Genomic DNA, 60,948 nt, shown 5'->3' on the forward strand with positions numbered 1-60,948 from the left:
CGTAAAGCAGCAGGAGGGGGAGACGCTGAGGCGCTTCATCTAGCGCTTTAGCCAGGTCCGCAACACCATCCCGTGGATAACCCCCCATGCCATTATCGTCGCATTTCAGCAGGGCGTCCGCGATGAGCGAATGCTCGAAAAGCTGGGCACGCATGAGGTCAAGACCACCGCAGAGCTCTTCGCCTTGGCCGACAAGTGCGCTAAGGCGGCGGAGGCTCGGGCGTGCCATGTTCCGTGCCCTGAGAAACCCACTGCCGATCAACCAGGTCCTTCCCGCTCTGACAAGCGGGAAAAGAAAAAGAGAAGAAGGCGCGATGTTGCCCCTATCGTGCCGGCTGAGGGCCCTGCCCGTAGGCTGGCAGAGGGCCCTGACCGTAGGCCGGCGCGCCGGGCGACTGCCGACAGAAGGCCCGTGCCTGCGAGGGCTCCCGCTTCCCCGAGGGCACCTACTCCCGCAAGGCCCGAACCAGGAAAGTGGTGTGAGATCCACCAGACTGAATGGCACAACCTTACAGAGTGCCGGTCGGTCAAAGGCCTTATCGAGCGGCACCAGAAGGAGCGTCGTAAGGGTGGCGACGACAGAGCCACCCTCGAGAACCAAGAACTTGGGTTCCAGGAGCCCGAGCACACCGTCACCTTCATCAACGGAGGTGTGTACACGCCCTCCTCCCGTCGCTGCGTGAAAATCATGCGGCGTGAGGTGTGCTCGGTGACCCCAAGCACATCGGCAGCAAGGCCCCTGAAGTGGTCGGAGACCCCGATCACGTTCAGTTTGGCAGACCACCCGCAAGTACTGCAGGCGTGGGGCGGCTACCCCTGGTAGTGTCCCCCACCATCTACAATGTAAAGTCAGTAGGGTGCTTATCGACGGGGGTGCAGGCCTCAACCTCCTCTCCCAGGAGGCCTTCGAGAAGCTGCAAGTGCCTACCAGGTGCCTAAAGCCGTCGCTCCCCTTCTACGGGGTGACACTAGGGCATACCCTGCCCCTCGGGCAGGTCGAGCTGCCCGTCACATTCGGGAGCCGGGATAATTTCCGGACAGAGAATGTCATCTTCGATGTCGCGAAAGTCCCTCTCCCCTACAATGCCATACTCGGGCGCCTGGCGCTCGCTCGGTTCACGGTGGTCACGCACTATGCCTACCTCACGGTTAAGATGCCGGGCCCTGCAGGCCCCATCTCCATGCCCGCCGAGACCGACAGCGCCGTCTCCTGCGCTGAGCAGCTCTACTCAGCCTTGGTATCTGCTCGGGCCGAGATCGAAGGACACCCAGGGGGCCCGGGACCCTCTTCATCCAAACCCCGACTCGCCGCCAACTCCTCCATTCCTACGAAGGAGGTCGTGGTGGGCTAAGACTCCTCCCAGGTCGTCCAAATCGGCGGTGACCTGGGCGGCAAATAGAAAAGTGCGCTCGTTGCCTTCCTCCGGGCTAACGTCGACATGTTTGCGTGGCAGCCATCTGATATGCCCGGGATCCCTAGGGAGGTGATCGAGCACCACCTTGTTGTGCGCCCCGACGCACGGCCGATGAGACAAAAGGTCCGGCGACAGGCGCCCGAGCGCCAGGAGTTCATCCAGGAGCAAGTTAGCAAGCTCCTTGACGCCGGCTTCATCTGAGAGGTCCTCCACCCAGAGTGGCTGGCGAACCCAGTCATCATCCCAAAGGCCAACGGCAAGCTTCGCATGTGTGTCAACTACACCGACTTAAACAAGGCTTGTCCGAAAGATCCTTTTCCTTTGCCCCGCATAGATCAAATTGTAGATGCCACTGCGGGGTGCGATCTTTTATATTTTTAAGATGCAAATTCGGGTTATCACCAAATCCGCATGGCCAAACAGGACGAGGAAAAAACTTCTTTTATGACCCCGGTGGGGACCTATTGCTATGTTTCAATGCCTTTTGGTTTGCGCAACGCTGGGTCATCTTTCCAGTGGACCGTGCGCATTACCCTTGACTCACAGGTTGGTCGCAACGTTGAAGCTTACATCAACGATCTCGTGGTCAAATCCCGAGACCGCACCACCTGTTGGAGGACTTAGCTGAGACTTTCAACAGTCTTCGTGCCACCCGCTTGAAGCTCAACCCCGAGAAGTGCGTCTTCGGGGTGCTCGCGGGCAAGCTCCTTGGTTTCTTGGTCTCTAGCTGAGGAATCGAGGCCAATCCGGAGAAGATTCGGGCCATCGAACATATGTGTACCCCGGCTCAACTCAAGGAAGTCCAGCGTCTCGCTGGCTGCCTGGCGGCCCTAGGGCGCTTTATCTTCAAGCTCGGGGAGTGAGAACTCCCTCTCTTCAAACTCCTGAAGAAGACTAGTCACTTTGACTAGACGCCGGAGGCCGAGCAGGCCTTCCAGGATTTAAAAAAGTATCTCACCTCACCACCCGTACTGGTGGCCCCCTCAGAGGGTGAGCCTTTATTGCTCTATGTCTCGGCCACTCCTCAGGTCGTGAGCATGGTACTGGTGGTGGAGCGCGATGAGTGCTTAGGGCAAGGTGCTGGGTCCCAACTCCCAGCCGCCCCCGAGCAGTCTCCAGTTTTCGGGGCTCCTCCCGAGCAGGGAGTCGAGCTCGAGACCACGGCTCCTCCCGACCAGGGAGTCAAGACCGAGCACTCGGTCATCCCTGACCACTGCGCCGAGCTCGAGGGTTGTGACAAGCCCTCGGGCGAAGCCTCAGTCCGGGCCCGCCGTGTACAGCGACCGGTGTACTTCGTCAGTGAAGTCCTTCGAGACGCCAAGACAAGGTATCCCTAAGCCCAGAAGATGTTTTATGCTGTGCTCGTCGCTTCCCGGAAGCTGCACCACTACTTCCAGGCACACAAGGTCTCGGTCGTAACAACATATCCACTGGGGCCGATCCTTCAGAACCGAGAAGGCACCGGGCATATCATCAAGTGGGCAGTGGAGCTGGCGGAGTTCGATCTGCACTATGTCAGCCGCCAGGCAATCAAGAGCCAGGTGTTGTCTAACTTTGTGGCAGAGTGGACGCTCGTCCCCGAGATCGACCATGAAGAAATTTTCGCATACCCCGGGCACGATGCGCCCGGGTACTGGGTTATGCACTTCGACGACTCCCTCACGCTGAAAGGCGTGGGGGCTGGAGTGGTTCTCACCTCCCCAATGGGTGAAGTACTCTGGTACGTCGTGCAGCTGCATTTTCGAGCAACTAACAACATGACGGAGTATGAGGGCCTCATCGCTAGCCTCCGAACCGCGGTGGGCCTCGGGATTCATCGCCTGCTAGTCAAGGGAGACTCCCAGCTGGTGGTCAACCAAGTGTCCAAGGAATACCAGTGCATGGATCCTCAGATGGCGGCGTACGTGGCGGAAGTCAGGAGGCTGGAGAGGCACTTGGACAGCCTGGAGCTGCGGTACATATCTCGCCACGATAACGCTCTGGCCGATGATCTCTCTCGCCTAGCCTCTTCCCGGGCGCTCGTCCCTACCGGAGCCTTTGAAGAAAGGCTCACACGGCCTTTCATCATGCCTGCCGACCAGGACGAAGGGGAACCCTCGAGCCTAGTTGAGGGAACACAAACGGCGCCCTCAGTGGGAAGTCCCGTCAGGGTGCCGTCGCCCGGTGAGTGTGCAGCGCTTGCCGGCAGTTCTCAAGATGCCTCGTGGATCGACGAGATTCGAGGGTACTTGAAAGAAAATATCCTCCCCGGGGATGATGCCTCTGCCGAGAGGATTGCACGGCAGTCCAAATGCTATGCCATAGTAGATGGAGATCTCTACCGGCGCAGCACGGACTGTGTCCTCCTGAAATGCATCACCCGGGTAGAAGGCAGTGAGCTTCTCACTGAGATCCACGAGGGCAAGTGCGGTGGCCATGCATCGTTCCACACGCTGGTCGGGAAGGCCTTCCGGTAAGATTTCTACTGGCCTACAGCTCTCCAGGACGCTTCCGAGTTGGTTCGGCACTGCAGGGCGTGCCAGTTCCACGCAAAGCAGATTCACCAGCCAGCTCAGGTCCAACATACCATCCCCCTGTCATGGCCCTTCGTGGTCTGGGGGCTGGACATCCTGGGTCCATTCCCCCAAGCAATCGGGGGCTATGAGTACCTCTACATCGCCATCGACAAGTTCACCAAGTGGCCGGAGGCGGTCCCAGTCGTCAAGGTTACCAAGAACATGGTGCTTCAATTCATCCGTGGTATCACAAGTCGCTTCAGCATCCCGAACAGAATCATCACCGATAATGGCACCCAGTTCACAAGTGCCCTGTTCGGGGACTACTGTGAGGACCTCGGCATCAAGCTCTGCTTCGCCTCTGTTTCTCATCCTCGGAGTAATGGGCAGGTCGAGCGTCCAAATGCTGAGATACTGAAGGGGCTCAAAACCAGGACCTACAACGTGCTCGCAAAGCACAGGAAAGGGTGGATCGACGAGCTGCCCGCTATGTTATGGGACAACCGGACCACGCCGAGCCGCGCCACCGGGAAGACTCCATTCTTTCTTGTGTACAGAGCCGAGGTAGTCCTCCCCTCCGAGCTCACTCTTGGCTCCCCTCGGGTGAATGCCTACTCCGAAGGCAAACAGGAACAGCGAAGACGCGACGACGTCGACTACTTGGAGGAGCGTCGGCGACGCGCCGCCGTCCGAGCAGCCAGATACCAGCAGAGCTTGCGGCGTTATCATCAGCGTCACATCCGGGCCCGATCACTCGAGGTTGGGGATCTAGTTCTTCGACATGCTCAATCACACGAAGGAAAGAATAAATTAGCTCCTATGTGGGAAGGCCCCTTTACCGTGATCGGTGTCCCGCGACAAGGCTCATTTCGGCTGGCTACGGAGGACGGGCAGTCGCTCCCAAACGTATGGAACATCGAACATCTGTGCAAATTCTACCCCTAGGCAGACATGTTTGTGCTCGGGCCAACGAGGCCGGGGGTCCCCCCCGCCCAGGTTGGCCGGGGGCTACCACCTACCAAGTAAGTTACCACTTCTGTACCAAATTGTCAATATACTCTCTTATTCCAAATTTTCTCTCTGGAATCTATATGTTTAATCTGTTTGGTGAGATGCTTGATCGTGCGAGAAAATGCGCTCTCTCATTTTTCCCGTTGATAAAAACAAATCCCGGTCGGTATGCGCGCAGGCAGTTGCTGCTGACTTAAGTCTGTTGTGATATGTTGTGGTGTCCGGTTGCATGGCAGTGTCCTGAGCATCACCGAGCCTCTGGAGTTCTCGGGTAATCCTACCGCTTGAGCAAAGAGTGGTCGGGACCGTCTAGACCCCAAGGGCGAGCTATCGGTGCTCGGTTTGGTCAGTCCTATCCCAGGCACCACCGAACCATTGGACCTCTGGGTTATGCCTCTATCTGTACACTTCGCCAGTCCGGGTATTCGAGAGGTCTTGGGTTAAAAATGAAAGCAGTTTATAATGAGTACCGCACTAGCAGAGCGCACCAAACAAGGTGTCTTTTCCTATTTCTTAAATTTATAGATCAATGAGCAAAAACCAAGCAGCCCGACAGCAAGGGCCTCAGGACCCAAGGCGCTGCTCGAGCCTACGGGGTCCTCGGGTAGTCCTACCGCTCGAGCATGAGTGGTCGGGACCGCCTAGCCCCTGGCTCTCTCACTTGCTTTCCAGTGCTCGGGCATTCCGTACAAGGGAACCAAGTTCCCGGGTACCCTGAGCTCAGGGCGCGTACCACTCCTGGATTGGTCAGCCAGAAGGCTGACAGCTGTCCGGTGAGTTACTAAAGTCATATCAATTCTTCTTTCATACAATATGCAATAAATTATTGTTCTCGAGTAATCCTCAGGGCCCTCGCATTCTAATTTGTTCGGTGAGATGGTCTCCTCGCGCACAAAACCCTGCCCACGTGCTCGCTTTTTCTGAAACGACAGAAACAGACAGTAGTCAGGTGTACCGTATAGACGGTGATGGCTGACCGAGGTCTTTTATGGTGGCCACGGTGTTCGGCTGGCTTGGCAGTACCCCGGGCACTACCGAGTCTCTGGGGTTCTCGGGTAATCCTACCGCTTGAGCAAAGAGTGATCGGGACCGCCTAGACCCCAGGGGCGGGCTGTCGGTGCTTGGTCTGGTCAGTCCTACCTCGGACACCACCAAGCCGTGGGGACTCTTGGTCGTATTCCTACCCGCACGTGTCTCCGGTCTACTCGTTTGAGAGGTCGCAAAGTGGAAGAGTGTTCACTGGTCATGGCGTGCTCCGTGCTGGATTGACTTACCTCCCGAGCAAGGAAGTTCGTGCATTTGTCTCTTGACTTAGCAGCTGCGGACTCGCGAGGGCTCGGGGGCTGGACGCTCGGGTGGTCCCACTACTCGGGCGATGAGTGGTCGGGGCGACCTTACTCTCGGGGAAGGAAGGTCAGGCTCAGTCCGACTAAGTGCTTCTCGGGACATCAAGCAAAAAGTGGAAAGCATCAAGACAGGCACAGTGGAGATTCGATCCCAAAAGAAAGGCTTCTATTATATTTCAAACAGAACCATTCTGGAGGGGATCACTCCCATATTTACAACATTCAAAAAGCAAAAAAACCTAATCTAATCGGCAGGCTCCGACGGGGGCGAGGACGCGTCGCTGCTGCTATCGCTGCTCGGTTCTGGCGGTGGCTCCCGTGTAAAGCACACTGCCACCTCGGCGGCGGCGTCCCGAACAGCTTCCCGGGCGGCCGCTTCCTCGGCCTCGACCACTCCCTGCCGGACCGGCTCCAGTGGGAAGGTAGGGTCTCGGCTGCGGTAGCAGGCGAGAACGTGCTCGACCACTGCCTGGGCTAGAGCACGCCCCTCCCAGGATGCCAGCTCCTTCACAGCCCTCGGGAGAGCCTTGAGGCGTCGGGCGATCTCTTCGAAGCCGAGGGCGATGTGGCCGATCGTCTCTTTATCTAGCCCCTTCTCGCCCACGTTGACGTGCCCGAGCCCAGCTGCCTTCACGGATTTCCGCGCCTGATGAAAGATGTGTCGCATCATCCGCTTCACGTTAGCCCGCTCAGCCACGACGGTCTCAAGCTCGTCCTTCGCGATCTGTACCCACTCCTCAAGGCTGATACCCTCGGCTGCTGTCGGTGTATCAGGAACTGGGGGTCCTCGAGTCCCGAGGCCAGGCCAGCCGTCCGCCACGTGTCACCATCCTGCGAGGTCCCTCCGGCGGGATGAGGAAAATCTAAGTTCTGGGAGAAGGTGCTCGGGGCCACAACCTCTGGTCCCCGAGCACCCCAATTCCCCGATGACCCACAGAGTCCAAGTACCGGGAAGAAAGTGCTCGGGGAGGTGCTTGGTCTCCCCCGAGCACCCTAGTCCCCCGATGATCAGAAAAACTAAGTTCCGGGAGAGAGCGCTCGGGGGGCTGCGTACAGCAGCCCCCGAGCGCTCGGTTCCCCGAGGGTCAGTACAAAAGTACACGGGAGAGAGTGCTCAGGGTTGCTCGTGGCAGCCCCCGAGCGCTCGGTTCCCCGAAGGTTCGAGCAAAAGTGCTCGGGAGAGAGTGCTCGGGGTTGCACGTGGCAGCCCCCGAGCACTCGGTTCCCCGAAGGTTCGTGCGAGAGTGCTCGGGAGAGAGTGCTCGGGGAGGTAAACAGTACCCCTGAGCACTCGGTGCCCCGACGACCCAGAAGGGCCCCCGAGGGGCCCGCCGATGAGGTGTCAACCAGTCAGAGGTCCGAGGCCGCATTTAATGGGCGTGCGCGGCCTGACATCCTGACATCCCAAACTGCTCCCGCCGCAATGTCAGTCCCTGCCATGCTTTGGCAGGGAGGCGTGGGGCCATTAATTGCATGGGTCCCGTCCCGTATCATCCGGTGTATCTCGGGATAATGTTGCCGGGATCAAATGTGTTCCGCCTGCCACCCTGCCGTGGCAGAGGAACAAGACAGGGTGGGCACGCCGGGTGCCTCTGTGGCTACCCGGTGGGCCCTCACAACGGCGCCTGTCGCCAGGGCGACCACAGTGACGGGTGATCGGACGCGCGCCGTGTTTTTCCACCGCCTCTGTCACTTCGCCCAGAGGGAATGATGACGCCTTTCTCAGTCGTGGCGTCTTGGAACTTGTGCCTCTTCTTTCCCGTTCGGGGTATGTCGTGGCCGGCGAGTGCATAAAAGGATGGGCATACAGAGAGAAGAGAAGATCGAAAAATCGAAGATAGATTGAATCAGAGACACGACCAAGACATCGAAACATCGGAGGAGAGAACAAGCCCAAGCAATCGACCGTGCCACACTTAGACGAAGAACACTGCAAGCAAGCCTGAGCAGAGCTAGAACATGGAGCCTCAAGCTCTTAGTTAGACAATATATTCTTGTAACCAGATATTTTCCTTGAGGGATCCCCCTCAGGGAAAGTTATTGCATCCCTACAGGAGTAGGGTATCACGCCCCTGTGCGGCCCGAACCTATCTAAACTCCGGTGCATTTACTTCCCTTTGCACTAGGTCGATCATCCCCCACCATCAGCCGTTGCATTTATTTCCACTTCCATTTATTTCTCCGATGAACTTATTCAGGATCATCCCCCCGGCCGAATCTCTAAAAAGGGGTCTCTCGGGATCCCTGCGACAGGAGTTAATCCTCCGACAGCTGCGCTGGTTGGGATGCCACTGGTGGCCGGGACCTCGGCTTGTGCCCACTTCACCTGCTCGGCCAAGGCCGAGATGGCCTGCTCTCAGGCGATCAGTTCGGCCTCCAACTTGGTGGCCTGTTCCTCCCGGGCAGTGAGGGCCGACGATACCAAGGCGGCCTCCACCTCGCGCAGTGCAATCTGCTCTTCCCGAGCATCCTGAGTTGTCGCTGTGATCTCGACATCGGTCTCGCGGATCGCGACCTCCTCCTCCCGACGAAGGACTTTGGCGCGGCTCCGCTCAAACTCATCGTTCCGGCGGGCTAAGTCCTCCTGGGCAGACTGCACGGACTTCTTGTGCTTGCTGACCGCCTCTTCCCGAGCAAGGAGCCGCCGCTCCTGACCAAGCAGCTCCGCGACCCACCTCCGCGAGGCCTGGTCACATGCCGCTCCATGCGACTGGCCTTCTCCTACGCGGCGACAGCCTCATCACGTGCCTCCTCCAACGCCTCCCGCTCCTCGACCACAGCGCGCATCGACCTCTTGTGGGTTGAGGCGATACGGGCCTCTAGGAGCCTACCGACCTCTTCCAGTTGTCCCCTCTCTTCAACGAGGGCGCCACGGTCCCTGTCGAGCTCGGCTCGCTCTGCCGCCACGGCCGCTTCAAGCCGCTCGATTACCTCCCGGGCGCTCCCGAGCACATCCGTGAGGGGTTCCGGGACCTGGCTTGACAACGGCCAGGTGCTGGGTCCCCTACGAGCCCTCTCTGCATAGGCACACAGGGTCCCCGATGACTGCAGCGTTGGCGCCGCTCTCGCCATGACCACATCCACCGTGGCCGCTCGCTCCGGCCACGGAGTGCTTGGGGCGGGCTCCGACGGCGCTGGCTGCTCCAGGCCCTCCGACGCACTCGGCTCTGGGGCGGGCGCGCTAGGCCCAGGAGCGTGAGCCGACCTCAGCTCCTCGGGCTGCCTCTGGCCTTCGGTGGGGTCCTTGGGCGGCCTGAAAACAAAAAAGGTTAGTACCCAAACTAGCATCCAGGCGAACATGCTCGGGACAGAGAAAGAACTAACGTGGACTTCGGTCCGCGGTACTGTCACCGGGACTTGGGGATTTTGAAGTCCGGGCCCTACGGCTTCGGGTCGGGATCCGCCTTTCTCCTCTTCGGCGGGGGGCTCTAGCCCCCGGGTCATTGAGGGGCCACCGTGGAGCCTGCCTCCGGTGGCGGGTCGGCTCGGGCCAGCCCGACCCTGGTCCTCAGGCTCCCGCGCCCTAGACCTGGCCTCTGTCCCGGACTCTGCGCCCGATGATTGGCTGCCCCAGCTAGCCTCCTTTGCGCCGCCCTCCGCCGGCCGTTGTTGTGGAGGCGACGATGACGACGAGGATGACGGCTGGGACACGTACTACCGGGGGCATTTCCCTTTGTCCCCCTGGGCCTCCGCTCCACTACCGGCGGCACCTCTGTCGCCGGCACCTCTGTCGCCGGCCCGATGGCTGCTGCCTGCAGCGTCTCTGCGACCGGCCTGCGGCCTACCGCCGGTTTAAGGCCTGCCGCCCGCGCCGTCGGTCTGCTGCCCGCCTCTTTGTCCACCTCGGGGATTTGAATCTTCCCGGGGTTCCCGCACCCCGGACGGTCCACCAGGCCCTGGGCGTCAAACTCCGGCAGCGTCGCTTGTAGTGCCACTTGGCCCAGGTCTGAGCAGAGCGCCAGCTCCTCTCAGAGCAGGACCGCCCGGGTGAGGTCCTCGACGCCGGTCACCACCCTTAGCAGGGTCGCCAGCGCTCCCACCTCCAGGTCCCCCTCCGCGCTGATGTAGGTCCTCGTGATGTCGTTCGGACCCATGTACATCCCAGGAGGGGCGGGCCTACTCCCGCAGGGGCGCCAGACGACGGCGTAGGTAGTCGGCCACCACCATCACCGAGGTCAGCCCCGCCCGGCACAGATCGTCGATGCGATTCAGCACCGGGCGCATGTGCCCGTCCTCCGCTGGGGCCACCTCCCAGGTCAGCCTATGGGGCTCCGCCGCCGTCTCCGGTAGCGTGAGGCGGTCATGGGGGCTGACATCGACGTAGACCCAGTCGCGGCGCCAGTCCTCCCACTTGCTCTGCAGCACTTGCGGAATGTACAGGTCACCGAGCCCATCCCGTAGCCGGAAGTTGCAGCAACCGGCAACATCCACGCCGGAGGACCCCCTCTTTTTCCCGGCCGCTCGCAGGACGAAGAAATACCGGAATAAGGCCACTGACGGCGGCACTCCCACGAACACCTCGCAGAAGTGCACGAAGATGGCCAAGATCACCACTGAGTTCAGACTCAGGTGGGTGAGCTGGATGCCGAAGGTGTCCAGCACTTGGATGAAGAAGGTGGAGAACGGCGGCACCAGCCCGGCGGCGATGAAGGAGATGAAGATTACGATGCGCCCTGGCCGGTCTGTGGTGGGCGAAAAGCTCACCGGCAACAACACCGACGCCTCCCGCTGGCCTTCAAGCACCATGAGCTTGAGGACTTTCTCTGCCCCCTCCTCATTGACGATTCGTGACTCCGGCAACACGCTGTCGGGGCCCTTATCTCGGTGGCTGCTTCCTGCCCTTGGCATCTTTTCGGGGGTGGGGAGTGTGCTGGAAGGGACGGGGGAGAGAATGCACTGTGGGCCGAAGGAAGGGCGAGAGTTCCTGAGCGCAAGGAAGAGGAAAGCAAAGGCAAAGATCGCAAGAATGGCGTAAGGGGGCAACGGTTCGCTCCCCTCTCCTTTTTATATCCTGGGAATTTCAAACGATGCTTTCCGCGGCGCATTCGGTGAGGCGCATTCCCTCGATCTGCGTGGGTGCTAGGCGAATCTCCCTCGATCCGTGCGGTTGCCGCGCGCCGCCCGCCTCGTTATCACATGCCTCGGAAGCTGGAGGAACATGCGTCCCTTCGTTTCCCCGCTGGGCCGTACCAAAAGCCTGGGCCAGAGAGACCGGTGCCTGAGAACAGGCCATGTGGCATTGGTGCTGGGATTGGCCTCGAAGAAGACGAGGGCCCCATTCGCAGTCTCCCGGCCATCACCTGCCAATGGGCCTGGGGGCTGCTGTCGGTGACACAGGAACCGGGGGTCCCCGAGTCCCGAGGCCAGAACAGCAGAGTGCCACGTGGCGCCCTCCCTCGAGGGTTATCTCCCCGAGGTCCGAGAAGACCAAGTTCCGGGAGAGGGTACTCGGGGCTATGAACAGTGGTCCCCGAGTACCCGAGTTCCCCGATGACCCGAGAAGACCAAGTAGCGGGAAGAGGGTGCTCGGGGCTGCGAACAGTGGTCCCCGAGAACCCAAGTTCCCCAATAACAAGAAAAGTCAAGTTCCAAGAAAGAATGCTCGGGGTTGCAAACAGTGGCCCCCGAGCACCCGAGTTCGCCGAGGACCCAAGGGAAGTCAGTTCCGGGAGAGAGTGCTCGGGGCCGTGAACAGTGGTTCCCCGAGGACCAAGAGAGGGCATATCCAGGAGAGAGCGCTCGGGGCTGCGAACAGTAGCCCCGAGCACTCACAGTTCCCCGAGGGCTTGAAGAAGTCCTTGTCGGTGGTCCCCACAAGGGCTCAGTGGTGAGGTATCAACTGGAGAGAGGCCCGATGCCGCATTTAAGAGGGCATGTGGCATGTCACTTCCAACCACTCACCCCACGCATGCTACCAGTCCCTGCCACGGCCTAGCAGGGGGGCGTGGGGACATTTAATGCACAGGTCCCATCGCGTGTCATCCGGCGCGCCTCGAGATAACGTCACAGAGCTCGAGGCACCCCGCCTGCCGCCCTACTGTGTCAGGCTCGCTCTGACTGGTCGGGCACGCTGGGCTGCTCTGTGGCTGCCCGGTGGGCCCTCCCCGTGGCGCCCATTGAAAAATGGCATGATGGCGAACAAGATCGGGCGAGGGCGCGTTTTCAACCCTCCCCATCACCTCGCGCAACAGCCCATGATGGTTGCTTTCTATTTATGGCACCTCCAAACTCGCACCATCCTTTCTGTGCACTGTCGGTGTATCAGGAACCGGGGGTCCCCGAATCCCGAGGCCAGGCCGGCCATCCGCCACATAGCGCCATCCCGTTGGGTCTCTCCTGTAGGACGAGAAAAGATCAAGTCACGGGAGAAGGCGCTCGGGGCCACAGTCGGTGGCCCCCGAGTACCCCAGTTCTCCGATGATCCACGGAATCCAAGTACCGGGAAGAAAGTGCTCGGGGAGGTGTACGGTCACCTCCGAGCACCCTAGTCCCCCGACGACCAGGAGAGCTAAGTTCCGGGAGAGAGTGCTCGGGGCTGCGTGCGACATCCCCCGAGCACTCGGTTCCCCGAGGATCCGTACAAGAGTGCTTGGGAGAGAGTGCTCGGGGAGATGAATAGTACCCCTGAGCACTCGGTACCCCGAGGATAAGGAAAGGCATTCTCGGGAGAGAGTGCTCGGGGAGGTAAACAGTACCCCCGAGCACTCGGTACCCCGACAACCCAGAAAGGCCCCCGAGGGGACCACCGATGAGGTGTCAACCAGTCAAAGGCCTGAGGCCCCATTTAATGAGCGTGCGTGGCCTGTCACCTCCAACTGCTCCCGCCGCGCTCAACGTCAGTTCCTACCATGTTCTGGCAGAGAGGCGTGGGGTTATTAATTTCACGGGTCCCGTCCCGTGCCATCCGACCTGTCTCAAATAACGTCGTAAGGACCAAGGTGTTCCGTCTGCCGCGCTGCTGTGGTAGGGGAACAAGACAGGACGGGCACACCGGGCTACTCTGCTGCTACCCGGTGGGCCCTCTCCACGGCGCCCGTTGCCAGGGCATTTATTGTGACGGATGACCGGGCGTGCGACACATTTTCCACCCCCGGTCACTTCGCCCAAAGGAAAGGATGACGCCCTTTCCATTTATGGTGTCTCGGAACTCGTTCCCCCCTTTCGTTCAGGGCACATTGCGGCCAGCGGGTACTTAAAGCAGCCGGCGGCACAGAAGCAGGATATAGCGGAATAGGAGACGAAAAAGAGAGCTGAAGAAGACGGTTAGAGGCAACGGATAGACAAGAACACAGTGCAAGAGAAACACTGTAAGGAAGGCTGAGCCTAGTTCCAGCCGAAGAACAAGGAGCCCCAAGCTCTTATATAGACCAACATTCTTGTAACCAGCAACATCCTTGAGGGACTTCCTCAGGACAGTTATAGTATCCATATAGGAGTAGGGTATTACGCCCCCGTGCGGTCCAAACCTGTCTAAATTCCGGTGCATTTACTTCTTCTTGCACTAGGTTAACACCCCCACCACCGGCCGTTGCATTCATTCCCATTTATTTCTCTGACGAACGTATTCAGGATCATCCCCCCGGCCGAATCTCTAAAAAGGGGTCTCTCGGGATCCCTGCGATAGGAGTTAATCCTCCGACAGGCACGCTACCGCCCCGATGGATAGAAAGCGGGGCGAGCTCCCCGGAGAAGGGGGAGACGAACAGAACACACAAAAGAGGAAGAGGACACACACCAGACGAGACCGACAGACACGGAACACACAGAGACTTAGATCAACCGAAGAACAAGGAGCACGAAGCTCTAGACTTAGACAAATATTCTTGTAACCCAGCAGATCCTCAGAGAGACATTCTCAGAGCATTTATAGCACACACACACAGGAGTAGGGTGTTATGCTCAGTGCGGCCTGAACCTGTATAAAAATCCCCTGAGCATTTACTTTCTCCTGCATCTGATCATTCCACCCCACCTGCATCTCATTTACTTCCATTTATTTCACCTACGAAGCGGGTTCAGAATCATCCCCCCGGCCGAATCTCAAATGGGGTCCCTCCGGATCCCCGCTTGAGGAGTTCACCCTCCGACAGTATCCATGAAGTATCCAACCAAAAATAAATACAGAAAATTCAGATACGTGGGCTGGTACGTATTGGTCCAGATTAGGATACGGCCCAGCCCATATGAAGGCATATGCTTGTGACCTAGCCGGCCGACGCACGAGAGCAGGCCCACAGCAGCCGCTCTGCCTCCATGCACGGGCACATAGCAGCAGCGTCACCTCCACACACGAGCGCAGGCGTAGTGCACGGCAGCTATGCCTCCACCACGCATGAGCGTAGGCACATGGCAATGGCACTGCCTCCACGCCCAGGCGCATAGTAGCAGCGCTGCCTCCATGTTGATGACCTTCCGGCGACGACCGATGACCGGTGACGGTGAGGACCAACACCAGCATGGGACCGGCGACCGGCTTGTTCCTCCTACTCACCTCCTAGAGGCTGCAGCCATGACCTATCTGAGCACCTCGTCCAGTCATCCTCACCTCCTGCAGCTAGCGCCCGGCGGTGAGTTCTCCTTCTCCTTCTCCCCCTCCCCTTTTCCCCCTTTTCCTCCTCCCGTTTGGCTTAGCAGTAGGTTCATTTTGTAGGATTAGGTGATGTGGTTCTATTTCAGTGTTCGTTCCAACGGTGAGAAGATGGTGACTGACGGTTCAAGTAGTGGTACTCCTACTATTCTTCTACAACATCGACAGACATTAGGGCTCCACTGTGGGATCATGTCGACATTTTAGAGAGACCTAGAGTAGGGGGTCAATACTAGATGGAGGTGCAAGTATTGTCCATATGAAGGATTCAGTAGCTACACTCGAGTCGAAGCTCACTTGTTGCAGAAGAAGGGAAAGGGAGTTGGTATTTGTCCGAAGGTGTGAATAGATGTTCAAAGGTGCAAAGAACTAGTAGAATGATCAAGATAGAGAACTGTGTCTTTGTCTACTATGGTTTCTTCATGTGGTGGCAGCACGAAGAACAAGAAGGGACCTGCAAGTGCATTGGAGAAATCTTGGACAATGGAGGACCGCAAGCACTTGGATGCTCTAATTGCTAGATCATTTTATTTTGGAGGTATGCATTGCCGTGCACTAATCATTATCAAGATGCAATTTTAAGTTTTCTTTGCTTGCGCAGTTGTGCTAATTCTGTTTTTTAATTGATTTACAGGGATATCTTTCAATTTTGCAAGAAATCCATATTTTCAACAAGCAATTTCCTTTGCTTGTAACTGTAACTTAGCTGGTTATAAAATGTCCAAGTACAACAAGCTTAGAACTACGCTTCTGAAGCAAGGAAGGGTCACATTGAGATGCTATTATAGAGTTCAAAGAGCACATGGCAGGAGAAGGGAGTGACAATTTGCGCTGAGGGATGGTTAGATCCGCAGAGGCGACCACTCAACAACTTTGTTGATGTTTCAGAGAAGACACCTATGTTCTTGAGGGTTGATAATTGTGAAGGGCAAGTGAAGACAAAAGAATACATTGCTGAGAAGCTGAAGTCTATTATTGAAGAAGTGGGTTGTCAAAATGTGGTACGAATCATCACAGACAATGCTGCAAATTGCAAAGGTGTGGGTCTCCTTGTAGAAGCTGAATATGAGAATATATTCTGGACACCATGTGTTGTGCATACTCTCAATCTTTCTTTGAAAAGTATTTGTAAGCCTAAACTCCCAAAGAATGAAGAAGAGGAATTTGTTTGGAAACAACTTGAATTTATACATGTTATTAGAAGTGAAGCTCAAATCATCAAGAATTTTATAAGGAACTATGGCATGTGGCTTTCAATGTTCAATGAGTTTAGCCATTTGAAGCTACTAGCTATTGTTGAAATACGGTTTGCATCATGTGTGTGTATGTTGAAATGGATGGTGGAGGTAAAAATGCCTCTTAAGCAAATGGTAATTCGTGTGGCATGGGACATCTACAAAGATGATGCTCAAACAGCAGCTCTTGTCCATGACAAGGTATTGAGTGAGGTGTGATGGAGGAATATGGAGTATATTCTTAAAATTACTACTCTTATCTATGATATGATACGTGTGGCGGACACTGACACACCATGTCTTCACTTGATTTATGAGATGTGGGATTCTATGATTGAGAAAGTGAAGAAAGAGATATATCAATAGGAAGGGAAGCAACAAGACAAGGAGTCTGTCGGTGTATTCGGAACCAGGGGTCCCTAAGTCCCGAGACCAGGCCGGCCATCTGCCACATGTCACCACCCTGCAAGGTAAGAAGAAGCTAAGTCCCAGGAGAAGGTGCTCAGGGCCACCGCCTCTGGTTCCCGAGCACCCTAGTTCCCCGATGATCCGCAGAGCCCAAATACCGGGAGAGAGTGCTCGGGGCTGCACGTGGCAGCCCCCGAGGACTCGGTACCCCGAAGGTCCCACCGAAGTGCTCAGGAGAGAGTGCTCGGGGCTGCACGTGGCAGCCCCCGAGGACTCGGTGCCCCGAAGGTCCCACCGAAGTGCTCGGGAGAGAGTGCTCGGGGCTGCACGTGGCAGCCCCCGAGGACTCGGTGCCCCGAAGGTCCCACCGAAGTGCTCGGGAGAGAGTGCTCGGGGCTGCACGTGGCAGCCCCCGAGGACTCGGTGCCCCGAAGGTCCCACTGAAGTGCTCGGGAGAGAGTGCTCGGGGCTGCACGTGGCAGCCCCCGAGGACTCGGTTCCCCGAAGGTCCCACCAAGTGCTCGGGAGAGAGTGCTCGGGGCTGCACGTGGCAGCCCCTGAGGACTCGGTGCCCCAAAGGTCCCACCGAAGTACTCGGGAGAGAGTGCTCGGGGCCGCACGTGGCAGCCCCCGAGGACTCGGTTCCCCGAAGATCCTCCCAAAGTACTCGGGAGAGAGTGCTCGGGGCTGCACGTGGCAGCCCCCGAGGACTCGGTTCCCCGAAGGTTCGCGCAAGATCATTCGACGACCCGAAGGGTCCCGTCGTCAGGGTGTCATCCAGTCAAAGGCCCAATGCCGCATTTAATAGGCACGCGCGGCTTGACATCCTGACATTCTCAGCTGCCCACGCCCCAGTGTCAGACCCTGCCATGCACTGGCAGGGGGGCGTGGGTCCATTAAATGCACGGGTCCCGTCCCGTTTCACCCGGGTGCCTCGGGATAACGTTGCCAGAATCGAAGTGCTCCGCCGGCCACCCTGCCCTAGTAGAAAGACAAGACAGGGTGGGCGCACCGGGCACCTCTGAGGCTGCCCGGTGGGCCCCCTTTATGGCGCCCGGAGGCTTCCACAGTGGCGGGTGGTCGGATGCGCGCCGCATTTCTCCACCGCCCCTGTCACTTCGCCAAGACGAAATGATGACGCCTTTTTCCGTGGCACCTTGGCATTCGCATCCCCTCTTTCCCATTCAGGATATGTCGAGGTCGGCGCGCCTATAAAAGGAAAGAATGAAGAACACGTAAAGGGGCCGGAAGTGTGTGAAGAAGAGGACGCAGACGCTCGAACCAGCTCAAGCCAAACTAGAACACGAGAGCCTCAAGCTCTCTGTAAGTGGCTCTCTCTTTTGTAACCAGATACATCCTTGAAGAATTCCCTTCAAAGATAGATATAGCACTCACACAGGAGTAGGGTGTTACGCCCCCGTGCGGCCCGAACCTGTCTAAACCCCGGTGCACCCATCTTTCTCGCACTAGGACGATCATCTCCCACCAGCCACTGCATTTATTTCCGTTTCCCGCTTATTTCCCAAACAAGCTCATTCAGGATCATCCCCCCGGCCGAATCTCTAAAAAGGGGTCTCTCGGGATCCCTGTGACAGGAGTTCACCCTCCGACAGCTGGCGCGCCAGGTAGGGGGGAGTATCCCTGGATTGTTTGTTTCACTTTTTTCCGCAGGAAAAGATGGCCGGTGGACACCGTCTCCAGCGTTCCGGCTCCACTTCCAGTGACGGAGAGCTGCCCAACGTCAGAAGGAGCCCAGTCGCTGCTGCATGCCAGCAGCAGCCGCCATCCGCGGGCGCAGTGCTTCCCGCTCAAGGGGATCGAGGCGCTGGGCCCTTCAGGGCCACCGCCGCCACTGCCGACTCACTTTCCGACCCCCAGCAGGTGGTCGGGACCCCGGCCGCTAGGTCCGCCTCTGGACCACGTCAGGTGCCACCTCGGCGCAGGCTCGCTTTCAGCGAGGCCAGCCCAGGGAGCGCGCTGCTTGCAGCACATGCTCTCCTTAGGCACCAGCCCGTTCAGGCCACGCTGAACACTCCGGAAGGCCGGTGGATACAAGATGTCGTCGCTTTGGTCGGCACTGCTCGTCGCCAGGTGCAGACCGGGAGTCCTCGCACCACTTCCCGGCATGGTGCCGCCAGAGCCGGCTCCTCAATGGGCAACACCCGCACGGGCCGAGGGGTCTCCAGGCGGAGTGCCGTCCCCCTGGTCGCTTCTGAAGCCCAGGACCTTCGTTTACACCTTGACGAGCGGAGGGGCCACGAGGATGCCCGAGTTACTCTCGAGCGTCAGCGGGAGACCCGGCAGGGGGTCGGGGCAGAGGACCAGGCTTCCTCTCTCCCGGCCTAAGGCCACCGGGGATCCCCGGTTCACCGCCACTCGTCACCAAGGACCACCGCTCGCGCTGCGGGATACGGCACCGGCTGCCGTGCCTTCACCACCGAGCTCCGCCGGGTCAGGTGGCCTTCCAAGTTCCGCCCCGAGCTGCCGGAGAAGTACGACGGGTCCATCGACCCCGTCGAGTTCCTCCAAATCTGCACGACGGCTGTCCAAGCGGCCGGAGGCAGCGAAAAGGTGATGGTAAACTACTTTCATGTTGCCCTGAGGGGCTCCGCCCGCTCTTGGCTTATGAACTTACCCCCAGGGTCTATCGGCTCCTGGGATGACCTATGCCACCAGTTCGTGGCCAACTTTCAGGGCACGTTTACGCGCCCCGGTTTGGAGTGCGACCTTCATGCCGTCCAACAGCAGGAGGGGGAAACGCTACGGCGCTTTATACAGCGCTTCAACCAGGTTCGCAACACCATTCCTCGAGTGGCCCCCCATGCTGTTATTGTTGCTTTCCGGCAGGGCGTCCGCGATGAGCGGATGCTCGAAAAGCTAGGTACGCACGAGATCGAGACCCCTGCGGAACTCTTCGCACTGGCCGATAAGTGCGCCAAGGCTGCGGAGGCCAGGGCTTGGCATGCTCCTCGCCCCACCTCCGACCAGCCAAGTTCTTCCCGCTCCAACAAGCGGGAAAAGAAGAAGAGGAGGAAGCGTGAGGCCGCTCCCATTGAGCCAGCCCAGGTCCCTGCTCATAGGGTGCCGCAAGAGCCCGACCACCGGCAAGAGCGCCGGCCGGGTGTCGATCGACGCCCCGCCAGGGCCCCTGCTCGGGCTCCTCCTCGGGCCTCCATACCCGCAAGGGCCCCGGCTCCAGCAAGAGCACGGCCCCTGGCCGAGTTCCTGTTCCAGCGAGGGCCCCCGTTCCCGCGGGGCCCGAGCCAGGTAAATGGTGTCCTATACACCAGACCAGATGGCACGACCTCACGGAGTGTCGTACGGTCAAAGGACTCGTGGAGCAGCGCCAGAGGGAGCGCGACGAGTCCCGCGGAGGAGGCGATATTGAGGTCGCCCCCAACAACGCCGAGCTCGGCTTCCAGGAGCCCGAGCATGCCGTTGCCTTCATCGATGGGGGCGCTTACACACCCTGCTCGCGTCGTGGCATCAAGATCATGCGACACGAGGTGTGCTCGGCAACCCCGAGCGAGGAGGCCACAAGACCCCGGAGGTGGTCGGATGCTCCGATCACGTTCAGCATGACTGATCATCCCGCCAGTACTGCAGCCGTGGGACGGCTACCTCTGGTAGTGTCTCCCACTATCTGCAATGTTAAGCTCGGCAGAGTGCTGATCGACGGTGGTGTCGGCCTCAACCTCCTTTCCAAAGAGGCTTTGAGAAGCTGCAGGTGTCCTCCCGACGCCTAAAGCCGCCGCTCCCCTTCTGTGGAGTGACCCCTGGGCACTCCCTGCCCCTCGGGCAGGTTGAGTTGCCTGTCACGTTCGGGAGCCGGGACAACTTCCGCACGGAATGCATCCTCTTCGATGTCGCGGAACTCCCTCTCCCCTACAACGCCATCCTCGGGCGTCCGGCGCTTGCAAAGTTTATGATGGCCATGCATTATGCATACCTTACGGTTAAGATGCCCGGCCCCGCAGGCTCTATCTCTGTGATCGCCGACTCCGGCGGCGCCGTCTCCTGCGCTGAACAATCATACATGGCTCTGGTCTCAGCACAGGCCGAGGTCGATGGCTCTACAGGGGGCCCGGGACCCTCTTCATCCAAACCCCGACTCGCCGCCGACACCTCTGTTCCAACGAAGGAGGTCGTGGTGGGCGAAGACGCTACCCAGGTTGTCCGTATCGGCAGCGACCTGGGCAGCAAATAGGAAAGCGCGCTCGTCGCCTTCCTCCGGGCGAGCATAGACGTGTTTGCCTGGCAACCGTCCGACATGCCCGGGATCCCTAGGGAGGTGATCGAGCATCACTTGGCCGTGCGTCCGGACGCCCGCCCGGTGAAGCAGAAGGTCCGGCGGCAGGCGCCAGAGCACCAGGAGTTTATCCGCGAGCAGGTCAGCAGGCTCCTCGACGCCGGATTCATCCGAGAAGTCCTCCACCCTGACTGGCTAGCAAACCCAGTCATCGTCCCGAAGGCCAACGGCAAGCTTCGCATGTGCGTGGACTACACCGACCTTAACAAGGCTTGCCCTAAAGATCCCTTCCCCTTACCTCGCATTGATCAAATTATAGATTCAACTGCGGGATGTGATCTTTTATGCTTCCTAGATGCAAACTCTGGGTATCACCAAATTCGCATGGCCATAGGGGACGAGGAAAAAACTGCTTTTACCACCCCGGTGGGGACTTATTGCTACATGTCAATGCCTTTCGGCCTGCGCAACGCTGGATCCTCTTTCCAGCGCGCTATTCGTATCACTCTTAACTCGCAGGTTGGCCGCAACGTCGAGGCTTACATCGACTATCTCGTGGTCAAAACCCGAGACCGCGCCACCCTGCTCGAGGACCTTGCCGAGACTTTCAACAGTCTCCGCTCTACCCGCCTCAAGCTCAACCCGGAGAAATGTGTCTTCGGGGTGCCGGCGGGCAAGCTCCTTGGTTTCTTGGTCTCTGGCCGAGGGATCGAGGTCAATCCAGAGAAGATCCGGGCCATCGAGCAGATGCGACCCCCGGTTCAACTCAAGGAGGTCCAGCGCCTCGCCGGCTGCATGGCAGCCCTCGGGCGCTTCATCTCCAAGCTCGGGGAGCGAGGGCTCCCCCTCTTCAAGCTTCTGAAGAAATCCGGACGTTTTGACTGGACGCCGGAGGCCGAGCAGGCCTTTCGCGGCTTAAAAAAGTACCTTACTTCGCCACCCGTATTGGTGGCTCCCTCCCAAGGTGAGCCCCTACTACTTTATGTTTCGGCCACTCCACAGGTCGTGAGCATAGTACTGGTGGTGGAGCGCGACAAATGTTCGGGGCCGGGTGCTGGGTCCCAGCTCCCAGAGGCCCCCGACCACTCACTTGTCCTCGTGGCTCCCCCTGGGCAAGGGGTCGAACCCGAGCACACTGCTCTTCCCAGCCAAGGAATCGAGCCCGAGTACCCGGCCAGCCCCGACCATGCCGCCGACCCTGGGGGCTGCGGCAGCCCCCCGAGTAGGGCCACCGTCCGGGCCTGCCGGATGCAGCGACCGGTATACTTCGTCAGCGAAGTCCTCTGGGAAGCCAAGACAAGGTATCCCCAGGTGCAGAAGCTACTCTATGCCGTGCTCATCGCCTCCCGGAAGCTGCACCACTACTTTCAGGCGCACAAGGTCTCGGTGGTTACCACTTATCCACTGGGACCCATTCTCCGGAACCGGGAGGGCACCGGGCGCGTTGTCAAATGGGCGGTCGAGCTGGCGGAGTTTGACCTACACTTCGTCTGTCGCCAGGCAATCAAAAGCCAGGCACTCTCCGACTTCTTGGCAGAATGGACGCCCGTCCCCTGCGTCGTCCCAGAAGAGATCTCCACCTATCCCGGGCGCGACGCGCCCGGGTACTGGGTCATGCACTTCGACGGTTCCCTCTCGCTTAAAGGCGCAGGGGCCGGAGTGGTTCTCACCTCCCCAACAGGTGAAGAGCTCCGGTACATCGTACAGTTGCAGTTCCGCGCATCCAACAACATGGCGGAGTATGAAGGTCTCATCGCCGGCCTCCGGGCTGCAGTGGGGCTCGGGATTCGTCGCCTCCTGGTCAAGGGGGACTCCCAACTGGTCGTCAACCAGGTATCCAAGGAGTACCAGTGCACGGATCCTCAAATGGCGGCGTACGTGGCTGCGGTCAGGAAGCTCGAAAGACGCTTCGATGGCCTCAAGTTGCGGTACATCCCTCACCGCGACAACGCTCTGGCCAACGAGCTCTCTCGCTTGGCCTCCTCACGTGCGCGCGTCCCTACCGGAGTCTTTGAAGAAAGACTCGCACGGCCTTCCGTCCTGCCTGCCGAACAGGATGAAGGGGAAACCTCGAACTCAATTCAGGGGACCCCGGCGGTGCCCTCAGTGGGAAGCCCCGTCAGGGCGCCGCCGTCCGGCGAGTGCGCTGTGCTCGCCGAATGTTCTCAAGATGCCTTGTGGATGTCTGACATCCGAGGGTACTTGAAAGAAAAGTTCCTACCCGGGGATGAGGCGTCTGCCGAAAGGGTTGCTCGGCAGTCCAAACGCTATGCCATGGTAGATGGGGATCTCTACCGGCGTAGCGCAGGAGGTGTCCTCCTGAAATGCATCTCTCGGGCAGAAGGCAGCGATCTTCTCGCTGAGGTCCACGAGGGCGAGTGCGGTGGCCATTCATCGTTCCGCACGCTGGTCGGGAAGGCCTTCCGGCAAGGTTTCTACTGGCCTACAGCTCTCCAGGACGCTTCCGAGCTGGTTCGGCGCTGCAGGGCATGCCAGTTCCATGCAAAGCAGATTCACCAGCCAGCTCAGGCTCTCCATACCATTCCCCTGTCATGGCCTTTCGCGGTCTGGGGTTTGGACATTCTGGGTCCATTCCCCCGAGCAGTCGGGGGCTATGCATACCTATATGTCACTATCGACAAATTCACCAAGTGGCCGGAGGCGGTCCCAGTCGTCAAGGTGACTAAAAACACGGCGCTCCAGTTTATCCGCGGCATCACCAGCCGCTTCGGCGTCCCGAACCGGATCATCACCGACAACGGCACCCAGTTCACTAGTGCCTTGTTCGGGGACTATTGCGAAGATCTCGGCATCAAGCTTTGCTTCGCTTCCGTCGCTCATCCTCGGAGTAACGGGCAGGTCGAGCGCGCCAACGCGGAGATACTGAAGGGCCTCAAAACCCGGACCTATAACGTGCTCGCTAAGCACGGGAAGGGATGGGTAGACGAGCTGCCAGCCGTGCTGTGGGCCAATCGGACTACGCCAAGCCGCGCCACCGGGGAGACTCCTTTCTTCCTCGTCTATGGCGCCGAAGTAGTCCTCCCCTCCGAGCTCACTCTGGGCTCCCCTCGAGTGCATGCATACTCTGAGGGTGAGCAGGAGCGGCAAAGACGCGACGACGTGGATTACCTGGAAGAGCGCCGGCGGCGTGCCGCTGTCCGGGTGGCTCGGTACCAGCAGAGTCTGCAGCGTTATCATCTGCGCCATGTCCGGGCCCGGTCTCTCGAGGTGGGGGACCTAGTTCTCCGACGCGTCCAGTCGCGCGAAGGAATGAATAAGCTGTCCCCTGTGTGGGAAGGTCCCTTCACCGTGATCGCGGTCCCCCGGGCAGGTTCTTTCAGGTTGGCGACGGAGGAAGGACAGCCACTCCCGAATCCGTGGAACATCGAGCATCTCCGACGCTTCTACCCGTAGGTGGTCGTGCTCGCGGCTCAGGTCAGCAAGGCCGGGGGCTTCTCCCCGCCCGAGCAATCTGAAGGCTTCGCCCCGTAGGGTAAGTCGCTGTCGCCCAACCTTGTAAATATTGCACATTCAGTATCTCAATAAGCAATCGCTATGTCAAATTATTTTTCTGGATTCCCTATGTTTAATCTGTCTGGTGAGGTGCTCGGTTGTGCGAGAAAAAGTTCGCTCTCTCATTTTTCCCCGTTGATAAAAGAATCCCAATCGGTATACATGCGAGCAGTCGCCGCTGACTTACGTCCGACATGGTAGACTGTGGTATTCGGTGTCGTGGCAGGCTCCCGGGCACTAACCGAGTTTCGGGGTGCTCTGGGTAATCCCATCACTCGAGCTGCTCGAGTAGGCCGGAGCTCAGGCCCCCGGAGCGGGCTGTCGGTGCTCGGTCTGGTCTGTCGTACCCGGGCGCCACCGAACCGTAGGACCTCTGGGTTACGCCTTTGCCCGCTCTTGTCCGCCGGTTCGGGTATTCGAGAGATCTCGGGTCGAAAACGAGAGCAGTCTATAGCAAGTGCCGCACTGACAGACCGCACCAGACAAAGAAATCCTATTTTTTCTCTTAAGTCACAGGCTGGCGATCACGAGCAGCTCGGCCGCGAGGGCTTCAATGCCCCGGTCTCTGGTCGGCCCCAAGGGTCCTCGGGTGGTCCTACCACTTAGGCATGGGTGGTCGAGATCACCCGACCCTAGGAGCCTCGTACGCCTTTCGGGCGCTCGGGCGCCCCGTTGAAAGAATTAAGTTCCCGGGCACCCGAGCTCGGAAGCACATCCCTCCTGGATCGGTGGGCCGGAAGGCCGACAGCTGTCCGGTGAGTGGTTATATTCAGACAAATCTACTTTTAGTAAATTTATGTTCCCGAGTCATTCTCGGGGGCTCTCGCGCCTTAATCTGTTCGGTGAGGTGTTTTCCTCGCACGCAAAAACCCTGCCGCGTGTCTACTTTTTCCCAAAACGACAGAGCGGTTTGCAGAAAAGAGTAGCGCGTGTGCGATAATGTCTAACCGAAGCCCTTCGTGGTGGTCGTGGTGTTCGGTCCGCTTTTAAGGACCCCGAGCACTACCAAGTCCTCGGGTACCCTGGGTAATCCTATCGCTCGAGCTACTCGGGTAGTCCGGAGCTCAGGTCTCGGGGGCGGGCTGTCAGTGCTCGGTCCGGCCCGTTTTAAGCCCAGGCACCACCGGACCGCGAGTACTCTTGGTCACATTCTCCCTTCTACTAACTGAGTGGTCGCAAAGTGAGAAAGTGTTCATTAGGCACGGCGTGTAACGAGCAGGATCGATCTATCTCCCGGGCAAGGGAGTCTGTGTCTTTGTTTCTTAACTTAGGCAAATACGGACTCGCGAGAGCTCGAAGGCCGACTGCGCCAACAACAGCAATCAGGACCACTTTATCCTCGGGGACGGGAAGGTCGGGAACGGCCCGACTGAGTACTCCCCGGGACTTCCGGGCAAAACACCAGAAGAAGCATCATACACTCAGAGAAACTGGAGTTGCGAGCTCAAGGAAAAATTGCCATTAATATTCACAGGATAGATACAAGGCATTTTCTAAGAGTTCACTCCTACATCTACATTCATCAAGATAACAAAAGAAAAAAGACTACAAAAGATCTAGTCGGCAGCAGAGGCGTCGGCTGAATCCTCTGAGTCATCCCCGGGGGCTGGCGGCGGCGGCACCTCTCGCCTAAAGCCGGCCGCCACCATGGCGACGGTACTCCGGACCGCTACCCGGGCGGCCTCTCCCTCAGCCTCGACCACTCCCTCCCGCGCCGGCTCCAGCGGGAAGTTAGGGTCCCTGCTTCGGTAGCAGGCCAGGACGTGCTCGGCCACTGCATGCGCCAAGCCACGTCCCTCCCGGGCGGCGAGTTCCTGGACCGCCCAAGGCAGGGCCTCGAGGCGCTCGCAGACCTGCTGCAGCCCCAACACTTGTCGTCCGGGGCCGTCGCCCTTCTCGCCTCCAACGAGCCGTCCGAGACCACCCTTCTCTACGGCTCGCCGCATCCGCCGGAGTACGTCTTCCAGCATATGCTCGAGGTTGACCCGCGAGACAAAGGCGGTCTCGAGCTTCTCCTTGGCGGCCCGCAGCTGTGCCTCAAGTCCCTGGTCCCCGATCGGACCGGAAGAACTGCAAACTGCTGCGGGGGCGGCAGCCTGCTTCATCTTGGCCACCATCTCGGACAAAGCGCGTTCACGGGCGGTCAGTTCCGCCTCGTGCTTCGCGTTTTGCTCCGCCCTGGTCACCATGGCCGCCGCCGCTGCGTCAGCCTCGCCCTCTCGGCGACTCAATTCACCTTCTCGGTGACTCAGCTCGCCCTCCCGCCGGGCCAGCACGTCCTCCTGCTGAGTCACCGAATCCTCCCGAACGTCGAGCTCCGACTCCAATAGTTCGCTGTTCACCTCCCGCAAGGAAACGTGCTCCTCCCAACGGTGGATCTCCTCCCTGATCTTCCGAAGGTCGTCTTCCCTGCGCTGGAGGTCAGCGCACGTCTTCTCGGCCGCGCCCTCCCGGCGGGCTAGCTCGGCTTGCCGCTCCTCCGCAGCCTGCTCGCGGGCTGCGATTGCCACCTCCCTCTCCTGCGCCTGCCCCATCCTGGCAAGGGCCTCGGCAGCTTGCTGCCTCGACGCCTCAGCCAGGCGGGCGGCGTCTTCTCGCTCCCGCGCGGCTTCTACCCGCGCGATCTTCAAAACTTCCTGTTCCCGTGCAACTTCCGCGCGGATGTCTTCTAGGAGCTTCTGCTCCCGCGCGGCCGCCGCACGGGCCTCCTCTTGAGCGCCCGCCAGCTGCGCCTTTTCCAACTCCAGGCGGGCGCGCTCGGCCTCGAGCTCCCCCTCCTTGGCGTTCACCGCTGCGCCCAGCCTCCCGACCGCTACTTGGACGCCTTCAATGGCGGCCAGGAAAGGGTCGCCGGGCTGGCCGGGCGCCGGTAGGGCCCAGGCTTCTCCGCAGAGTACCTCCAGGGGGGCCGAGCTCTCTGTAGGGCCCTGCGCTGCCATCCACCCCGGGCTCTGCCTGCCCGAGGTAGGCTCCGCCGGCGCCGAAGACTCGGACGGCGGCCGTATTTCAGCATCGGCCGCCCTGTCCGCCGGCCCCGGCAAAGCGTCCTCCTCCACCATCATCCGCCCCGGGCTTTCCGCGCCCGGGGTAGGTTCCGCCGGCGCCAAGGATCCGGACGTTTGCTCCATCCTCCTCTCGGCCACCGCCTCCGTCTCTCTTCCGCTGGCCACCACGACGGTTGGCGCCTCCGCCGTTCTGGTGCCCGCCTCCGTCGGAAAAGCAGGCGGGCTCGGCTCTGGTCCCGGCGCCTGTTCTCTCTCCGTCGCAGCAGCGCCTGCGGCCGGCCTACGGGAGACAAATGAAAATTATCAAAACTTAGTTCGGGCAAGAAATGCCCATGGAAAAGCAAGAAAGAAGACTCACCGATACCGCCATTTGGCCGCTGGAAGCCTGATGTCCGGGTCCGACGCCGTCGGTCCGGACTCCTCCCGCCGCCTCTTCCGCTGGGGGCTCGGCTGAACCGCTGCGTGGGCTTCGGGTGCCGCCGCACGAGTCTCGGTTTCCGCCCTGCGGGTCGCAGGCGCCGATGCAGGCCCCATCCGCTCCAGGCGCGGCTCCAGCACCGGAAATGCCACCGCTGCTGTTGGCGACGGCGGAGAGTCCGGCACTAGGATCAGGGCCCGGGGACGCTTTCCCCGGTCTCCCGGCGCCACCTCCTCTACGACTTCTGTGGCGCCCTCCTCTCTGGCACGGCGGCTGCTGCTTGCGGCGGCCCCGTCGCCAGCCCGTGCCGAGCTGCCAGCGACCTCCTCGCCCAGTAGCTCTTCCAGCCCGGGGAGTTCGGAGGCCTCGGGACTCCGGCTTCGTGGCCGGTCCACAGGCCCCTGGGCGTCGAACTCCGGCAGCCCCGCCATAATGGCCACCCGGTTGGGGTTGGCGCAGAGCACCATCTCCGGCCACGGGAGCTCCGTTCGGCTCATGTCCTCCGTTCCGGTGATCACCCGTGTCATCCCCCGCAGCTCCGCCTGCCCCAGATCCCAGTTGGCGCCGATCTGGGTCCTGGTGATGTCCTCTGGCCCGGTGTAGAACCAGCTTGGCCGGGCTCGCTCTCGCAAAGGCGCCAGCCGACGGCGCAGGAAGTCCACAACCACCATGACTGAGGTCAGCCCACACTCGCGCAGCTCCAGGATGCGCTCCAGCACCGGCTTCAGTCTCGCATCTTCTGGTGGTGGCGCCTCCCACGTCGATCGCCGAGGTTCCGCCGCCGCCTCCGGCAGCTCGAGGCGCTCGTGGGGGTCGACGTCGACGAAGAACCAGTCCCGTCGCCACTCCTCCCACTTGCTGCGCAGCACCTGGGGAATGTAACGATCCCCCAGGCCGTCCCGGAGCCGAAGGTTGCAGCACCCCGCGACGTCCGCCGTGGAGTACCCCCTCTTCTTCCCCACCGGCCGAAGGACGAAGAAATGGCGAAGCAGCGTCGCCGACGGCATCACCCCCATGAACATTTCGCAGAGATGCGCGAAGACTGCCAACGCCACCACAGAGTTGGGGCTTAGGTGCACCAGTTGAATGTCGTACGTCTCCAGCACTTGCAGGAAGAAAGCGGAGAACGGCGGCACCAACCCCGCCGCCACAAAGGAAGTGAAGAGGATGATCCTCCCAGGGACGGTCGTCGCCGGCGTCAGAGTCGCCGGCCTCACCACCACAGCACCTTCCTGCCCCTCCGGCACCAGCAGCTTCCTAATCTTGTCCGCCGCCTCCTCGTTCCTCAGACGAGACTCCGGTAAGATGCTGTCCGAAGCCTTGTCCCGGCGTCCTCCTCCAACCCTCGTCATCTCGACAAGATGGAAGGTGTTTTGGTGGTGGAGAGAGAGAGAAGGAAGAATGCTCCGGTCGCCTGAGAATTTCCTAAGGGCTTCGGAGCACAAAGAAGGCAGGAGCACAAGTGCGAGAGAGCGTAAAAAGGGGAACGGACCGATCCGTTCCCCCTTTTATATCTCAAAGTTCAAAAACTGCCGCCCAAACGGTTCGTTCGGCGAAGCGTCGCCTCGATCGACGCAACTGCCAGGCGAATCTCCCGCCGATCGCGCGATGCCAGGCGTATTTTCCTCGATCTGCACGGCGACCGCGCGTGCCGCCCGTATGGTCATTATACCCTTCGGAAGTTGTGTGGACACGCGTCCACTCATTTTCCCGTTGGGGCGTACTTGAGGTTCGGGTCCGCAAGGGCCACCTCTCGAAAGCTTGCCACATGGCGTCTGCACCAACCTCGGCCTCGGCCGCGACGAAGGGCCCATTCGCAGTCTCCGTCCCGTCACCTACCAACGGGCCCGGGGGCTGCTGTCGGTGTATTCGGAACCAGGGGTCCCTAAGTCCCGAGACCAGGCCGGCCATCTGCCACATGTCACCACCCTGCAATGTAAGAAGAAGCTAAGTCCCAGGAGAAGGTGCTCGGGGCCGCCGCCTCTGGTTCCCGAGCACCCTAGTTCCCCGATGATCCGCAGAGCCCAAATACCGGGAGAGAGTGCTCGGGGCTGCACGTGGCAGCCCCCGAGGACTCGGTACCCCGAAGGTCCCACCAAAGTGCTCGGGAGAGAGTGCTCGGGGCTGCACGTGGCAGCCCCCGAGGACTCGGTGCCCCGAAGGTCCCACCGAAGTGCTCGGGAGAGAGTGCTCGGGGCTGCACGTGGCAGCCCCCGAGGACTCGGTGCCCCGAAGGTCCCACCGAAGTGCTCGGGAGAGAGTGCTCGGGGCTGCACGTGGCAGCCCCCGAGGACTCGGTGCCCCGAAGGTCCCACCGAAGTGCTCGGGAGAGAGTGCTCGGGGCTGCACGTGGCAGCCCCCGAGGACTCGGTTCCCCGAAGGTCCCACCAAGTGCTCGGGAGAGAGTGCTCGGGGCTGCACGTGGCAGCCCCCGAGGACTCGGTGCCCCGAAGGTCCCACCGAAGTACTCGGGAGAGAGTGCTCGGGGCCGCACGTGGCAGCCCCCGAGGACTCGGTTCCCCGAAGATCCTCCCAAAGTACTCGGGAGAGAGTGCTCGGGGCTGCACGTGGCAGCCCCCGAGGACTCAGTTCCCCGAAGGTTCGCGCAAGATCATTCGACGACCCGAAGGGTCCCGTCGTCAGGGTGTCATCCAGTCAAAGGCCCAATGCCGCATTTAATAGGCACGCGCGGCCTGACATCCTGACATTCTCAGCTGCCCACGCCCCAGTGTCAGACCCTGCCATGCACTGGCAGGGGGGCGTGGGTCCATTAAATGCACGGGTCCCGTCCCGTTTCACCCGGGTGCCTCGGGATAACGTTGCCAGAATCGAAGCGCTCCGCCGGCCACCCTGCCCTAGTAGAAAGACAAGATAGGGTGGGCGCACCGGGCACCTCTGAGGCTGCCCGGTGGGCCCCCTTTATGGCGCCCGGAGGCTTCCACAGTGGCGGGTGGTCGGATGCGCGCCGCATTTCTCCACCGCCCCTGTCACTTCGCCAAGACGAAATGATGACGCCTTTTTCCGTGGCACCTTGGCATTCGCATCCCCTCTTTCCCATTCAGGATATGTCGAGGTCGGCGCGCCTATAAAAGGAAAGAATGAAGAACACGTAAAGGGGCCGGAAGTGTGTGAAGAAGAGGACGCAGACGCTCGAACCAGCTCAAGCCAAACTAGAACACGAGAGCCTCAAGCTCTCTGTAAGTGGCTCTCTCTTTTGTAACCAGATACATCCTTGAAGAATTCCCTTCAAAGATAGATATAGCACTCACACAGGAGTAGGGTGTTATGCCCCCGTGCGGCCCGAACCTGTCTAAACCCCGGTGCACCCATCTTTCTCGCACTAGGACGATCATCTCCCACCAGCCACTGCATTTATTTCCGTTTCCCGCTTATTTCCCAAACAAGCTCATTCAGGATCATCCCCCCGGCCGAATCTCTAAAAAGGGGTCTCTCGGGATCCCTGCAACAGGAGTTCACCCTCCGACAGAGTCGGACTTGTACTTGGTTATTCATAAGATATTGGTCGATAAGTGGACAAAAGGCAATAATCCACTTTATTGTTTGGCTCATTCACTCAACCAAAGGTAATAATCTCCACTTTACTTGATGTCTTGCTTATGTTGATAGCTCGATTGCTAATTCCCTTGCCTATGTTTATATTATAGATATTATAACCAATAGTGGCTAGATGGAGGTGTTGGCCGTGTACCTCCACACAAGGACAAAGAGGTATCAAAAATGAGGATGGCACGCTTCAAGAAGTACTTTCGCATACCAACAGAATTGTCTCAAGTGAAAGAAGAATACGCAAGGTTCTCTAGTTGTTCCCAAGAATTCAATGATCCTGACTCTCTCCATTATAGATGGTTTGTTTCTCCCATGACTTGGTGGATAAATCATGGATAGCATGTTCCTTTATTGATGATTTGGCCATCAAATTCATTAGCCAACCAGCATCATCGTCATGCTGTGAGAGAAATTGGAGTACATATAGCTTCATTCACAGTGTCAAAAGAAATGTCATAACTCCAAAGGGTGCTAAAGATTTGATCTATGTGCACTCAAATTTGAGACATCTCTGAAGAAGGACTGATGATTACAAGAAAGAGGAATCAAGGATGTGGGATGCGGGAGGAGATTCTTTTGAATCTCTAAGTGGTTTAGGGATCCTTGAAGTGGCTAACCTTTCCCTTGATGAGCCTGAATTACAAGTCGTGTCTTTTGGAGATGTGGAGGCTGATATTTGGAAGAATGAAGCTAAAGTAAATCCTGAAGAAGCCTAGTTGTATGAACTTGCAAGGTGTAGCTGCAGCCTGCTGCTCTATCCTAGCTATTATGTTATGTAATAGAACTTAAGTAGAACCTGCTATCTGCTATGTTAAACTTTTATGTTTCATTGTGTAAACTACTGAACTTTCCAATTTGCTACTCGTGAGATTGTGTTTCTTCTATGTTCTTGTGTGTTATTCAGTCAATAAGAGAAGAAGAGAAGGGATGCAGGTCGGCTGGAAATAACTCCTTAAAGGTGATCTAATAGGTTTTTTTTTGCCACAAATTTTAGTACTTTACACTATGTATTTGTTGTAAGTTTGTAACCCTCTTGTACATTCTTATTTAGATGGAGTCTTGGTTGTTGGCCTCACTCTAGTACTTCACTGGAATGGCCTGAATGGTAGGAAAATGGCTTAACCACAAGGTAACTTATTGTTCCTGGTTTCCTACTAGCTGCTATAATTTATATGTGTCTCATTACTTATTTTTAATAAAATATTATTGAAATGTATCCGCGTATTGGGATTTTTGAGAAAATGACATATCCGCGTATCGGGATTGGCTCGATACTGATACACGTATCCATATCCGTGTAACATAGGGCGTCAGTCTCTCTGCGTTCTTCAGAAGCTGGAGCACCAGGAGGTCGAGGCTAGCTTGGTGGTGGGGGTAGTGGCAATCTGGTGCATGCTATTGCCCGGCCTGCACTCGATTCATATCTCCGAGTGTCCCTCGCACATCCAGCCTCTAGTACCTCCTCCTGCAAGCCAAAGAGACAGTAGAATCCAGTTCCTCAGGGCAGTGCAGAATAATTGGAGCAATTTCTTCCTTAAGTCCATCTAAAAACTGGGTAACAAAATATTGTGGATCCCATGAGGGGTGGTATGCCAAAAGATTGTGCATCAAAGTGTTGAACCTTTTAGCAAGATCAGTCTACAACCACAAAGCTATCCTGCCTACCATGTGCATAGACGCCACACTAACCCGTAAATCCTCTTGAACACTGAAGACTCTGAAATAGGACTCGCACTTTAACTGCCAAGCCTTAGGATTTTTGCCTTTGAAGGAAGGGAAATCCATCCTCGACAGAATTACCCAATGAACACTTCCCCATGTGCAATGTGATCCCTCCCCAATCGAATCTACGATTCTATCTGAACAGGGTGTTGAGTACATACCCTTCTCCGAAGGTGAAATTAGGTGAATCTTTCCCCCAAATTCAGACCCTTTGCTCCACAGTTCATCGTGGTGGCCTCTAGGCTCGAGCGCAAAGCTCGTCTTAGTGGATGGAGCCCCATCGTCCTTCTTTCACGCAATGTTTGGCGTCGGTGATGGAGGAAGCGCAGGTGATGGTGTCGTAAGCAAAGGTGGCAGATCGGAGGGCTTCACCGTCAGCATAGGATTATGCGTGATATGATCCACTTGCATGCGCAGTGCCCTAAGATCGTCACAAAACTCCACCACTGTGGTGTTGATCTTGTTCCTCCAACCCACTAGGTCCGACATGCTTGCCATGATAGACTTGTTGGATTCCTACAACACCACTCTGATACTAGTTGTTACCATCCCAGTTACTCTGGCGACATCCACAAAGAGATCGAGAAGAAGTGAGAGAGAAAGAGAGGAAGAACTCAGAGAAGTTGGGGGAGAACGGAGGTCTGCTTGAGGAAGACAGAGTTAGTTTAGTGCAATGATTCTCCACAACACTCACGCACACACTATCCCCTCCTTAAACCCTTGACACAATCACACGCTTACAAAGCTCATTCAACCGATGTGTACTTCCTATTGAGCTTGGGAACCCAGGCTCCCCTTCCTTGAGCAGTCGACCCACTCGGTTACGGCACAATTGTTTTTCCCGCTAGTTTGTGCCTTGTCTCTCCCGCCAAGTGATGCCTAGGTCCACTGTCAGCAATGGTGATAGGTTCCGGGAGGTAGAGAGGATCATCGGGCAGCCTGTCCTGGACGACAGGAGGACACCCTAACTAGCGGTGTGGGCGGCACGGCTCAGCACTCACGAGGCTGTCAGGGACATGATGCTCGACACCAGGCTCGTCGAGTTCGGCGATGCGCTGCGCGTGGCACTGGCAGCCAACGGTTCATGGGCGTGACGGCGAGGCTGAAGAACGTGTTGCTTAATTCTCCAACCTTTGTAGGCTGTCTTTATACCAATTAACAACTCTAAATAAAGGCATTTGCACAATGGGCTATATCTTTGAATTTGTAAATTATTCGACTGTAGACGGCAAAGAGATCGTAAATTTTCTTCCATTCACCAACAGTTTAGATCACAAATCGTTTGGGAAGTAGGAATTTCATCACTGTTAACAATACAAATCATAAAGTAATCCCTTGGAATTCCTGAGTTTCAAACTATACAAGTGTCTCTCGCGCTAGCCACGCATCAATGAATAAGCTATGAAAAGACAATAAATGGCGCAACACAAATTAAACATACTCAAAAGTATGAAATTACCATGACGATTCGTGATGAAAACTAGGTTCTTCTAATAAAAAGATTATGTAAAAATGGCCGAGGCATATGATACGACCCATCTTGCAAACTAAACTTCTAAGAGAAACTCTATTGATTGGATGACGCTAATGGAAGTTTAGCATAGTCAACTAGGGAGTAGAGCACCCTTGTCAATGCGAGGTGGCATATATCTGCTTGCTCTTTCTCAACCTTCCCTCCTCTTTCTCATTCTTCAGAGTCGTTTGGTTGATTGTACAGTTTCCTACGCTCTAGTTGCTAGCCTAACTCATGAGAGATTGTCACCCACTTTAGATTAGTCGCTCGCTAAAAACATTGCCACTACAAGAGCCATCAAATTCACATCGGCAATCCAAAATGTTCACATTCAAATATGTGGGCTCCATGTTAGCCTCCATATTCTCGGAACCGGCTCTTATTACATCGAGGTCTAAAGTGATAAATATGGCATCATCTTCAAATAGTGTGGTAATTATTAATTACACTGAGTTCATTAGCAAATATAGGAAGTATATATTATTTTGAGTGGCACATATTTGAATTGTTCTTATTTATTTGAGAGCTATAGTGCAAAAGTACACACAGCACTAGATCTGACCTGGCCAATTAAAGTAGGAGATAAGCAAAAAGTACAGGGGCCGTAGTGCAAAGTTTTTCCTCTTCCTCTTCAACCAAGACAAGACATCACCACTAATCCCTATAAGCACAACAACTACGGCCGGCTGGCCGGGATCGAGTCCTGCATGGAGCCATCTCGGCGATCCGCCGGCGGCGCGGCATCGGAGGCCTCCTCGGCGACCGGATCGGACGCCGAGGACGACAGGTACTGCAGCGCCAACTCCGCCCTCGGCACGCCCAGCTCCCTCGGCAGCCTCCGACCCTCCTCCGACTTCTGGGACCACCAGATGGACCTCCTCCTCGAAGACCTCCCCGCCGTTTCCGGATTCCCCAAGAACCACCAGCTCAGCCGCCACCAGGCCTGGGCACCGTCGCAGTCGCGGCCAGGAACGGGTCCTCCTCCGAACGCCACAGGAGACGACGCTCTCGCGCGGCAGGAGTCGATTTCTGGTTCGCCGGCTGTTCCTCCGCGCCCGGATCCTAGCCAGGTGGGTTCGCTCGTCTCTGACAACCAAGAACTGGTGTATGGATAGTACTTCAGTTAACTGATACAAGATGTGAATTTGAGCGGCATTTGTTGTAAATTTTTCATGTCCTTACGTTCTTAGTTTCATCAGGATTGATGACTAGCAGCATTAGTAAATTTAATTGCTTATATAGGTACAAGTTTTAGATGTTTTGTGTGTGTTGGCTCCCGGATTTGGATTACCTTCTCCGGCAAAAATGCACTGGCGAGCTGGGGCAAGGCTGTTGCAGGGAAACGAAATATGTCTACTAAATGCAAAATTAGCTTGGCAGCAGCCACTGGGCTTAGCGACTATTTTGGTCTCTGTTCATGGAGTTTGAGTGGAAATTTACAGTAACAATGTTTTTGATACTCATTCATTTCTGACCACTTCTCCCTTTAGCTAGCCCTGAATTAATTGAACAGAGGTGCTTCTATGCTATCCCAAAAACTAGACACAATTGTACTGAGTGGTCTGTATCAGGTCTATATTCGTGCTGTCGACAGTCTTTTACTATAAAAGGATATTAGCTTGCTGCTCCATTGCTTGATCAAATTGCAGTATTGCTCCAACCTACATGTGCTCAACCGCACTCATGAATTAGCGGTATTATATGCCTAAAAGATATGGCTTGTGGCCCCTTTGCTTGATCAAATTGCAGTACTTCACATGCATGCATGTGTTCAACTGCATGCTTGGATTGACATTAGTCTCATTCTAACTACAGGCAGACAGACTTGATGACAGTGATCTATTCGATGATATGGTCCAAGAGATGGAAGAGATTCTGCTCAATTCTGGAGAGCCCCATGAAAATGGGTCTTTCACGGATAATCGCGGGACCAATGCTCGCCAGGTTCACCATTTCAGAGATGGCAGCACTACTGCCTCCACTTCTGGTACAGATTATGCCTATGTATACCCTCTTCCTCACTATCCTGCAAAAATTGATTGGGTGGAGGTTGTGGGAGCAAAGCAAAGAACTGGGGATGTTTCTTTCGGTGAGCGGATGGTTGGTGTCAAAGAATACACTGTTTATTTGTTAAAAGTGAGGAGCGGTGAAGATGAATGGGAAATTGAGCGCCGGTACCGTGAATTTTATGCACTTTATCGGCAACTTAAGGACTTGTTTTATGAGAGAGGCTTGACTCTTCCCCCCACATGGGAAAATGTTGAAAGAGAGTCAACTAAAATATTTGGGAATGTGTCCCCAAACGTCATCAATGAGAGAAGTGGTCTTATTCAAGAATGTTTGCGTTCTTTGCTGTTCTCTAGCTATTCGCTTGGAACACCCACCCCTCTGGTTAATTTTTTATCACCAGGGAGGCCAGGTTATGAATATAGCTTTTTGAAAACTCTTATCCCACAATCTTTGCAAAGGCGAAGCAGTGATTTACATTCCAAAGATTCAGACTACAATGGAGCTTCGCATGACGATTCAACCTCAATGGGCAAGACAATATCACTTATTGTGGAGGATAGGCCTCGGAAGTCGACTAGACAATTGTTAGAGTTACAACACTACAACTGTGCAGGATGCCATAGGCATTTGGATGCTGGACGAACATTGCTGCAAGAACTTGCGCAAACTATTGGATGGAACAAACCTCGGTTTTGTGCTTACACTGGCCAACTGTTTTGTGCTTCTTGTCACACAAATGACACTGCAGTTGTGCCAGCAAGAGTCTTGCACCACTGGGATTTTTCTTTATATCTGATTTCCCAATTAGCGAAAGCATATTTGGACTCCATCTATGACCAGGTAATGATAAATTTAACTGTATCTTTTCTTTATTGTTAATTCTCAAGTGTATATAAAATGTAAATTATATTTTCATACTTTTCCCAACATTAAGAAATGGTGATTTGTATTTTCAGCCTATGCTCTGTGTAAGTGCTGTCAATCCTTTCCTGTTCTCTAAAGTGCCAGCTCTGCTTAATATCATGAGTGTCCGGAAGAAAATAGCAGCTATGCTTCCTTGTGTCCAATGTCCTTTCCGAAACTCCGTACTTAAAGGACTAGGTGTTCAAAGATACCTCCTTGATGGGAATGACTTCTTTGCGCTTCGTGACCTCGTTGATCTCTCGAAAGGGGCTTTTGCAGGTACTGTTCATTGATGAGGTTTATAGGCTTTCTTTAAGGCATTTTTTATAGTGCAGAATCCAAACTGTGTGTAGATACACCTGAATTTAGATCTGCATTTCATAGACCCTTTACCAATCTGATGGTAATCAAATACAAATGCACTATTTGTTGCTGTCATGGTTAAATTCTGATAATTATGTGACCAAAAAGAGGGTCTATCTGGAATGCATCTATGTATGCTCATTTCATGCTTTCAAGTTTAAAATACCAGTTCCTGATTCAGCAAATTACAGCCCCACTAAGTGGATGCCTGGAATTTTCCTCTCCAGAAAAAAAAGACAGTGAAATTCAAACATTTTTAGATATAGTTGTTTCTTATGCTTTCCCTGTGGTTATTGTTAATGCTTGATGAATTATATCATCGGAACCAAAATCTTAAGCCTTAGGTCTTTAGATGATAATTGAAATCACGTTCTTGGCGTGTTTAGTGCGCCACTGATACAAATTATATTTGCATGAAACAGCACTTCCAGTTAAGGTCCAGACCATATCAAACAGGATACTTGAGCACATCACCGAGCAATGCCTTGTGTGCTATGACACCGGTGTGCCTTGTGCTGCTCGACAAGCTTGTGATGACCCCCTGTCCCTTATATTTCCATTCCAGGTGCTCTGCCAAGTCTTTGCTTTCTAATTTTCTTTCATATTCATATCCATTGCTGAGGAAATCAGACATAAGATTGTAGGAGGATGAGGCTGCAAAATGCGGTTTGTGTGGGTCAATCTTCCACAAGCAATGCTTTAGGAAAATCAGTGTTTGCCCCTGTGGTAAGGCTTCCAGCACAGGCAGAAAGATTGCGGTGCTTGAGCAAGCTGTACATGGTGGCTCAGGCATGCCATCAACCGAGTCGATCCAAACCCAGTCTTTCTCTTCATCCTCAGGATTTTTCTCCGACATTCTCTCCAAGGCAAGGCCGGATAAACTTTGGAAGCCGAGGAATAGCAGTCCTGTAATCCTTATGGGTTCGTTGCCAGATACGTTAATTTGAGCTCAGTTGTAAGTCTGTCCGAATAAATTCTACTGTGTGTTAGGTTGTACCAAGAGATGCATGGGGAGGTTCTCCCAATCGTTCGAAATGTAATAGAATGCAATTTCATCCATTGACTGTTCACCTCATTTTTGAGGGATCAAAGATCCTAATGGGGGCACCCTCCTGGATTAATACCACTTCGAAGCGATAAAGTTCCCACAGCTCTACGGAGAAACACCCTCCAAACAAAGGAAAATTTACAGCACGTCGATGGTTTTTTCTATTTTTCGCTGTGGGCCCATGTGAAAGATTGTACGTGACTAGAACATATAGTTATGAGTCAAATTAGGTGCAAATGATCAATAAACATCCAAATCACTCTTAGAATAAGACAACTTATTTGCTCATATACTTAAAAAAAAGCAAGAGACAACGACATTTATTGAAGACCATGTTGTAGTCCTAAATGACAAAGTAAAAAAGAATGAAGACGGTATAAAAAATGTATTTTTCAGTAGAACCAGGTAGGTGGGGAAGAAAACGAAGAGACGTAGATGAATCGTAAAATGGAGGGGGGTCATGGGGGTTGGTACCTCAACCGAGCATCTCTGGTGCCGTTTGCATCAATCGAGCCAACGGACTACTGGAGGGGTGCCACCCCCCCCCCCCCCCTCCGAGCTCCGTGGTTTAAGCATTCGCAAATTCATGTCACCATCTCGTGCAGACATTAGTGGATAAGTTCGACCAGGCGATCGACTACACACAAGTGACTTCCTAGGTATCATAAACAACACTTCCAGCACCGACAATAAGACACAAGAACAAAATATGTCATGAACATCGGATGGTAAAACATCTATTGTTTTCGTTCACAAATGTCATAGGTATCACCATAACAATGTTAAAAAGCCATAATAGACGAGTATAATGTTCTAATGCAAGATGCAAATGCAATTCTATGATCTTGATTGTTGGTGGATAGCGAATGGCCACAGTTTGCTTTAAAAGACTGGTTGTCATTGCAGACGCAGGCGACCACTCAGCTGTTCTTCGAATCTTGTCAAAATAATCGGTTACCATCACCATTTTGCACCGCTGCACTAGACCGAGGATCATCCTCAGCAATCTCCCCATCCTCGTCGATGACACCTTCCTCTTCATCCTCTCTGTTCTTGCTGTAACGTACTGGAGATGCAGTATCAGGTTTCTCAGAAGCTTCCACACCTTTGGCATCACCTTCTGGCTGACCGTTTGGGCTCATCGAGCCACTGGCTTTGCCATTGTACACAGGGCTATATGGAGCAGACTTGTCATCTTGTGGGCTGGGTGAGCGATCAAGATCAACCTTTTCCATCTTCCCATCTTCCAGGTGACGGTCATCCTTGTGGTCAGAGTGGTTCACATGGTCATTAGCAGAATGAGCTCTTGGAGAGCTTTTGCGCTCTGGGTGCACTGAGTCAGGCCGTGCAGACCCTGAGATAGCACCAGTCCTTTCATACCTGCGGCTAGCAGCAGGGCTACGACTCCTACTGCGGCTAGCATGACGATTTCTACTGTAACTTCTGCTCCTGCTTCCGCTACGGCTCTTTGTCCTGCTTCGGCTACGGCTCTTTGTCCTGCCACGGCTAGCCTGCACATCATGGCGGCGTGACCTCTTAGGACTGCGGCTGTACCTATCACTGTCACTTCTGCTACGGCTTCTACTACGACCTCTAGCGGACTTTCGAGATCGTCCATCAGTTTCACCGTAATCGTGCCTGTCAACATAAAAAACAATCAGTAATGGTCAGCGTTTGGACTAAAGGGACCAAGATCACTGAACAATAGGACATGCTTCAGATGCAAAATTCATGTTACTTATTTGAAACCATAATCTCAAATAAGTTCTCCAAAACAAAACTAACGTGTACCTACATTTTGTGTGGTTTCACCAATAATTGCAACAAATTGCTGATCTATATTGCCCCAAAATATGTGTTCAATAGGCAGGTGTGGAGGGAGGGGCGCATAGAGGCGCCTGGCACCCCTCATGATCTTAAAATTTATATTATTGACATTTGGATTTCAGTGAATTTCATTTGCATCAGTATTAACATTATGTACAGTGTGTGGTCCCAAGTTTATGGGCCCACATACACCAGGCAAATGACTGATTTAGATTAACTGGAACAAACAATTACTGTACCTCTCTTTCTGAGAGAATGATAGCATACCTGCCACGACCACCATAATCATCTTTTCCACGACCACCACGACTACTCTCTGATCTCCCAGAAGATGCCAGTCCATCTCTCCCACTGTACCTAGAATCTAGTTCTGAACGTGAACCACCCTTGTCAGAGCGGGATGCCCAGCGGTTACGCTTCCTACCACGCCCACCTCGAGAAGCCATGTCCTCTAAATCACGGGGCACCTTTTGGTTTGCCCCTTCCAGGATTTTGATTAGGTCTGACGCATATTTTGAATCCTGATCACAGAAAAATGTATATGCCACACCAGTGGCACCAGCCCTTCCTGTCCTGCCGATCCTGTGAACATAGTCTTCAACACCAGTGGGGAAATCATAGTTGATCACAACCCTGTATAAAGAAACAAAAGGCGCTTACTAGTTGAATCAAAATCTTGACATGTAGTGCACAAACAAAGCATACGTGTAGAATAAGTTGGTCTCAGATTTCAAGAGATTACCAAGGCAAAAAGGTAACAAATTGTGCATCACTTTTGCTGTTTGTAAGTAGTGACATACCATCATGGCTCAAGTGAAGCTTTGATTATTCGTCTAATAAGGAAAGTCAAGAATAATAAATCAACATGATGCTGAAACTTTATGAAAAAAAAATACCATGCTCTTTTTATGATTCTGTGCACATTTGCTGCAGCATTTTTACAGTAGGTGTAGAATTATTGGGATCAGTATGTTTCAGTGGAGAATATAACTGATAGCAGTCAGTTAAATTTGTTTAATCAACCTTTAATGTAGATGGCCTATTGGAGGTTCATTGACTGAATTGCTTCAGTTTAATTAATCTTCAGCTTATCATGTCCCTGAGATGTAGGTGTTAAAATAGACTTCTTATCATGGGTGTCCATCACATCCTTCAAACTATTGTGATGGCTGCTGGCCTTATGAGCACGGGATAGCAGCATATTTGCTTTTCTATTAATTTCTTCGTAGCATGATATATGAAAAATCAGAACACATTCAAACATGCATAACAGAGAATGAAAAGGAAGTACCTGATATCTTTGATGTCTAAACCTCGTGCAGCAACATCTGTTGCAACCAAAATAGGAGACCGCCCAGATCGAAAATGGTTCAGAACCTTCTCTCTTTCACTTTGGGACTTGTCACCATGAATGGCCGAAGCTCCAAACTGCCTCGTGAGTGTCCTCGCAAGTTGGTCACACATTCTCTTGGTAGTACAAAATATTAATATTTTTGAGCCTGAATCCTGGGATCGTAATATTTGCTCCAGACGTCTAAGCTTTTCCGAGGGCGTGATCACCTCTATATGCTGCACAAAACAAGAGGATAAGACAATATGAATGTTAACATGGAGTTACTTGGGAAACAGACATAATTCAGAACAAACTTCTTTTCATATAACTTATGGCGACATACTGCACAGAAGGATAAAGAAGCCATCAAGAATTATCGATGCACCTATAGGGCAGGTCCCGTACCTGGGTAATAGCACTATTAGCAACAAGTTCATCAACACTTCCAATGGTCACTTGGACAGGATGAACAAGAAGATCATCTGCAATCCTTCGGACTTCCTTAGGCCAAGTAGCAGTGTACATAAGGGTTTGACGACGGTGAGGTATTTCTTTCACTATCTTCCGTATTTGTGGCTCAAAGCCCATGTCCAACATGCGGTCAGCCTCGTCCAGAACAAGGTATGAGATTTGCTTAAGGCTTACCCTTCGCATTTCTAGAATGTCATTTAACCTTCCAGGTGTAGCAACAACGACATCAACCCCTCTATCTAAATCTCTTAACTGGGGGCCTTTAGGAGCACCACCATACAGGCACTATATAAACAGACAAAGAACAAAGTTAAGACGATGGAAATATAATACAGAAACAGATCATGACACTGAGGCCTAAATAATAGAAACAGATCAATAGTAAAGCATGACAGAATACAACTTCAAGTGTTAAACAGAAAATCAACACTACAGGTTTTTGAAAGCTTCTTTTGAATTAAAAGGTTTATCCAGGTAATAAATACGCAGTCCATGATCACTCGTATATCAAGTAAAATAGGAACAGAATGAACAAACCGTGCAGGAAATTCTCGATGATCTGCCAAATTTTACAGCTTCATCCAGAATCTGTGTTGCGAGTTCCCTTGTTGGTGCCAAAACTAGCACTGTTGGACCAGACCTGGGATTGTTTTGCAGACGCTTAATATGCATAAATCCAGGAAGCAGATACCCAAGAGTTTTGCCAGATCCCGTCTTCGCAATAGCTACAACATCTTGACTCTGCATGGCAATTGGCCATGACTGGGCTTGTATTGGTGTTGGGCTAGCGAATCCAGCACGTTGTATCTGGAAACAAGAAAAGGGAAAAAGCAAAGCAAAGGCAGGCAAAATAAGGACAACTACACAATTAATATATACTACCTAAATCTACTAAAGTTTCCCTCTTAACGCTTTGTTGCGAAAATAAAGACAAAGCATGAGGTCTATTTAATGTCGTACAAAATAAAGTGTGCCCACAACGCGTAGACTTGCAGACATAAGGCGAAGTAGAAAAGGATCTAACAGAGTCCCTGGAGACTCCCTCAGCTGTGGATCGTTCATCCACAAGGCGCCTCCCAGCAGCTGCCAACCGATCTTATAAATGGATGTTGACAGCCTGGGCCAGACCTCCATGGTCAAGCCCCAGAAGAGGCCCACCATCCATGTGAGGAGCCTTTCCAAGAACTCGACGCAGAGCAATGAATCAGCCACCATGGGTGCCCTTTCGCGCCATGGGCAACCTCCCTGGGAGGGAGCGAGCAGCCTTGGGTGTCACCCACCCTTGGCAGCTCCATTAACGAGACCTGCCCTCAGCCCGATGCACTTATAGATTGGCCGAGGGCGCGCGAGGCAGCGTACGACATTAGCTCCACCTCGGAGCAAATATCGCATCTGCCACAGAGATGTAGATAAGTACTCGGTACTCGTAGCCAGCCCTGATTTAGCACAATCAAGCAAATAAAGAGAAACAAGCAAGCAACTGGAGCACAAGTCCACAGTCCATCACGCTCGTCGAATTGGGAGATCTTGATCCCTCGCATGCAACTCTGTTTGGGTTAGTGTTAGATCATGGGTCAGTGTTCACCAATATAATCATACCTCCTTGAGAATTTCGGATGGGAAAACACCAGCCTCAAACGAAGTTATCGGTGCAGGCACGTTATTCCCCTGCAACAAGCAGCCAACCAACAAGGAATGGGTCAGTAAACATGGTGCAAGCTCGAGAAGCGTATAACTGGAGAGGGGAACATAGTGCATTCATACGGTGACTGTGATCTCGTGGCGGCGGCGGTATGCCTCAGTAGACGGGTCATCGGGAGCGACGGCAGCGACTAGAGGAGGATGGTGGTGGGAAGACGCCGACTTGGAAGACGCGTGCTCGTCGTGGCGCCGGTCGCGGTCGCGATCCCTGTCCCTGTGGTCACGCCGTGGCGGGCTGCGGGAGCGGGATCGGGACCTGTCGCGGCGGTCGCGGCTCCGAGGAGGCGGGGGAGGCAGCGGGGGCGGAGGCGGCGGGAGCTGGTTCTCTGGGGGCAGGGGCTTCTCGTACTGCGTCACGTTCGTCTCCGGGTTCCAGTAGTAGAGGTAGCCGGTGGTGCCATCAACGAGGCCTCGCCACGGCTTCGGCAGCGACGGGTCCTCCGGCGCGTACCGCGGGGCCGCGCGCCCGGACGAGCCGCTTCCGCCCGACATCGCCCGCAGTCAGATCCGTCCGGATCTGTGGTCTCCGACGACGCCTCGGCCTCGGCTGCCGCGGGAGAGGGCGGGACGAGGTTTGCGGCGGAGGCGGCGTCGACGGGGAGGGCGAAGCGAGGGTTTCGGCTTGCGCTTTTCTTTTTCTTTTCTTTTTGCCCTAATTTCGCAGTGTATCTCGCGTTTTATTGCAAATTTTGGGTGCTCGTGGTCGAGTTCGAAATGACTTCAGTTGGATTCCCCGCGTGTTGCTGCAGGTACAACCAAGTGAACACAAACACGAGAAGTAGTAGGTAACCATGTGCACGGCCAAGAAGTAACAAACATGGCGTTCAAAGGTCGAGAACATCGGTTAAGATCCATGCCTGGCAAAAACAAAAGATATAATTAGTTTCGATTCACGAGGCAAGTATTACAAGTAGGGATGAGTGAAAAATCAAATACTGACCGACATTGATCACGTGAAATCACGACCCTCTGAAATTCTACACAAGTATTTCTGACTTGTGACTGGCTCATATCAATCAGGTTTCGTATGTGGCCGTACAAATGAGATCTTGCATTATCTTATACAATTTATCATATAATAGCCAAACGTGGTGAATCTTGTACAGAAATAAATCTCCAACGGCATATCTTATGCAATTTATCATATAATAAACGGTTGCAAATAAAAGGAATGGCCAAAACTGAATTCAAGTTTAGTTTAGCTTTTTAGCTACACAAAGTGACATGCAAATATGTAATGCTCATCTCGAAAAAGGACTAATTTGATTTTCCATATTTGGTTGCAACAGAAAAATATAAATGTGCCATGCCTAACTTACCGTGAATACCGCTGACATCTAGGAACTAGCCATGCAGTGATCAAGTTTGCATATTTTAGCATGAATGAAACATATGCAGTGTATCGGAGCACCTTGAACTACTATAGTCAACAATATTGGCAAGTGGCAAAATGCCATGAGTAAATCAGTAACATTTTTTCTCTCAAACAACTAGACATGTGAGGTTGAAGGAGATCACCTGCTCAGTAAAGCTGTACACATTGCTCCACCATAAGCATCAGCAACATACAAAAACAAGTAGATTTGTGTAGTTATCAAGACATTCCTCTACAAACATAGTACAAAGACGAATAGAAGATTAATGGCAAAGACCTTATGCATTGTATATAATCAAAATAGATTGTTGCTGGGTGTTGTCAAACCTTGGAGCCAAACAGCTTTAGTGCACAGCTCCATGTTGCTTAGGCATTCGGTGAACACCTCAATATTAGTGCCACAAATCTCTCATTTATACATTGTACGGAACAACCTGTGAGCAAGAGCTATGATAACATTTTGCGAAAATATTATAAAAAAAAAAGAATAGAAATTTGCACAACTCTGGGCTTCATTAAATAGAACAAAAGCTCAAAATGTTGTAACTTACAGATTATGTCTTGAAATTTCAGACTAAAATAATCTGGTTTACTGAACTTAGCTTCCATAATATAAAATTGACAGAAAGGGTTCAAAACACGCATAGCAAGACGTCTCCATGGTATGATAGGAAGAATTGAAGTTTGCAAGAAGTCAATATAAGGAAGAGAAAAATCGTGTTCCTTAGTTAAATTTGCTCACTTGAATTGGTAACGTCCAACCCCACATTTGTTATAGATCAAAATGAAGACAGGGACGCAGCCATGTCTTCTGGTCACAAATATATAAAAAGGGAAAGACATTTATTTTATTTATGTTGTCATGTTGCTATCTACCAGAGATATGATAAACTCTTTCACATATAAATTGTTATGTATTTACACATCCTTTCTTGTCATCATGTGCAATTGTGAACATATCTTCCTAATAAAACTAATATGAAAAATTATAGTTAGCCCACATAATTGTAACTGAGTGCTCACCTTGCGAACCAGCGGTGTCTTTTAAATTTTATTCCTTCCATATTGCTGCCTCGGGTTTTTTGGCGATCATTGGATGTCAAAGAACACTCCATGTCTCCACTGCCATTTCTTTGGACCCCACGTTTTCTTTGGCACAAATGAATCCTATACAAGAATTCGAACATAGAACAAAAATGAAATGATTCTAGGTACAATTTTCTTCCAAAATTCATCACCATTCACTTGATCCTTTTTTTTTTTTTGTTATCCCCTCCACGTCCATTGTCTTTGTTCAATTCTGCATGTGCGATATCAAATCTGGAATGTATGACATACCGAACCAAGAGAAGAGCACACAGCTTAAACCTTTTCTTTCTGCCTTCCCGATGAAACTAAGGCCCAAATTCATCATTGCCCTGTTTGAGCAGGACGCTACGGCCATCTCTATTACGAGCTCACCTCATCCCTACTCTCCACCTGCTATCCAGCCCAATGGCAAAACTTGAACCAAATTAAGAACGACATCACATAGAGGAAGATAAATTACAAAAGAAAGAGGTGGTCACTTTAAAGTTTAACTACCTATTAGACATAATAATGTAAAATATTTTTCTAAAGTCTTACCAATTTGAAGGGGAGTCATGGCCCATGTTGGCCCCAAGAAAGCTTCGCCCTTGATCTAGCAATCCATGGGAGAGGAAGCCGGGACGGGAAAGGGGATGTGGATCGACAACAATAACAAGACGAGGGGCGGCATGGAGATGGGGGCTATGCAAAGTTGGGGCAACATATCAAGGCAATGCTTGGAGGGGTTGCAACAAGGAGGGAAGGTAGACCAACAATTGCAGCAAGAGGAGGTGCATGTGGCGCTAAAGAAGGAGGACGACACCAGAGAAGTATGGAGAGGCACGATGAGGAGGGGTAGACGCAGAGAGGAAACAACCTAGGTGACAAGGGAATGGAGAGGCGGCGGCGGCGAGGGAGGAAGAGGAGAGTGATGTGGTGCTCAAGGTAGGGTGCATTTTCTACCTGATGGACCTAGGGTTATGAGCGTCCCTGAGCCACTCAATTGCGATCTAATGGATGCGATTTTTTGATGATGTGGTCATCACCCCTCGTTAGTCTATCTTCCATTTTTAATCAGAGGTGAATCCAAAGGATAGTCTGGGTAGGCCTAGGACTACCCTGGATTTTGGCCAAAAGATTAGTACCTATGTAGCCCAACCATTACAAGCAAGGGGAAACAAAGAGAAAAAGATTAAGAGGCACAACCGCAGAGCGCCATAGCCCACCTACCCAGGTCGTTTTGATGTTCCTTATGTCTCTCTTCTCCTACTCGCTCGGTCGACAACATCGAGCCATCGTCCATCGACTCGATCCCCTTTCCCCTCTCATCTCAAGCGGGCAGCAGTAGGGCGCAGTCATGTAGGCTACATGGAGCCAGGAACCAGGGATCCAAGGAGGTGTGCCGCGCGCGCTCAGTGGGTGGCTGTGGGCATTCTGCAAGCACGTGGGCCGGCTAGCGGCTGCAGGCAAGCGTGGCAACTCCAAAACAGTCAGTGAGTCAAGTATTAATTAATTCCCCTAAGGTCCCAACAGTAACAACAGGTGTGTGAAATTAGAATATATTTGTGGTAGACATAGCTTGATGGCACTCACAGAAGTAGCTGATGGAGAAATTTGTTATTTATTTGGCAAGGATAGAGTTAAATTTGTTAAGGGTGGATGAAGAAATTGGAACATAGGTGGTGATGCGCTTGACAAATGTTAAAAGAGTATTTCTCCAATGAGGAAAGATAAGTTGAGAAATAGTATGGGTGATAAGTTATAGAACGATTGTTTAGTCATATTTATTTAGCGAGATATTTTCTCCAAGATGAGTTGGAATGACATAATCGAGAGTTTCATGGCTATAAAAAAAACGCAAAGTGAAGAATCTAGAGTAATATTGTAATATTTTATTTATGTAAGACCTTACTATTTATATTGTCCGTTTGTTTTTGCAAATTTAAAACTTATTTGTTAAATTTATGATATTATGAGATCTTTTTAATATGTTTATATTGTACTTTTGGTAATTTTATACTCCTATATTGAATTTGCAGTCTTATAAAATTTAGATGTCTACCCAATGCAAAAATCCTAGCTCCACCACTGCCCTTAATAATACATGGTTATGACTATAAGAAACTGAACTTTCCAATATGTAAGAAACAATTAGTAAAAAAAAATGTTCCTTTAACGAGGTAGAAGCAAACGATTAGATAATGCAACATGTTATGTCCTTGATTATATAAATTCATTGCAATGAGAGTGCAACTTTTGCTCACCCCTAGTGGGAACATGTGGTGTCTTGAGTTTGTATGTGTCAGAACATGTTTGCGCATGCTCACCATTGCAGTTTAATCATGGATAACACTATGATAATGTTTAAAAAGATATTTGTGATAACCATGATGGCTCATAATACGTTTGGGATTAGGATGGTGCCCACAAATAATTCAATGACCCTTGTATACGTACAACCATATTTTTACAACTTATGTACGACTCATGATCAAAAGGTTCAAATCATTTGGATGGTGGCTCATAAATGGATCTAATAATTTAAATATATGGTTGTAGTGGAACTATAAGCAAATAACCCACTTTCTATAAGGCTTTCATTTCTAGGGTGAGTGTTAGTTGATTTGCTTCTAATGAGATGTATGTTTAGGTTCTGTTTGTTTTCTACTTCTGGTTCTACTTCTACTTCTGTAAGCAATCAGAAGTTAGAATAAACGTGGACCTGGAGAAGTGGCTTCTGAAAAAGTCAGAAAACTGCTTCTGAGGAAAATGAATTAAAACTGAGAAGCTTATTGAGAGATGTTTTTCTAAAAAGCTATGTACTGAGAAGTCAAAAATTTATTGTAGAAGTTAACAACTTATTTCTAAAAATAGCTTTTCAAACAAGATAAAAGCATAGTTTTTCAGAAAAGCCAAAAAACAAAAGCCCAAATAAATAGGTCCTTAGTATGATTTTTTTTGGCAGAGTACAGACATCCCAAATATAAATTTAGAAATGCATTATTACATATTAGCAGGTCATGAAAATGGTACAGGAAAGAGTCTTTTTCGTATGTAGTAGCCAAGTATTATTACATATCCCCCCCCCTCCCCCCCCCCCCCCCCAAAAAAAAGTAAGATGATGCTTGGTTTATGCTCCCAGTTAGCCAAGCCAAAATTTTGGCCATACCATAGCATATGCAATACAGAGTTCCGGACAACAAAATATAGTTTGGTTTGTGACCAAACCAAAATTTATAGCTAGCCAAAGTTGGACGGCTGATTGAGTTTGCCCAAGCTTGTTGTACAAAAATTTTGGTCGGCAAATTTTTTAGGCATGGCCAGTTTTTCTTTAACAAAATGGCATGATCAAATTTTGGCTTCAAAACAAACTGATGCTAAATTTCCTAGCACATGCAAAGATTGGCTGACATGTTAAGCCAATGAATCAGTCAACCCAAAAACAAGTTCTCGAATATCTAACTATGCGGTATATACGAATGAGGATTATATTGTATATAGATAGGATACCTTGTTCGTATCTTTAAAGACTCCAGATATTACGGATTTGAATCTATAGGACCTAGTATGCTCGGAGATCATGAAAGCTCATACTAGGAAGGTCTTGATAGGGTTAACCGACTCGAGTACGACTATTATCTAAGCTGGATTCGAATGCCTTGCCTTGATTAATAAGATGAAGGACTCCCTATCGACTACAGTTGGGACTAAGGTGACATCAGAACCCCTTTATAAGGTGGGGACCATAACCCTCGGAAAAGAGATAGAGAACTTCTACAGCTTAGGGCAGATCGACACCTAGGCAACTCGATGGAAACATTCAAGACCCTCAGAGAGACTTGACGACTTCAACTCTAGTTTAGTTTACATCTGATCTACTCCTTGTAATAAGATTAGCCACCTACTTGTACATACACATTCAACCTACATACAGGACGTAGGGTATTACTCCAACCAAGAGCCTGAATATGTCTATGTTGCGTGTCTTATTTTGTGCTCGATCCTTGATCTCGAAGGCACCCCAATTCAATTACGGATATATTATCGGGAACTAATCTTTGACAGTTGGTGCACTAGGTAGAGGCCTTCTTCTATTTTTCAGGATTGACCGTGTCTTAAGTGCGCATCCGCGTCGGATTCTCCAACACCGATTTCTACGATCACTTCAAATCGGCGGTGGTCATCTTCGAATCACCTCATGTCGGCTCCTAGATCACTTTCAGAACTATGGTTTACCATTGGGACAATCAGGGTGGACTGATCCACACCAGTATTCTCGAGTACAACTCATTGGGCATATACCGCGAGGTGGGGCACCTCGACTGGGATCCCAAGGAGCCTAAAGTTTTCCAATTTAAGGACACCGATAGCGACGGCGAAAGTCGGGAAAGTGACAACGTTGGCTCCATCGATGGTTAGAGCAGTCAAATAGATTGATTTGTGTTTATGGCCAGGGCCAACGAAGCACCCATCGAGCACAACGCTAGAGATCCAGATGTTGTGATGAACGATGATGCGGAAGTCCTTGAAGATCCAGAGGCGGTAGCAGCCATTGGAGATGCCGGCGCCACGGGTGAGTTACCACTAATCGTTGCCCCTGACAGAACTCTTCATCGATGTGCTGCAGTAGGTCAGGTACCTCTTGGTCTTCAATGATGACTTCCAGTAGGCACGCCTCCACTAGCAGTGGTCCGACGGTCGAGGAACGAACCCCCTCAGGATAGCAACTGCAGGGCGACATCGGCATGACCACAACCGAGTCTAGGCAACGATGTTTTCAGTACCCCGGAAGCCAATATCCAGGGTGCCCATATGTTTGTAAGATCCTTCTCCGAGTTGGATCCAGTGAACCCATTAACCCTTGTGGTTAATCAACTCAATACTTTGCTTGATACAGCTCAGATCCAGGCGGCTTAAGCACCCAAGTCAGCAAGGTGCCGATTCGAGGAGCAACAAACGCATGCATCTCCGAGTCGAGGAATCACATACGGGAAGCTTGGGTGGTCGAACTCGAGCACAACCCTATGGGTCGAACTATAACTACCCTATCCATAGGCGCAGAAATTAGGAAGACTTAAAGAACCGTGTTCCTCATGATCAGCATGATCTACGGAGAGTGATAGACAACCATCGCGAGAAACACCGTGAGGATGATCACCGGTACAACAACCACAAATCTCCGAGATGAGATAGTCTACGTGGCTCCCTTGGTCGAAGGAACAGGCGTGATAGTCCTCCATCATCTCCTCCCGAGGAATTCAACAGAGGCTGCAAAGCTTTCATGCATGAGCTTCGGTTGATACGATGGCCCGAGAAGTTTAAAGCAGCTCTTATCCAGAAGTACGATGGGAAGCTCAACCCAAACGAGTGGTTATAGATCTATACCACTGTTATTTGGGCAGCCAACGGTGACAATAAGGTGATGGTTAATTACCTATTAACTGTCCTCGACGGACCTGTGAGGTCCTGGTTGCTGAACTTGCTGCCCAACTCGATTTGATGATAGATAGAGCTGAAGGCTCAGTTCATCGCTCACTTCTAAGGTACGTTCGAGCGCCCAGGAACGAAAGACGATCTGCACTGGCTGAACCAAGGTAAGGACGAATCCCTTCGAGATTTCATTCGCAGGTTCAGCGGCAGGCAAAATACGATCTCGGACATCTCTGATGAGTCAGTCATTATTGCCTTCAAGCGAGGCGTCGAGGACATGGATTTGGTCAAAAAGTTGGCTATCCAGAAAATTCATACGGTTAAGGAGCTCTTCGAGTTGGCCGACAAGTACACAAAGCGTGCTGAAGCCCATGTACATACTAAGAATCCTCAGTTTGGCAAGGACAAGCCTGAGTCCTTGAAGAATGAGGGGAAGAAGAATAAACCTGGTAACAAGCGCAAGGGTCCAGACACGACTATACCGGCGGTTGATAGGAGCAAGTCACGCAACATCAGAGATAACAAAGGCCTGAGCCAAGGTGGTGAAAAGTAGTGTCTTGTCCAGGTGATTTAGGGGGTACACCATTTGTTCCTTGAAAGCAAGCCATCCATATAGACTAGGTGTCAATAGGCATGTGATTGATAATCAGAAATGCAGATGAACAAGTAGTCATTGAAGGACTCGATTTCAATACCAATGGACTCTTTCCTCGCATGCGTTTGGGTGGTGGTTGGTCTGATGATGAAGACGATCTCTCGGATCGAAGAGACCCTTCAGCCTCTTGACCAGTTGGTGTATTCTCCTTGTCGTTGGTGCCCGAGGAAGTGTCTTCTTGATGGAAATCTGGAATCTAGAATCCGAGAGACAAATCAGGTCGAATAAGCAACAATTAGTGCTTCTCTCCTAATCCAAGCAAATTCTTACCGGTGGTCGAGGATTCTCGAGAGAGTAGGGTTGTATAGAGCACTGTTGTCCCTCTCCAGCAAATAACTTGTTCAAACTAGCAGAGTTGTCTTGCAAAGACAGGGTTGAAAAAAGGAAGAAGTCACTCGAAAGAGATCAATTGCGGCTGCAAAGACCATTAAAGGGCTAACTAAATCTTACATCTGGCAGTGTCCCAGGAGCTATCATTATCTCCAGCATAATTCCAAGCAAAATGATCTCGCGCTTTCAAGGGGCTTAGCTTTTGACTGATGAAGTCTTTAGCCACATGCCACTCGGTTAAGCCACTCTACCTAAGTTCGCCAATCTTCTTGACTTGATAGGCAATATGGTCGAGTTCACGGTACTTCTTCTATCAGGATGGATTTAGGCGGGGCTGCAGACCTCTATAAACCAAGGGAGAGGCGACGGGGTTGGGATTGGAGACATAAAACCAAAAAATTTCCAATCTTTTTGCTGGGAGGACATCAGAGGAATTCTTCATTCCATTCCGCAGTTGGAGACCACAACCCCTGACATATTTATTTTTAGCATTCTTCTTCAGATGGTAGAAATACTAAAAAAGATTCAAACTTGGCTCGATGCCGAGGAAGGCTTCGCAAAGATGAACAAAAACGCTAAACATGGTGATTGAATTTGGTTTTAGCTGATGAAGCTCGATTTGGTACCAATCAAGTGCATTAAGATGAAACTTAGAAGGGGGAGCATTGAAACCGCAGCAAAAAAAGGACTCAAAAACTACAATCTCATGGTTGAATTGGCAGGATGGGAATTCCTCACTCGATGCTGGCTTCCAGTTTGCCAAATCACGAGGAGGAATGATGCTTTCATCTTCAAATCCCTTGAGCCTTGATTCTTGCATCAATGAGATTGCCCAAGCTTCCGTTAGCAATGTCATCTCGTCTAGTTGCTTGGAGATGCGTCGACAGCCTTCGAGTTGGAGTCTTTCTCCAGCTAGGAAGGATAGTTAGCATTCCTGAAAGGGCTGAAGTTCATGGGGCAGAGATTTCTGTATGGCGGCGCACGTTTGGGCATAGAAAGGAGAAGGCTTGAGCGAAAGAGCTAACGGCGCAAGGGTGAAGAATGGCTATAGTCCAGGTTTGTATGGATAAATATTTCAGAGTTCAACGTTTTCTTTAGTAACAGCTCCCGTCAGTGTGGCGCCTCGTTCGGCGTGAAAGGTGGGATGATGGCATTGTACGAATCTTTGCACGTCCATCTGAGTGCATTAAATGCTCCTATATCCAATGTTTCAAATTTTGGAGATGTTCTTTTTAACTCTACTTAGAGATAGATGTCGGGAAGTCGAGTTTTCAAGCCTTTCTCAAGTCTCGAATGCGAACAACGATAGGGCGCTCGACCCAATAGCGTTTCCACTTGATACTCGGAACAGAGCTTTTCCTTACTCGATTCTTTTGGCTACAAGTTTGATCTACCTTACTCAACTAGGTTCGGACTAGGCAGTATTCGAGTAGACGCTTGTGGGAATCCTCCTTACCGAGCAGAGTTAGGGGGCTACTATTAAATATCTAACTATAGGATATTGTCAGTGTACTAAGTAAAAGGTACCCTGACTAAACGGACCCCACAGGGGGCCTAACAACTAGAGCCGCATACTCCCCAAGATATGGTAAATCGGGCAACCACAACGACTAGTCTGAACGCCCGCCCAACAAATCTCTCTATACCACCACTTACACTCGCGACCAGCCCCATTGGTCGCAGGGCCAGATTTGACGCAATCCATCTAGAGTACAGTCGCTAATATCCACTCAAGTGTTTTTTCTTTCCCCGGGCACCAGCACCAGATGACGAAATCATGGACAACGCAGTTTGGCACTGTCCCATCCCATCGCATTAAATATGGCGGCACACGGCGGATGAGACGTTGTCAGTAGCCCAACCAGGCAAGTGGACGGGGTTGGCGCTGAAGGGCCCTGTCCTGTCCCATAGCATTAAATGTTGCGGGATAGAACTTTGCAGGCCGGCAAGATGACATACAACAGATGGGACGTTGTCAGCAGCCCGACCAGACAAGTGGACGGGGTCAACACCAAAGGGCATTGTCCCGTCCCATAGCATTAAATTCTGCGAGATAGAACTTTGTAGGACTGGCATGGCGGCACGCGATGGATGGGACGTCATCAACAGCTCAACCAAGCAAGTGGATAAAGTCGGCACAGAAGGACCTTCTCCCGTCCTGTGACATTAGACGCACGGCAACTAGACGCATGGTGCCCTCAGAGCAAGTGGGCACACCTAGTCCTCCTAATGATGGTTTGGATCAGATATTAGGATAGGTAGAGGCTTCTCTGTTCGGACCCACATGTAAATACTCCTCTTTCCTACTATATAAAGGGACAAGGGCCTCGTTCCAAAGAGGAGGGAGGAGGAGACTAGAATAAAGCATCATCTGTAATCCACCGAGATCCTTTATAACATACATGGGACGTAGGGCTATTATCCTCCGGGAGGCCCGAACCTGCATAACTCATTGTGTCCCTTAGTCCATCGAAGACACACACCCGTTTGCTGAAACACCATGCGCCTACTGTCCAGCATACCTCAGAATCACTGTCAGGGATTCACCCTTAACATTTGGCACGCCAGGTAGGGGGCGTGTTTCATCATTTCTGCAAGTTTGCAAATCCATGGCAACCGCTGAGTCCCATTCTGAGGACCTCGGCCGTCGCGAGGTGTTCGTCAATGGGCATCACTCGGATGAACCCGGAGTGCTCCAGGCATGGGACGCCAAGCCAGAGTCCGAGACCTCCGAGACCCAACGCGAGATCTACATGGCGAACCACACAGTGGGAGGCACTGAGGGCCCAAACACCTCAAACGCAGGTGGCAAACCCCCATCTTTACATCCAGAGGGAAAGCAGTCTGGCACTGGTCAAGCGGGTGCTTCAAGATAATCCCCACATCCCCAGCATCGTCCTGAGAAGCCCCTACACAGAGCACAGTCTACGATGGCGTCGTCGCCTAGGCCATCGTACCGCCTAAACGTCGGGGGCTCCCCACCTCGCAATTTATCATTGCTCCATGCCCAGCGTCTCGATTATGAGACCATGTCGCCGGTGCAGAATCTACATACCCTGCGGATCCTCCTCAGCCACCCACTGGTACCTGTACCAGAGGGTTCGCCTGTGGCACCATGGCTGCGGGATCATGTTCTCTTGGTCGAGACCACCTAGCGCCAGACCACGTCAACTTGCACCGTGCATATCACAAGGGTCAGTGAGGGTCTCGGTCACTAGGGGTCACAATAGGGCCCACGACGGAATAGGTCCCATGCTCCCCCAACCACGGGGAGTACTCGCAGACCACCTTCACATCAGGACAGCCAACCCTTCGACATGCGTAACTCTCTGCGCCAATGTGACCTCCGGGGCGTAATCCAAGGCCAGGTGGCCACTAGAGAGCAGGAGGACAGGGCTCGACGCGAGCAGAAAAGGGCAAGCAGCCTTGCCGCACGCTTTCCCCCCGGCAAGGAGGCATCAGACGGCTCCACCCCTTCGCCGGGACCCCGATACCTCTATCTCTCTCTCCGGGCGCGCACCGCCGCCCAAAAGCGAGTGGCTCCCCACTACAGGACAGGGTGTAACGCCCTGTCTGTCAGGTTACGCGAAGTACGCTGGCTGGACAAATTCTGGCGGGTCCTAGCCGAGAAGTATGACGGTTCGACGAACCCAGAAGAATTCTTGCAGATCTACACCACCATGGTGCAAGCTACGGGAGGCTATGGGAAGGTCATGGCCAACTACTTCCCTACTACCCTGAGCGGTTCAGCCCGGTTGTGGCTAATGAACCTCCCTCGTGGTTCGGTTCACTCCTGTGAGGATTTATGCGACTAGTTCATCGTTAGCTTCCAGGGGACCTACGCCCGACCAAGGGTCGAGGATGACCTATATCCGGTCCAGCAGCGACAAGGAGAGTCATTGCGAGACTTCATCCAGCGCTTCAGTGAATGCCGGAATACCATTTCAAGAATCACGGGAGAACCCGTGATCATAGCGTTTAAACAGGGGGTCAAAGACCAGAAAATGGTCGAGAAGTTGGCCACTCGGGTAATCCGAAGAACAACCGAGCTCTTCGAGCTTGCTAATAAGTGCACGCAAGCCGCTGAGGCCCGGGAGCGATGATTTTAGTGCAAGCTGGTCCTGGACTCCGAAACGGACTCGAACTTGATTGGACCTCCACCTTGGCTTAGGCGCCCTTGCTGTTCTTCTCCCGTGTTCCTAAGTAATAATACATCACAATTATTCAGTAGCATCCCATCCTTATCAAGATATAAAGGAACACTACGGAACGAGCTCACCTCATGATTTAGTTGACGTGCACGAGCTCGTGTCAATGGACCTATTGTTGGAGGAATACTCGGTGTGTGTGTATTCGAAAGAGTGATGTCCTCATCATCCTCCCCCTCTTGAATTGGAGTCGTCCTCGACGCAATGTCATCTTCTTCTCCCAAGTAAGGCTTTAAATTTGAAATATTAAATGTGGGACTAACCCCATAATTTGCAGGCAACTCAAGCTTATATGCATTATCATTGATCTTTTCCACAATTTTAAAAGGATCATCAGCTCGAGGCAGCAATTTAGGCTTTCTCAAATCAGGAAACCTATCTTTGCACAAATGTAACCACACAAGATCACCAATTTCAAAAGTAATATGTTTCCGACCTTGGCTACCATAAGTTCTATACTTCTCATTCATCTTTTCAATATTTTGCTTAGTCAACTCATGCATTTTCAAAATCAAATCAGCACGTGTCTTAGCATCAAAATTCAATTTCTCGGATGTTGGTAAAGGAAGTAAATCAATAGGGGCACGGGGGTTAAAACCATACACTACCTGAAACGGACTTACCTTGGTGGTTGAGTGAACTGATCTGTTGTAAGCGAACTCAATATGGGGTAGACACTCTTCCCACATCCTCAATTTTTTCTTCAAAACAGCCCGCAACATGGTGGATAATGTGCGGTTCACAACCTCTGTTTGTCCGTCGGTTTGAGGGTGACATGTTGTCGAAAACAGCAGCTTTGTCCCAAGTTTATTCCAAAGTGTCCTCCAAAAGTGGCTCAAAAATTTTGCATCACGATCCGAAACAATGGTGTTAGACACTCCATGCAAGCGAATGATTTCCCTGAAAAATAAATCAGCTATGTTTGTAGCATCATCGCTCTTGTGACAAGGTATAAAATGTGCCATTTTTGAAAAAGATCCACAACGACAAATATACTATCCCTCCCCCTCTTGGTCCTAGGCAATCCTAAAATAAAATCCATAGAAATATCCTCCCAAGGCACACTAGGAACAGGAAGAGGCATATAAAGTCCATGTGGGTTCAAGCGAGACTTAGCTTTATTGCAAGTAGTGCAATGTGCCACGTAGCGCTCGACGTCGTGCCTCATCTTAGGCCAAAAGAAGTGAGTAGCTAGTACATCCTCGGTCTTCTTCACTCCAAAATGTCCCATCAAACCACCTCCATGCGGTTTCTGCAAGAACAATAGGCGAATAGAGCTAGCTGGGATGCATAGCCTGTTAGCACGGTATAGTAATCCATCATTCAGCACATATTTATTCCAAGTTCTTCCTTCTTTACAATGTTCGAAAGCATCTTTAAAGTCCAAATCAGTAGCATATAATCCTTTAATTATTTCTAAACCAAAAATCTTATGATCGAGTTGGGACAACATGGTATAACGTCTAGATAACGCATCTGCAATGACATTGTCTTTACCTTTCTTGTGTTTAATGATATAAGAAAAAGACTCTATAAATTCAACCCATTTAGCATGACGTTTGTTCAATTTGGCTTGGCTTCTAATATGTTTCAAAGCTTCATGATCAGAATGAATAATAAACTCCTTGGGCCAAAGATAATGTTACCATGTTTTTAAAACTCGCACTAAAGCATACAACTCCTTATCATAAGTCGAATAATTAAGAGATGATCCATTCAATTTCTCACTAAAATAAGCAACGGGTTTACCTCCTTGTAGTAGCACTCCTCCAATTCCAATGCCGCTAGCATCACATTCTAACTCAAAAGTCTTACCAAAGTCCGGAAGTTGGAGTAGAGGTGCATGCGTAAGCTTATCTTTCAGCGTATTACAAGCTTGTTCTTGTGCTGGCCCCCATTGGAACGGAACGCCCTTCTTTTTCAACTCATTGAGTGGGGCACCAATGGTGCTGAAATCTCTCACAAAACGCCGATAGAACCCTGCGAGGCCATGAAAGGTTCTCACCTGTGTGATAGTCCCAGGGGTCGGCCAGCTCTTGATGGCTTCAATTTTAGCTCCATCCACTTTAATTCCCTGTGGAGTAACAACATAGCCAAGAAAAGCAACTCTATTCGTGCAAAAGGTGCACTTGTCAAGGTTAGCAAACAAACGTGCCTCTCTCAAAGCAGTAAAAACAGCACATAGATGATCAATGTGTTCTTCATGTGACTTGCTATAGATCAAAATATCATCAAAGTACACCACCACAAATCTTCCTATGAAAGCACGTAAAACATCATTCATCAATCTCATGAAAGTGCTAGGTGCATTAGTTAAACCAAAAAGCATCACTAACCACTCATATAGACCGAACTTAGTTTTGAAAGCAGTTTTCCATTCATCTCCCAATTTCATTCTTATTTGGTGGTAACCACTACGCAAGTCAATTTTCGTGAAAATAATAGAACCACTCAACTCATCAAGCATGTCGTCTAGCCTAGGAATAGGGTGACGATACCTTATTGTGATATTATTAATGGCTTTACAATCAACACACATGCGCCATGTACCATCTTTCTTAGGAACCAAAAGAACAAGAACAACACAAGAACTAAGGCTCTCTCGTACGTACCCACGGTCCAAAAGGTCTTGGACTTGTCACTGAATTTCCTTAGTCTCCTCCGGATTGGTCCTATATGCAGCGCGGTTTGGCAAAGTCGCTCCGGGGATCAAATCTATTTGGTGCTCTATCCCTCTCAATGGTGGTAGCCCCGGGGGTATCTCAGCTTGAAAGACATCCTTATACTCCTGCAAAAGGTTAGTGACAGCAGCAGGCAAAGAGCTAGGTATATCATCAATTGAAAATAAAACCTTTTTGCATACGAAAGCATAGCACAAAGTATCATTATCTTGAATTTCAGCAAGGTCAGATTTAGTAGCAAGCATAACACCACCCTTTAACTTAATGCCTTCGGACCTAGGTGTGTTCTTCTCTTTCTTAGGTGGAAAAACAGATTGAGCTACTTGCTGATTTTCATATTCCAAAACACGTTCTTTCTTTTCTTTTTCAGCTAAAGCTTTATGACATTGCATAATTTCAGCAGGTGTCAAAGGAAGCAAAGAGATTTTCTTTCCCTTGTGCATGAGAGAGTATTTATTACTTCTACCATGGTGTGTAGCATCGGTATCAAATTCCCAAGGACGGCCTAACAAAAGTGAACATGCTTGCATAGGCACTACATCAAAATCAGCATAATCATGGTAGGAACCAATAGAAAAATGTACTCTCGCAGATTGTGTTACCTTAACATTACCGCTGTTATTGAACCACTGAATGTAGTATGGATGAGGATGTGCACGTGTTGGCAAAGAAAGATTCTTCACAAGATCGGAGCTCAAGAGGTTGTTGCAACTCCCGCCATCAATTATGGTACGAACACGTGCATCTTTGACAATGAGGAATGTCTGGAATAGATTATAGCGTTGTAGCTGCTCCGCTTGCCCCATTTGAGAACTCAAAACTCGCTTCACAATGAAGGTACATGCTGCATAACTCTCCGTGGCAGCGGTACCACTAATCTCCTCCCCCTCACTATCCATGTCATGATCGGCTGCAAGATTAGCTTCAAATGCATATTCTTCCTCGACATCACTATGACTAACATATCCACCATCTGCTGTTGCAGAGTATGCTCGCTGGCTTGGGCAATCCTTCATGACGTGGCCAATACCTTGGCAGCGACGGCACACAATGCTAGTTGT

The 60,948-nt window shown here is 52.3% G+C and overlaps 2 protein-coding genes across 5 annotated transcripts; one reads left to right on the top strand and one right to left on the bottom strand.

The window, feature by feature from the left end:
• The first annotated feature begins 35,098 nt into the window (after positions 1 to 35,098).
• Positions 35,099 to 38,819, top strand: LOC133913915 (uncharacterized). Of its 3 annotated transcripts, none has more exons than XM_062357148.1 (5): positions 35,099 to 35,554; positions 36,300 to 37,334; positions 37,451 to 37,676; positions 38,183 to 38,325; positions 38,398 to 38,550. In XM_062357148.1, exons 1-5 carry the CDS (start codon positions 35,192 to 35,194, stop codon positions 38,410 to 38,412), a joined length of 1,782 nt encoding a protein of 593 aa, XP_062213132.1. In that variant the 5' UTR covers positions 35,099 to 35,191; the 3' UTR covers positions 38,413 to 38,550. The 3 variants fall into 3 exon arrangements, with proteins under 3 accessions (XP_062213132.1, XP_062213133.1, XP_062213131.1); XM_062357149.1 differs by having other exon boundaries at positions 38,391 to 38,533; XM_062357147.1 differs by having other exon boundaries at positions 35,101 to 35,554; positions 38,405 to 38,819.
• A 697-nt stretch (positions 38,820 to 39,516) lies between these two features.
• On the bottom strand, positions 39,517 to 44,807 carry LOC133913888 (DEAD-box ATP-dependent RNA helicase 40-like). Of its 2 annotated transcripts, XM_062357146.1 has the most exons (8): positions 44,204 to 44,262; positions 44,039 to 44,107; positions 43,400 to 43,831; positions 42,977 to 43,246; positions 42,374 to 42,724; positions 41,927 to 42,204; positions 40,903 to 41,268; positions 39,517 to 40,446 (listed from the first exon to the last, which is right to left on the bottom strand). In XM_062357146.1, exons 3-8 carry the CDS (start codon positions 43,652 to 43,654, stop codon positions 39,750 to 39,752), a joined length of 2,217 nt encoding a protein of 738 aa, XP_062213130.1. In that variant the 5' UTR covers positions 43,655 to 43,831; positions 44,039 to 44,107; positions 44,204 to 44,262; the 3' UTR covers positions 39,517 to 39,749. The 2 variants fall into 2 exon arrangements, with proteins under 2 accessions (XP_062213130.1, XP_062213129.1); XM_062357145.1 differs by lacking the exon at positions 43,400 to 43,831 and having other exon boundaries at positions 44,204 to 44,807.
• Between the last annotated feature and the right edge of the window lie 16,141 nt (positions 44,808 to 60,948).

This window comes from Phragmites australis, chromosome 1 (assembly GCF_958298935.1).
Source record: "Phragmites australis chromosome 1, lpPhrAust1.1, whole genome shotgun sequence".
NCBI lineage: Eukaryota > Viridiplantae > Streptophyta > Magnoliopsida > Poales > Poaceae > Phragmites > Phragmites australis.

Bases quoted from the DNA above. Each gene is read 5' to 3' on its own strand.
- LOC133913915 (XM_062357147.1), top strand. From the start codon at position 35,192: ATGGAGCCATCTCGGCGATCCGCCGGCGGCGCGGCATCGGAGGCCTCC. The intron at 37,335-37,450 runs GTAATGATAAAT...TTGTATTTTCAG, and splicing joins TGGACTCCATCTATGACCAG to CCTATGCTCTGTGTAAGTGC. The intron at 37,677-38,182 runs GTACTGTTCATT...TGCATGAAACAG, and splicing joins CTCGAAAGGGGCTTTTGCAG to CACTTCCAGTTAAGGTCCAG.
- LOC133913888 (XM_062357145.1), bottom strand. From the start codon at position 44,632: ATGTCGGGCGGAAGCGGCTCGTCCGGGCGCGCGGCCCCGCGGTACGCG. The intron at 43,247-44,038 runs GTATGATTATAT...TCTTGTTTCCAG, and splicing joins CATCCGAAATTCTCAAGGAG to ATACAACGTGCTGGATTCGC. The intron at 42,205-42,373 runs GTACGGGACCTG...TGTTTTGTGCAG, and splicing joins CTAATAGTGCTATTACCCAG to CATATAGAGGTGATCACGCC.